This window comes from Zingiber officinale, chromosome 5A (assembly GCF_018446385.1).
Source record: "Zingiber officinale cultivar Zhangliang chromosome 5A, Zo_v1.1, whole genome shotgun sequence".
Classification (NCBI taxonomy): Eukaryota; Viridiplantae; Streptophyta; class Magnoliopsida; order Zingiberales; family Zingiberaceae; genus Zingiber; species Zingiber officinale.
The window spans coordinates 58,393,613-58,465,701 of NC_055994.1; the positions used below are offsets into that span (position 1 = coordinate 58,393,613).

Consider the following 72,089-nt stretch of genomic DNA (forward strand, 5'->3'; position numbering starts at 1 on the left):
TCTTTTCGACAGAATTTAATTTCAATTTCTTGTTTAGACAAATCAGGTTATTCTTATTCATTTAGAAATGGAATTTTCAGTATTTTCTTTAATTCAATGTTGGTTGGCAATGGTTCCTTGGTTGATAAGCTTTATAAATTGAACACCTTTACTCCTACAGTTGACAACGTGATAATGCATAGTATAGGTACAAAACGTAAATTGACTAACGAGAATTCTTCCATATTGTGGCATAGGCGTTTAGGACATATATCCAAACAACGCCTAGAAAGGTTAATGTCACATGGAATTCTCGATTCCCTTGATATGTCAGACTTTGATATCTGCATAGAGTGTATCAAGGGGAAGACCACTAACAAAAAGAATAAGGGGGCTAGCCGTTGTAGTGATGTTTTGAAGGTAATACATACGGATATTTGGGGGGCATTCCCTAAGGTATCTTGGAATGGACACACATATTTTATTAGCTTCATAGATGACTATTCCAGATTTGGCTATTTGTACCTTATTCATGAGAAATCGTAATCTTTGAACATGTTTAAAATTTTCAAAGCCAAAGTTGAACTTCAACTAGGTAAGAAAATTAAAGCTGTCCGATCCGATCGTGGAGGTGAATATTAAGGTCGATATGATGGATCAGGTGAACAACGTCCAGGACCTTTTGCGAACTACCTTGCTGAGTGTGGAATTGTACCTCAGTATACCATGCTTGGTACACCCAGTCAGAATGGTGTAGCTGAGCATCACAATCGAACCCTAAAAGACATGGTAAGAAGTATGATGGCTTTCACATCTCTACCAGAGTCCTTGTGGGGTGTTGCACTAAAGTCTGCAGTTTACCTACTTAATAGAGTATCTAGTAAGACAATAACTAAAACCCCATTCGAGATGTGGACGGGTAAGAAGCCTAGCATTAGGCACTTACACGTCTGGGGCTGTCCAGCTAAAGCTAGGCCTTACAAGCCTAATGAAAGGAAACTGGACTCAAGAATGGTTAGCTGTAATTTTATAGGATATTTTGTGAAGTCAAGAGGGTATAAATTTTGTAATCCCTCTAATAGATCCTTCTTCGAAATGAGAAATGTCAAGTTTATTGTTGACAATGGGAGTAATAAAATTAGGAAAATATCTTTTGAGGAAAGCATTTGCGATCCTTCTATAGTTACTACTAGTGTGATCAGTAGCGGTATGGTTACCATACCACACATTATGGGTATCACACATCCAGTGAGCGTAGTGAACCAAGATATTCCCATGACATCTCCAATGCAATTGGAGGAACCTGCCACTCAAATTGAAGTATTGCCTCATATTGATGACCAAGTACCTCAACCACCTCAAACACAAGTGCCTTTAAGGCGATCCACAAGGGAATGGAGAACCACGAATTCTCGTGATTATGTTTGTATCCAAGAGCATGATTTTGGCATAGGGTTGGAGAGTGATCCTACATCTTTCCAATAAGTCAAACAATGCTCTAACCTTGAAAGGTGGATTAACGCCATGCAAAAAGAGTTAAAGTCTGGTGGATTAACGCCATGCAAAAAGAGTTAAAGTCTGGTGGATTAACGCCATGCAAAAAGAGTTAAAGTCTGTGGCGGACAATGACATTTGGGAACTTGTCGAATTGCCTAAAAGAAAGATGTCCGTTGGCTGTAAATGGATATATAAAACTAAGCGGGATTCAAGGGGCAATGTCGAAAAGTATAAGGCTCGTCTTGTTGTCAAGGGATTCACCCAGAAAAAAAACATTGATTACAAGGAGACTTTCTCACCTGTGTCGACGAAAGACTCCCTTAGGGTAATCATGATACTTGTAGCTTATTATGATTTTGAGCTTCATCAAATGGGCGTAAATACTGCATTTTTCAATGGAGACATGGAGGAGTTTGTTAGGATCCTTCGTACTCGGCTAGAGAGGGGGGGTGTTAATAGCCGCCCCAAATTACTCGTTTCTTCCTACAATTCGTTAGCGCAGCGGAAAAATAAAATAGAAACGAAGGGAAGAATATCAAACCTTAACACAGCGATGTACGAGGTTTGGAGATGATGCTCCTACTCCTCGGCGTGTCCGTAAGGTGGACGAACCCAATCAATCCGTCGGTGGATGAGTCCCCGGAAAACCGGCTAATAAAAACACTCCTTCTGGGTGGAGAAACCTCGCCACAGACACTTCTTGCAACAACAAGAAAAGAGTACAAGGAAAACAAGAAATAAAGTACAATACAAATGTAAACTTTCTTGCCTTCTCTTCGACTGGAAGAAGCAGTCGCTTCCAAGCGCCTACAACAGCAGGTGACCCAGCCGGAAGCTCACGCGAAGCTTCAAAGCAGCTCAACAAAGCTCAACAGCAAGCTTAGCAGCACCAAGAACAGGAAGAAGGAAGAAGAAGAATTCTGTAGAGTCGCTCGAATCCTTATATAACCTGTGAACCTGCAAGCCAAAAAGCCAGAAACACAGGAGCCAAAAATAGCCTAGCCGTTGTCTCTCAACGGCTAGGGCCAGACCGATCAGGCATCGCCCTGATCGGTCTGGAGCTATCCTGATCGGTCCGAGAGACCGATCAGGCCCCAGTCTGATCGGTCCCCGGACCGATCCCACCTCTCTTACAGAGAGGTGGCTGCGTCTCTGATCGGTCGTGGAGACCGATCAGGCTTCATGCTGATCGGTCCCCAGACCGATCAGTAAGCTCACAGAACTGCGCTTTGCCTTCTGTTTGTTATCTGATCGGTCACCAGACCGATCAGATATACAAACGTATCACTGGATCGGTCTGCAGACCGATCCAGAGCTTGGTTTTTGCCCAAACCAAGTCCCAAGTCTCCCAAACCAACATCCGGTCAACCTTGACCTGTTGGTACATTATGCCTAGCATCCGGTCACTCCCTTGACCTGCTAGCACTCCCTGCTAAGTGTCCGGTCAATCCCTTTGACCCACTTAGACTTTTCCACACCAGATGTCCGATCATCCCTGATCCATCTGGATTTTCCCTTGCCTGGCTTCACTCACCCGGACTTTCACCTGGCTTCACTCACCAGGATTTCCACACTGCCTGGCTTCACTCACCAGGACTTTCCAACTGCCTAACATCCCAGTTAGGACTTTCCCACTGCCTGGCTTCACTCACCAGGACTTTCCACACTGCCTAACATCCCAGTTAGGACTTTCTCACTGCCTGGCTTCACTCACCGGGACTTTCCACCTACCAGGACTTTCTCACTGCCTGGCTTCACTCACCAGGACTTTCCAACTGCCTAACATCCCAGTTAGGACTTTCCCACTGCCTGGCTTCACTCACCAGGACTTTCCACACTGCCTAACATCCCAGTTAGGACTTTCTCACTGCCTGGCTTCACTCACCAGGACTTTCCACCTGCCTAACATCCCAGTTAGGACTTTCTCCAGTGCCAAGTCTCCATACTTGGACTTTTCGCGTTGCCGTGCCAAGCTCCCTGCTTGGACTTCTCTAGTGCCAAGTCTCCATACTTGGACTTTTCGCGTGCCAAGTCTCCATACTTGGACTTTTCAGGTCAACCAGGTCAACCTTGACCTACGGTTGCACCAATAATCTCCCAAACATCTATTCTTGTCCCATATCAAGAATACAACTCTTCCACGAGTGTCAAACATCAAAATACAACTCAACTAGGTCAACCTTGACCTAAGGTTGCACCAACAATCTTCCCAAGTCAAACATCAAAATACAACTCGAGTCAAGTCACCTCGAGTCGGGTCAACCAGGTCAACCTTGACCTAAGGTTGCACCAACAATCTCCCCCTTTTTGATGTTTGACAAAACCCATAATCAAGTTAGGTTAACCCGATAACCTAACTTAGGTTTTCCAACCATCTTCCAATGTCCAATGTTCTTTCCTTGAACATTCTCCGGACATTCTCCCCTTAGGTTAACCCGATAACCTAACTTGGGTTCTCCAATAATTCTCCCCCTTTTTGACACACATCAAAAAGAATTCCAATGTTCTTTTCTCGAACATTCCTTGACATTCTTCCCCTAGCTTAGGTTAACACGATAACCTAACTTGGGTTCTCCAATAATTCTCCAATGAACACTTTCCCCTTTTTGACACACATCAAAAAGGAAAAAGGAGGGTATCAAGGTCAAGAGTTTCTTCCTAATGAAAGTCCCATACCTTTCATTGAAACTCTTAATTTCCCCCTTGATACTAAACTCAACAATCAACTTAGTGATAATCCCATATCACTAAACCTCAAAAATCTTAAGGAGTAAAAACTCCCCCTAAAAGTCAACTCCCCCTTGACTAATAGGTAAAACTCTCCCTAAAGGTCAACTCCCCCTTGACCATTGCACCAACAATGTCTTGGAGAGTTTCAAACCTTTAGAAACCCGAAACTCAACTCCCACAGCTGAAATTTCAGACCATAGTCGAAATTCAGCAAGTTCAGCACACTTGATCGGTCACCGGACCGATCAGGACCCCTCTGGATCGGTCCCCAGACCGATCCAGCCTTCCCTGGATCGGTCCAGTGACCGATCCAGCTTTGGATCAGGCGATTTCTGATTTCTTCTCTCCCGAAATTCAGAAACTCACAACAAATTCCAGAAAATTCGAAAAATTGTGAAATTTTGAGGATACATTCCTCATACCATATTCTATCAAGGAAAAATAGTTTTCTATGAAAATAGCTTCCATTTTTCAATCTTGATACAAAGTTCAAAAACTTTGAAATAGTTCAAAGTTTAACTCAACTTTGTATCACAATGTTCAATGATGAATGCTATCACGAGGATGGCTTCATCAAGGTTTTCCAAATCAATTTCAAAATGATTTTAAACCTTTTAATTTAGGACCATAATCTTAGGGCTAAATGTACATGACTTGTACACAAGCTTTCCCTATGATCCTTAATTTCTTGAATTAGGGTCATCTAGGTACAAGGACTATGCACCTTGATCCTAACTCATGATCCTAATATCTCACACACATCTAAAGTGTATCAAACACATCCATGTCAATTTTGATGTGAGATATGGGTTTAGGTATCTTAGACTAAGGTCTCATGCATTTTCTAAACACAAATTTGATCTCAATATCAAAATGTGTTTTTCATCCTTAAATCAATTCAATTGATTACTAATGCAAGAGATGATGACATGGCATAAAATGGTATCATAAATGAAAACATGTGCCAATGTCATGATGTCATGGCATAAAGTTTGAAACTTAAATAAACATGACATAAAAACTAGCCTAAGCATTATCATGACATTTCAAATGATAATAAAATAAATATGATGTCATGGCATGGCATATGGCAACCAATCATGGCAAGTTAGCACAAATAAAATACCTAAATTCCCTATCTAAGTATCCTTAGCCTTAGCTAACTTAAAATCTAACCCTAGATTGCCCATATATCCCTAAGAGAAAACCAAAATCCCAATTATGGTATTTCTCTAGGTTTTCTTGAATTGTGCCAAATAAGATTAAAATCGATATTTTTCAAATATGGCACAATTTACTCTTCAAGGAGTAAATAATAATTCTTTTTCATTTTCAAAGGTTATCAAAACCTTGAAAATGCTCCTTGAGTGTCAATTTCCTCAAAGTTGGGTTAACTACCCTTCTAATTTGAGTTGACACTCTCTAACCCATCTATGGGATAGAGAAGATGCTCCTAGGAACCCAATACCTATTAGAGCTCATTGGGTTCACTAAATATTCACTAGGGATGACTTCCCTAGCAACCCTCCTAATGACCCTCTTAGGCTTTGAAGCCTTGGTCATTTGGGACTCATCAAGATCAACTCTAGGGGTGACTCCCCTTGTGACCTTGGTGGTGGTCTTCCTAGCCCTAGGTTTTGTTCCATAATCGAATGGAACACTATGATAAGTGGGCTTGACCACTTGGGACTTAGGTTTGTGACCCAAACCTTTCTTGTCCTTGGACTTGGGTTTTTGACTCTTAGGCCCTAGGGTTGACTTCTCTAAATTTTTAAGGGCCTTTTCTAGAGTATCAAGCCTTGACCTCAAGACTTGATTCTCCTTTTCTATTATCTCAAGTTTTGATTTGTCGTTCTTTCTTGAAGTGTTCCTAGGCATGTGTCTAGTTGATTTAGGGTTTCTACCTAGGTTTTCCTTAACCTTAGAAGTGTTAATCCTAGGGTTAGCATTCCTAGTAGTATCCCTATCTAGGTTGACATGTTTAGCACCTAAGCACATGTATTGATTTCTAGTGTTAGCATGCTTATCATTATTGACTAATGCACTAAAATTACTAGCATGTATCCTACTAGAATTGCACGAATGAGCCTTAAATGTTACCTTAGGGTTTGCCTTAGCTCCCCCTATCAAAGTGCTCGGTCTCTTGTCCTTGTGAGATTGCCTCCCCCTCGGACATTGACTCCGATAATGTCCCCTTCGCTTGCATTGAAAGCACACCACGTGCTCTTTGCCTTTGCGTATCGGGACTCCGGCTTTCTTGACCTTTGGCGCCGGTGGAGTCTTCCTAACCCTCTTTGGACACTTACTCTTGTAGTGCCCAAATTCCCTACACTCAAAGCACATTATGTGTAATTTGCTTGAAATCACAGTGTTTGAGTTACCTAGGGTTGTGGATGTAGATGAGCTTTCTTTTTCATCCCTTCCGGAGGTAGATGCCTCTTCTTGCTCCGATCTTGAACAAGAGCTCTCCTCCTCTTCTTCCTTGGATGTTGAGTAGCCCTCAACTTCCAATTTGCTTCCTCCATGATGTGAGCTACTTAGCTCACTAGGCTCCTTTTCATGGAATTTTGCCAAATTGTTCCACAATTCCTTGGCGTTGTTGTACCTATCTATCTTGCACAAAACATTATTAGGCAAAGCAAATTCAATAATTTTTGTTACCTCGTCATTGATTTCGGATTGTCGGATTTGCTCTTTCGTCCACTCCTTCTTCTTGATAGGTTTTCCTTCCTCATCCATCAGAGGGGAAAACCCTTCTTGTACACAAAACCAATGTAACATATTAGTTCTAAGAAAATACATCATCCTTACCTTCCAATATGTGAAGTTGTCGTGAGACTCGTAGAAGGGTTGAATCGTGACATCTTCTCCATAGAGATCCATCTCTAGCCCGTGCTCCCCCGGGTGTTGATCCGTCGAAGAGCGGCCTCGCTCTGATACCACTTGTTAGGATCCTTCGTACTCGGCTAGAGAGGGGGGGTGTGAATAGCCGCCCCAAATTACTCGTTTCTTCCTACAATTCGTTAGCGCAGCGGAAAAATAAAATAGAAACGAAGGGAAGAATATCAAACCTTAACACAGCGATGTACGAGGTTTGGAGATGATGCTCCTACTCCTCGGCGTGTCCGTAAGGTGGACGAACCCAATCAATCCGTCGGTGGATGAGTCCCCGGAAAACTGGCTAATAAAAACACTCCTTCTGGGTGGAGAAACCTCGCCACAGAAACTTCTTGCAACAGCAAGAAAAGAGTACAAGGAAAACAAGAAATAAAGTACAATACAAATGTAAACTTTCTTGCCTTCTCTTCGACTGGAAGAAGCAGCCGCTTCCAAGCGCCTACAACAGCAGGTGACCCAGCCGGAAGCTCACGCGAAGCTTCAAAGCAGCTCAACAAAGCTCAACAGCAAGCTTAGCAGCACCAAGAACAGGAAGAAGGAAGAAGAAGAATTCTGTAGAGTCGCTCGAATCCTTATATAACCTGCGAACCTGCAAGCCAAAAAGCCAGAAACACAGGAGCCAAAAATAGCCTAGCCGTTGTCTCTCAACGGCTAGGGCCAGACCGATCAGGCATCGCCCTGATCGGTCTGGAGCTATCCTGATCGGTCCGAGAGACCGATCAGGCCCCAGTCTGATCGGTCCCCGGACCGATCCCACCTCTCTTACAAAGAGGTGGCTGCGTCTCTGATCGGTCGTGGAGACCGATCAGCTTTGATCGGTCCGACCGATCGCAAGCTGCTGTCGCTTTCCGACCGATCGGTCACCAGACCGATCAGATATACAAACGTATCACTGGATCGGTCTGCAGACCGATCCAGAGCTTGGTTTTTGCCCAAACCAAGTCCCAAGTCTCCCAAACCAACATCCGGTCAACCTTGACCTGTTGGTACATTATGCCTAGCATCCGGTCACTCCCTTGACCTGCTAGCACTCCCTGCTAAGTGTCCGGTCAATCCCTTTGACCCACTTAGACTTTTCCACACCAGATGTCCGATCATCCCTGATCCATGTGGATTTTCCCTTGCCTGGCTTCACTCACCCGGACTTTCACCTGGCTTCACTCACCAGGATTTCCACACTGCCTGGCTTCACTCACCAGGACTTTCCAACTGCCTAACATCCCAGTTAGGACTTTCCCACTGCCTGGCTTCACTCACCAGGACTTTCCACACTGCCTAACATCCCAGTTAGGACTTTCTCACTGCCTGGCTTCACTCACCAGGACTTTCCACCTGCCTAACATCCCAGTTAGGACTTTCTCACTGCCTGGCTTCACTCACCAGGACTTTCCAACTGCCTAACATCCCAGTTAGGACTTTCCCACTGCCTGGCTTCACTCACCAGGACTTTCCACACTGCCTAACATCCCAGTTAGGACTTTCTCACTGCATGACTTCACTCACCAGGACTTTCCACCTACCTAACATCCCAGTTAGGACTTTCTCCAGTGCCAAGTCTCCATACTTGGACTTTTCGCGTTCCCGTGCCAAGCTCCCTGCTTGGACTTCTCCAGTGCCAAGTCTCCATACTTGGACTTTTCGCGTGCCAAGTCTCCATACTTGGACTTTTCAGGTCAACCAGGTCAACCTTGACCTACGGTTGCACCAATAATCTCCCAAACATCTATTCTTGTCCCATATCAAGAATACAACTCTTCCACGAGTGTCAAACATCAAAATACAACTCAACTAGGTCAACCTTGACCTAAGGTTGCACCAACAATCTTCCCAAGTCAAACATCAAAATACAACTCGAGTCAAGTCACCTCGAGTCGGGTCAACCAGGTCAACCTTGACCTAAGGTTGCACCAACAGAGTTGATATATATGGTGCAACCAGAGAACTTTGAGTCTAACGACTCAAAGCACCTAGTATGTAAATTAAAGAAGTCCATTTATGGTTTAAAATAGGTATCCCGTTAGTGGTATCGGAAATTTGATCAAATGGTTACCTCATTTGGATTTAAAGAGAACCCCGTTGATTAGTGCATATATGTCAAGTTCAGTGGGAGTAAGTTTGTTATACTTGTTTTGTATATGGACGATATATTGCTTGCGAGCAATAATAAGGGTATGCTGCAACAAACCAAGTTATTTCTATCTGGTAATTTTGAAATGAAAAATCTTGGTGAAGCATCCTTTGTTTTAGGCATACAGATCTATCGTGATCGTTCAAGAGGCATTCTTGGACTTTCACAACAGGCCTATATTGAAAAGGTGCTTATAAGGTTTGGTATGCAGAACTGTACACCTGGTGATACACCTGTGTCAAGAGGTGACAAGTTCAGCTTGCAGCAGTGTCCACGGCTTGAACTTGAAAAAAAGGAGATACAGCAATTCCCATATGCGTCAGCAGTGGGAAGTTTCATGTATGCACAAGTTTGTACTCGACTAGATATAACATTTATAGTGGGGATGTTAGGCAGATATGTTAGTAACCCAGGACCATCACACTGGAAAGCGGTAAAGAGAGTGATGCGGTATTTGCAAAGAACTAAAGGACATATGCTTACGTATCGGAGATCAGATCATCTGGAGGTGATTGGATATTCAGACTCCGATTTTGCTGGATGCTTAGATTGCAGAAGATCTACTTCAGGCTATATTTTTATGCTTGCTGAAGGGGCTATATCTTGGAAGAGCGTCAAGCAGACGTTAATAGCCACTTCTACTATGGAGGTAGAGTTGATAGCATGCTATGAAGCGTCTAATCACGGGATTTGACTGCAGAACTTCATCACAACATTACAGATCGTTGATGGCATTGACAGACCACTGAGGATCTACTGTGATAATAAAGTCGTAGAACTTTATGCTAAGAACAACCGCAGTTCGTCGAAGTCTAAATATATCGACATCAAGTTTCTAGCGGTTAAAGAAAGAGTTTAGAGTTGTCAGATTATGGTAGAGCACATCAGAATAGATTCCATGTTGGCCGATCCACTCACCAAAGGCTTGGTGCCTAAGGTGTTTCATGCGCATGTTGTGGATATGAGAGTCCTTCTTATTGAAGATGAACTTATCGGAGTCTGTATTTATTTTTATTGCTCTACATTTAATAATAAAGACAAACATTTTGTTTTGATTATTATACGTACTTAAAGTTCAAAACATTAATGGAAATTTATATGTTTGTTTGACACTCTGACTATGTTATCATATTTACTACTGCTGTTTAGCATTTGGTGTTTGTAAATATGATATAGATTCCTTTTGGAATCATACATTTTGGATCATGATTTGTTATTGCAGTTTAGCATAAAGTATTTTGCAAATATGATCTGACCTCTTTTGAGGTCATCTTAGGACCAGTTGGAAATTGCCATGTATTGATCACATTTCATGTAATTTTCACTCTACACATCCACATCTTGATCTATGTTATTAATGATATTGGTATTGTGATTACTGTTAGGGCTTGTTACAATCATATACAGTAGTTATGACCTTTTTAGTCCTATACCAATAAAGTTAATGGACCAGATTGTTTACAAGGGTATTATATACCAATAAAGTTTGATATCAACTAAAGTTTTACTTGTATTTCACGTACAACTCACATATAGCCCAAGTGGGAGATTGTTGGATTTAATTATCCCTATTAGGTGAGCTTATTTGTAAGTTGCACACGTGAATACGATCCGAACCCTTAAAGGTGATCTAACTTATGTCCAGTAGGTTTCGGGTAATTGGATGTGGATTTCATATGTGTAGAACCTTTAGTTCCGCATCTATTATCATCTATTTGTTGATAATAGATGTTCAATATATATGGACTTATAGTCTCACATCTATTATTATCGATGGGCTAATAATAGATGTCCACTATATATAGGGTTGGTCCCCATGAGCTTAGGTAGATCATGATATAGCTTTTGGTTCCCCATTGACCTAAAGCTTTTCGGCGCCGTCATCCCCTAAGTCCCTTGGAAGACCTACCTTTTCTTTCTGCTACTTCTTTTTCCATAGGATCTTCTGGACGATGCTAAAGGACAAAGATATGATTCTTTAATCAGGTTCTTTGTCATTATGTTTATGTATTATTAGTTTCTTATGTCATGTTCTCGACGAAACCAAGATCTATGCTTATATATTGTTGTCTTTCCTATTGAATTCTTATTTCGATTGTTTAGAATTTATGCGGCTTAGGTTTTACGAGAACTTTCACTACTTCATTACCTCTTCTCGAAACATCCTTCATCAATAGTTTTTTAAGCTTTTTATCTACAAATATGTGTTCCTTGAAGATTGATGTTAATACTGTTGTCTAAAACTTTATTTGGTGATTCACCAATACTTTTTTCATCTTGCCTTTGGATTTGGCATATCTCATATCTCATCAAGTCTCATTTTTTTAATGAGTCACATATATTCTTATCATCATATTTTTAAGTTTGTGATCTGAGAATGCTGATAATTATATTCTCATCTTCTTTGTTGTATCAAAATCACCTCCAAAGACACAAATCTTAATCACTAAAAAATTATCCGAGCAATATAATGTTCCTAATCTCGCTTGAGACAACAAATTTATCGATTTGAGCATTTGAGTTAAATCCAAGCGTTCACCAAGCAACCGAGAAGATTTTTTTAAATTAAATCCAATTATTTGCCTAGCAATTGAGAAGACTTTTGAATTAAATCCAATTATTTACCGAGCAAATAAGAATATTTTTTAATTAAATCTAATTTTTTATCGAGCAATTGAGAAGGCTTTGATTCTTAGTCATTGTTTTGTCTCAAGATTCACATCTTCACTTTTTGATATAAGTGAAAGGCATTCTCTGCTGCCTTTCTATTCATCATCGTTTATCCCCCTTTTAACCCCAACTTTCACCATCTTGCTTGTGCCTGTGTTTTTACCGTTTGTTACTTCTCCTGCTGATTCTTGCCTTTCCTTCTCAATAAGTACTCTCTTTTCCATTTGTGATTATTAAGTCAACATGGTTGCTTCTTCTTCTCATCCTCGAGCTAAAAATCCTTACATCCCTCTTCACCCTTGGTGTGAAAGGGTAGAAAGTTTACTAACCCCTTTGCATTCTTTTGTCCATTATAGTTATAAATATTCTGCTGGGGGATTACCCATAATATATCCTTCCTTTACTCAACATCCTCATAAACCACCTCTGGGTCTGACTATCTTTTTTTTAGATTAGTTTGAAAGCAATTTGTGGCTGCCAGTACCCCACATATATCTGGATATTCTTTCTTTCCTGCAAATTTCTCTATATCAATTGGTCCCAAATTCTTTAGAATTTTGGCCGACACTGGAATGGTTTTTCAATATCATAGAATTTCCCTCACTCTTTTATATTCTATCGTTTCTATTATGTTAAGACTACTAAACCTGAGGTTTTCCATTTTTTGGCTCGTAAGAGTTGAAATTTCCTAGTTGATCTTCCCTCGTCACTAAAAGGATGAAAAGAATTATTCTTTTACACTACTTTGAATCATTTTCCTTTTAATTCTGAATAGTGGCTCCTTCATCTCCCTGATCTACTAGATATAAAGGAAGCTCAAACAATTTGTCCCTTTTCTTCAGTATGGCAAGAATTGAAAGATAAAAACTACAACATGCCTTGTTAAATGGATAGTTGTCTCACATCTCATTTCGATTTATCTCCTTTCAAGATCCCCAGTTCTGAACCTATGGTACATGAATATCTTTATCTATTGAAATGACTATTATTTTATGTCTAAGTTTTTCTTATTGTTTCAGCCGACCTCATGAAGTCCTCACTATCAAAAATTCTGAAGAAGAGGAAGAAAGAAAAATCTACAGAAATATTCCAGGCTTATAGGTCAAGCAAGCGCCCATCTTCTATTGGCGGGTCATCCATGACCCCAATAATTCCCTAAAACAAACCTCTTGCATCACCTCAACCACCTTTTGAATCGACTCCTATCATGATTTCTGATAAAATCCCTGGTTCCTCCCTTGAAGGACCTCATCAAGCAATGATGAATCCAATATCTATTCCTGCCCAATCGAGTTCTCATTCTTCCATGGATGAAAATACTCCTCTGAGCATACTTTACCCAAAGATTAGTGTATCTAAATAGATAGTTGTTTTTGACATTCCCGCAGATTTGTCCTTTATTCCTGAGATTTCTATAGAGTTTTCCCAGAACTAGTAACATATCTTGTCTCCTCCCCTACCCTTAGCCTTAAAGCATGGAGCATTGAGTCTCCTACCCCACCTGATTCCATCGTTCCTATTATATATACGATATTATCAACCCTTCCTCCTCCTACAAGCATAGATCCTTTTTCCTGAGCATTAGTTCCCTATTCTTCTTCTCCTGCAGCAACTTTGAGTGCATATCCTAGCTTACAACCCTCCTCTTTATTGATAAATGACTTACCGGAGCAATATCACTTGTTTACTGAGGAAGACCAACCATTATCTTTTCAACAATTGAATCAAGTTGTAGATGTAGTAAGTTAATCTGCCATCGTTTGATAATTTGTATTTTTTTTTTTTTGACTAAATCTATGCTTGACAAATTATTTTTGGTTGAGGGGAACTCTGAAGATATTTTTGATGAGTTCAGTCACGAGCTCACCAATGATGTACCGTTCTAGAGGATCAACTACCACAAGCATGTGCCATGATAGCAAAAAAAGAACAAAAATGGGAACATCAATAGACTGTGTTCTTGTATCATCATTGATGTGCGTAGGTTTTATACACTTGTTTAGCATGTTTTGACACACATTCCTATATTTTATGCATGCTTTATCTATGCATTTTCATACTCTTTGCTTTACTTTTAGCATATTTACTCTTTTTTATTCGGAGATCTGTTCTTGTATATTTTCTATCTACAGGAGTCAAATTTGGAGAGAAAATGATGTTCTTGGCGATTTTGATCAACGAACAAAGTCAGCGCTAGTCATGTGTGCCACACGACCATGTCAAAAGAACTGAAAGGAAAATGGTCTTGGCCATGTGGAGCAGACCGGGTGTGCAGCATCAGTAGGAGAGGGGGCTGACATGGCCAGGTAGTATCACACGGTCGTGTCACTTGAAGCAGAATTAGAACACGGTCGTGTAGATCTATACGGTCGTGCAACCTTTCCAGAGACCAAGCATTGCCAGGCCGTGTGTGCCACACGGTCGTGCAACCTTTCCAGAGACCAAGACTGGCACGGACGTGTGTGCCGCAAGGCCGTGTGAGCCGTCCAGAGGTGGAGCATGACATGACCATGTGAATCTCACACAACCATGTGACTCTGCTAGAGAGCAAAACAAGCGAGGTCATGTGAGATCCACATAGTCGTGACGCGAGTCGTGTGGCGCCCAAACCCCCTGCTTTATATAAAGGGTTCTTCCCTCTTTGAAAGGAGGAGGCTCTCCCTTTGGGGAGATCTAATATGAAGGTTCTTCTCCATCTTTGGGTGTCAATTCGGCGATCTAAGTATGTCTCCATTCCCAATTCGATTCCGGTAGCAAGGATTGGTTCTGAAGATTACTCGTCGTCTCTAGATAAGCATTTCTTTTCCATCTTCTTGATTTGGATCGAAATGTTTACGATTATCTTGTCTTCGGATCTTTCCCCTTGTTTCATAGAGTAGATCTTTTTGTTCTGAGATGGAGGGAGTATTTTTGATGTGAATTCATGTATGAATTCAAGGATTTGCCAACTTCTTATTTCAATGATGTTGTTATGTTTTGTATCAATTCAATCTTGTGTGGATTGTTGTGTTTGGATCAATTACCATTCTTGATTGGGTGCTTGTAATTCTTGTGAATCTTGTAGAGGAATTCTCTAGATTGTATGATCGAGGGGGCATCGTGATAGGGTGAAGCAATAATCTACAAAGAAGTGGGATAGATAGATGAATTGATCCCTATATCTTGATGTGAATTGATTAGTAATGTGTTTCTATGTTGTATGACCGAAGGGCGTCGTGACAGGACTGCCCCCCTAACGGACATCATAGGGATTATGACTATTTAGTTGCTTAAAGTATAAATATAAGTCTCTTGTCGGTGTTTTCTGTAGGAGATAACCGATGACTTTATACGAATACATGACAATTGAGGATATAATTCGTAAAATCATATTACATTGATAAGTATCACAAAGAAATCAAATCTCCTTGAATTTTCATAAAACCTAGTTTCCGCATTACTCTTCTATTTCCATTTTCAAGTTGCTTCTTAGTGCGTGTGATTCCTAGTTGATTGTTTAGCTAATTCTCTTTGAGATATCTTTAGTGGTTATAACCAGTCCTTGTGGATATGATATCTTTTATATTACTGACGACGTAACAGTGCACTTGCGGTGACGTAACAAGTTTTCGGCGCCGTTGCCGAGGACTGCGTCTATAACATTAGAGATTATCATTTGAGTTATACTAAACTTTTCTTTATTTTTCTCACATCTAACTTGTAACTAGTTTTGTAATTCTATTCTTTAATTTTTCTTTGCATTCTTTTATTCTTTTTGTTTGTGAATCAAATTCTGTATTTTGTTCTTGTATACGAAGATCTAACTTCATAGGTGATCTATTACCTTTTGATCCCGAAATTGATAGAACCTTTCATAAAAGGAGAACCTCACAAAGACATTCAGAAGAACAAGTACATTCAAATATGACAAACAAACCGCTTAAAGATTACGCAGCACCTTATGTTAGAGGATTTCGTTCTAGCATTACAAGACTCTTTGTTGAAGTTAATAATTTTGAGATCAAGCATGTGATAATTAGTATGGTCCAACAGAATCAATTTGGGGGTGGACCACATGAAGATCCTAATCAACACTTGGAAGTTTTTTATGAAATCTGTGGAATGATGAAGATGAATGGTGTTCCATCTAAAGCTGTGAGACTATTATTGTTTGAATTTTCTTTAAGAGATAGAGACAAGCAATGGTTAAATTCACTATCAACAAATAGCATTATCACTTGGGAACTATGTGAGCAACAATTCCTTGATAAATTCTATCCTCCAAGCAAGACATCTCATATGAGAAATCTTATTGCAAGCTTCAGACAGTCAGACTCAGAATCTTTATTCAAAGCATGAGATAGATACAATAATATGCTCAGACAATGCCCACATCATGGATTGGAGAAATGGCTAGTGTTGCATACATTTTATAACGACATCAATTATCATACTAAGGTGTCCTTAGATTCTGCTGCTGGAGGGGCACTTATGAATAAAAGTTTGGATAAATTCGAAGATATCATTGAAAGTGTAGCACAAAACCATCATCAGTGGGCCACAAAAAGAAGTGGAGGCTATTCCTTTTCAAACCCAACTAAAGTATCAGGAAAATTTGATGTGGATGCAATTACTATGATGTCCGCAAAAATGGATGCTCTTACAAAGAAGTTGGAAAATATGGGAGAAAATACTAGCACGATCAATGCTATAGTATGTTGTTGTGAAACTTGTGGAAGTTCTGATCATACCCAAGACTCATGTCCTTTGGGAGCTATTTCTGCATAAATTAATCAATTGGAACAATGTGATGCTATCATGAGTTATAATCAAAGACAGAACAATCCATTTTCAAACACATACAACCCTGGGTGGAAAAATCATCCCAACTTTTCTTATCATAACAATCAAGCGCAAGGACCATCCACGGGGACTAGACCAAATTTCCAATCTGGACAACAAAACTTTTAACAATAACAGTCTTCTCAGAATTATCAACTTTCTAAATTAGAGAAAAGGCTTGAAGAAGTTATTTCCAATCAAAATGAAATGAAGCAGGAAATTAAGTTGTTGACTCAGAGAATGGATAATTCTGACAAACATCAAAAGATCTAAGATAGCCCAATTGCCCAGATTGCTTCATCACCTTCAAGAACACTTGGCTAATTTCCTAGAAAGTCTGATGTTAATCCAATAGAGCACTGCAATAGAATTGAGTTTAGGAGCGGACGGACTTTGGGAGATCCCCAAATGACTGCTCTAAAAGGGATGAAAATTAAAGAAGAGCTCCTTTAACTCCTGACCCAATTCAAATTCAAGAAGAAGAGGAGAATACCAAAAAGGTTGAAGAGACTTTTCCACTTTACTCACAAAGTCAAGCAACCCCTTTTCCTCAAAGATTGATCATGTTAAAGAAAGATGAAGAGTTCGGCAGAGTTCTTGAGAAAGTTAAAGACATTTGTGTTGAAGTTCCTTTGATTGATGTCATTCAACAAATGTCGAAGTTTGTCAAATTTTTGAAGGACATCTTGTCCAATAAGAGAAAGAAAGGAGATGTCGAGACTATAGCTCTAACTGAGGAATGTAGCGCTTTGATTGAGAAGAACACTTCCCCGAAACTCAAAGATCCAGGAAGCTTTTATATTCCTTGCACTATAGGAACTGAATTTATAGAAAAAGCTTTTTGTGATTTGGGGACAAGTGTTAGCCTCATTCCTTATTCAATTTGTAATAAGTTAGGTCTCAAAAACTTTAAACTTACAACCATGACACTGCAATTAGCTGATCATTCTTGTAGGTACCTAATAGGTATTGTGGAAGATGTGGCGGTAGAAGTTAGAGAGAGTATTATTCCCACAGATTTTGTGGTACTTGACATGGATGAAGACCTGAAAATTCCAATCATATTAGGAAGACCCTTCCTTGCAACAGTTGAAGCAATAATTGATGTGAAAAATCATAAGCTTTCATTGGTAATTGGTAAGGAAAGGTTAGAGTATTATTTGACTAATTCTTCTAACCATTTTTCTTCTCTTTTTGTGAGTGTTTGCAATGGGGTGGACACTTACAAATTAGAGGATTGGAATTTCCATCCTCATGGGAGGCCGTCGGATGAGGAACACGATCCGACAAGCATTGGAAGTGTTGGGATGTATACTATAAGCCTAGCTTTTGTATGAATATCTATTTTGAAGTATTTTGAAATGAGAATCACTTTGGTCAAATATTTGCATTTTATATATGTCAATGTAGTTGTCCATTTAATTTATATTGTAGATAACATGGTGTGTGGTGCCACACAGAAGATCATGTTATCAGTTCCTTATAAATTATAAATAGTAGCTCACAACCAAGATGGATAGGGACAAATCATTGGAACAGTTGTAGTGTAATTTGGTATTAGTTTATCTTGACTATAAAATTACACTAGTACACTATGTGTGTATTGAGCATGACCGTTTGAGGTTGTTCGATTTGTACTGACTACGTAAAAGAATAGAACCTCTGTTATTATGGATGTGCATCCTCTTAATCCCTATATAATAACAAGCACATATACTTAGTATTTATTTCTTTAATTTATCAATGGGTGAGATTTATTTGTTAAATCAATAGGGTCGATGAGTTGGGAGATAGTATTATTTATATGGTGTGTTGTTGATTATAGAAGGAATCTGTGTCCTAATTATTTAGGCTGATGATGCCCCCTTGAGGAGCTTATAAGGATTATCATGTAAACCCTGCAGGTGGACTTAGTCCAGCATGATAATAAAGTTGAGTGGTACTACTCTTGGAATCAGATGTTAATTAATTGAGCTGTCAGTAACTCAATTAATTAACGGGCATACGATATCTTAAATACAAGGAGATTAACACACTCATGATAAGAAGGAGCCCATATTGTAATATAGGATTGGTGCGGTAGTTCAATAATAACCCTTTAGTGGTATGAGTTATTATTGATGGACTTGGGTTGGGTGTTCGGGCCGAACACAAGAAGCCCAAGCCCATCAGGAGGCCTAAACCAATTCCTCCTCTAGGTCCTTGTTGTAGCCTCTATATAAAGCCTCACATCCACCCATCCATAACTTGGTTTGGTTTAACTTGGTTTAGTTTAACTTGGTTTGGTTTAACTTGGTTTTGGTTTGATTTTCTCCATCCTCCTAGGGTCAGCGGCAAGGTTATAGAAAGGGAAATTTTTTCTAAACAGAATTCTGTTATTTTTCTTTCTTTGTAACCGACGACAAAGGTTATAAAAGGAGTAGGTGGTGCCCCCTAAAACCTAATTTCCACAATTCTCTTCTCTCCCTTGTCTAGGGTCGGCGCCCCTCCCTGGTGGTCGACACCCCTGACCTCCTCCCTCATTATGGCTGGCGCCCCTCCTCTTCTCTTTGCTTAGGGCCGGCGCCCCCCTCCTCCTTGCTTAGGGCTAGTGCTCCTTCTCTCTTGGTGGACGGCGGCTTGAAGAAGAGGAAGAAGAGGAAGAAGATTAGAAGGTGTCACATCCTCCTTTTGCGGCCGATGGGTTTGGAAGAGAAGAGAAGAAGGGTGGTTTTGTCTTGGTAGATCGTCGCCCATACGACGCCCAAGAAGAGGAGAGAAATATGGCAGAAGATTAAGAGGTCTTTAGCTACGAAGAAAGATATAATTAGTTATTTAATTCCATTGCATAATTAGCTAGTTTTCTTTGTATCGATTTTGAATACCAACACAAGAGGCCAACGATCTTGTACTTCGATCAAGGTATGCTTTGATCATTCAAGAACTTGCTTGATTGATCAAACACATGTTTGATCGAACATGCGGGTTGCTAGGAAAAGTTCTATTCTTGTATAATTTTTTGTACAGGGAAATTGAAACAGAACGGAATTTCAGCGCCTTCAAGTGGTATCAGAGCAAGTTTTCTGGTTTTGTGTGATTGGTTTTCGGTTAAATTATGCACTGCTCATATATAAGTTTAGGCCGAATAATAGCAGGATGTGCAAGAAAGATTAACTCTGTGGTTACAGGCGTCCTAAGTCCAACTATTATGGTTTTGTGTGTTTGTGTGTGATTTGAACTCTCGAGCATGTCAAGATTGTTTTGTGTTCATGATTGTAATAATTAAATACGGCCGGTTACCGTATTATTATTATTTTTACATTTTGGTCAATGTAGATTACATGTAAATTCCTTTGTGGAATATAAGATCGATAAATGAAAATTTTTATTTCTTTTTGTTGCGGCTTGTATCCTTGCTATGCGTGGTGCTATTTTGAGGACCAAAGGCGCGGCGGAGAAGGAAGCGAGATACGCGACAGCTTGATCCATTGGCGGCATATTGGAGGGCAGCGTTGGATGAGTCCATAATAGTTGGAAATTTATTTTCATATTTATTGCCTTTATATGTTGTTTGTGTGTGCTGTGATTATGTTATTTTTATGTGCTGTGATGTGTGTGCATGTTAAAATTCCTCAATTTAAATAACTAAGTAGGAGAGAGATTATTTAAATAAATTCCATGGGCTCCATTACTGGTTTGTAAGTGATGCATTCAAACTTGCGCGTTGGCTTTCGGTGCCTTCCTCCATATCAGATGAGTTTGTTTGCAGATCACTAGATTAAACTTCCTCTATGGATGATTATAAGAAATTATTTAGGTATATGTGATCTTCTCCATCTGAAGGAGCACAATCCACAATCCTAATTAATGGACTAAGTATCAAGTAATGGTATATACTTAGGCACATTTAATAGTATCCTCCCCATCGGAGTCACTGTTATTATTTGTGTGACCGAAGATGAACCAACAATTAATTTTATTTGTCATAAAGTTAGGTTGACAAGATAATAAAAAATTAATGGGTAAAACCTCCTCTTACGAATGTTTGAATTAGTATACCTCCACACTATCATGGCATACGAAATTCACGGTGTTTTGAGATGTTGGTGAATTTAAATTATATTGTTTGAGAAATCAATATTATTTTAAATTCTAAAGTTTTGACCAAATATTTTATTTTGTGATTCTCAGGATTTCAAAATGGCTTTCAATCCTCTTTCTGTTATTTTAAAAGAAAACAAATTTACTGGTCCAAATTATATTGATTGGAAATGAAACTTGGACATTGTCTTAACTGCTGAAGAATATAAGTTCATACTTCTTGAAGTCTGTCCTAGCATGTTTGATAAGGATTCTAGTGAAGAGGAGATAGAGAGACATAGGAAATGAGTCAAGGCAGATGAGATGGCACGGTGTTACATTTTGGCTTTTATGTCAAATGTGTTGGTGCAACCTTAGGTCAAGGCTGACCTGGGTGACCCGACTCGAGTTGACTTGACTCGAGTTGTATTTTGATGTTTGACGAGAATAGAAAAGTTGTATTTTGATGTTTGACAAGAATACAAACTTGGGAGATTGTGGGTGCAACCTTTGGTCAAGGTTGACCTGCTTGACCCGACTTGAGTTGACCTGATTCGGGAAAAGTCCAAGTATGGAGACTTGGCATGGAAAAGTCCAAGCAGGGAGCTTGGCACGGGAAAAGTCCAAGTATGGAGACTTGGCATGGAAAAGTCCAAGCAGGGAGCTTGGCACAGGAAAAAGTCCAAGTATGGAGACTTGGCACAGGAAAAGTCCAAGTATAGAGACTTGGCACGAAAAAGTCCAAGCAGGGAGCTTGGCACGGGAAAAAGTCCAAGCATGGAATCTTGGCACACGAGGTCAGAGAGGGCACGGTAGCTCGTTCTCTGGACTAGGACGAAGTCGGAGAGGGCTCAGTAGCTCGTTCTCCGGACTAGGTCAGAGAGGGCTCGGTAGCTCGTTCTCTGGACCGGACGAAGTTGGAGAGGGCTCGGTAGCTCGTTCTCCGGACTAGGTCAGAGAGGGCTCGGTAGCTCGTTCTCTAGACCGGACGAAGTCGGAGAGAGCTCGGTAGCTCGTTCTTTGGACCGGACGTGGGAGTCGGAGAGGGCTCGGTAGCTCATTTTCTGGACTAGGTCAGAGAGGGCTCGGTAGCTCGTTCTCTGGACCGGACGTGGAAGTCGGAGAGGGCTCGGTAGCTCGTTCTCTGGACTGGATGGAGTCGGAGAGGGCTCGGTAGCTCGTTCTCCGGACTAGGTCAGAGAGGGCTCGGTAGCTCGTTCTCTGGACCGGACGAAGTCGGAGAGGGCTCGGTAGCTCGTTCTCCGGACTGGGTCAGAGAGGGCTCGGTAGCTCATTCTCTAGACTAGAAAGGCTTTAAGGTTTAGGGCTGGGAAGCTCTAAAACCAACAGAGGCATTGGATCGGTCTGTTGACCGATCCAGTGATACTTTGGCTGTCTGGATCGGTCTGTCGACCGATCCAGTGATACCTTGGTTATCTGATCGGTCTCGTGACCGATCAGTAACCACACAACAGCTTTCTGTGGGTTATCTGATCGGTCTGGTGACCGATCAGATAGAAGCGATGGATTCAGAAAACAATAGGGGGATCGGTCTGTGGACCGATCCACCTATAGGCTGATCGGTCCACAGACCGATCAGGGATTTCCTGGACTGATCAGGCCATAGTCTGATCGGTCCAGGCCTAGCCGTTGAGTCACAACGGCTAGATTTCTGTGTCTTCTTCGCAGGTTCAGTATATAAATCGAGGTTGAAGGCCTCTACAAAAAAAAGAAGGTGATAAAGTGTAGCTGACTTCTTGCTCCTACGATCTGAGCTTTGCTGAGCTCTCCACTGCTGAAGCTTCGTGTGAGCTTCCCTCGGCTGGACTCCAACTGATCAGTTGCTGCTGTTGTTGGCATCCGTGAAGTGGTTGCTTCATCACCAGTCGACGAGAAGGCAAGCAAACTAGTGTTTTTACATTCATATTGTTCTTGGCTTCTTGCTTTATCTTTGTACTCCAATCTTGCTGTTGCAAGAGAGATTGTGGCGAGGTTTCTCCACCCAGAAGGAGTTTTTATTAGCCGGTTTTCCGGGGTCTCATCCACTGACGGATTGATAGGATTCGTCCACCTTACGGACACGCCGAGGAGTAGGAGTATCATCTCCGAACCTCGTTATATCGTCACGTTTGAGGTTCTATATTCTCCTGTTTCATTTCTATCTTTTATTTCCACTGTGCTAACTAAAATTGTAGGAAGAAACGTGAATTTGGGGTCGGCTATTCACACCCCCCCCTCTCTAGCCGCATCCGAAGGTCCTAACAAGTGGTATCAGAGCGAGGTCGCTCTTCGTCGGATTAACACCTGGGGGAGCACGAGCTAGAGAATGGATCAACTTGGAGAAGACGTCACGATTCCACCCTTCTACGATCGCGACGACTTCGCGTATTGGAAGGTAAGAATAAAGTAATTTCTTATGACTAACCTAGTAAATTGGAATTGTGTACAAGTAGGTTTTATTCTTCCGGTGGATAAAGAAGGAGAACCTCTCGAGAAGAAGAAGTGGATGAAGGAACAAATCCACCAATCCATAATCAACGACGAGGTAACGAAAATCTTTGAATTTTCATTACCTAATGATATCTTGTGTAAGATAGGTGGATACAACAATGCCAAGGAGTTGTGGAACAACTTGGCTAAGTTCCATGAGGAGAGCTCCAATTCAAGTCATGAAGAGTAGTCAAGTGAGCCAAGTAGCTCACATCATGGAGGTATGGAATTAGAAGTTGAGGGCTACTCAACATCTAAGGAAGAAGAGGAGGAGAGTTCTTCTTCAAGACTGGAGCAAGAAGAAGAAGCCTCTACCTCCGGAAGGGATGAAGGAGAGAGCTTATATCTATCCTCAACCCTAGGTAACTTAAGCAACTTAATTTCAAGTAAATTACATATAATGTGCTTTGAGTGTAGGGAATATGGGCATTACAAAAGTAAATGTCCAAAGAGGATTAGGAAGACTCCACCGGCACCAAAAGTCAAGGAAGTCGGAGTCCCGATACGCAAGGGCAAGGAGCACGTGGTGTGCTTCCAATGCAAGCAAAGGGGAAATTATAGGAGTCAATGTTCAAAGGGGAGACAACCTCACAAGGACAAGAGACCAAGCACATCTATGGGGGGAGCTAAGGCAAACCCTAAGGTATCCTTTAAGGCACATTCTTGCAATTCTAATAAGACACATGCTAGTAGTTTTATTGCAATTGTCAATAATGATAAGCATGATAACCATAGAAACCGATACATGTGCTTAGGTGCCAAACATGTTAGCCTAGATAAGGACAATGCTAGAAATGCCAACCCTAGAGTTAATCTAAGGTTAAGGAAAACCTAGATAGGAATCCCAAAACAACTAGACATATGCCTAGGAATACCTCAAAGAAAAATGGAAAATTAAAGCTTGAGGTATTAAAGAAGGAAAATCAAGTCTTGAGGTCAAGACTTGACACTTTAAAAAAGACTCTTAAGAATTTGGAGAAGTCAACTCTAGGGTCTAAGGGTCAAAAATCAAAGCCCAAGGACATGAGAGGTTTGGGTCACAAACCTAAATCTCAAGTGGTCAAGCCCGCTTATCATAATGTTCCATTCGATTATGGAACAAGACCTAGGGCTAAGAAGACCATCACCAAGGTCACAAGGGGAGTCACCCCTAGAGTTGATCTTGATGAATCCCAAATAACCAAGGCTTTAAAGCCTAGGAGGGTCATTAGGAGGGTTGCTAGGGAAGTCATCCCTAGTGAATATTTAGTGAACCCAATGAGCTCAAATAGGTATTGGGTTCCTAGGAGCGTGATTCCTTCACGCTAGATGGTTTAGGGTGTGCCAACCTTAATTGGATAGGTAGTTAACCTACTCATGGCAAAATGTGGCATTTTAGGAATTTTCAAGGTGTAATCAAGCCTTGAAAATGAAATTAAAAATTATTCGTAAGGTGATTAGGATGTGTCAACCACATGTGAGGAGTTTTCTAGGGTCAATCTAATTGGCACATAGTGATCTAAAAATCTTTAGTATATGATTTTAGGTCTATTACACTTAGGAATATAGACTTTATGGTAAAATGATCAAAATTATCAAAAATGGCAACTAAGGCTAGAATTAGGTATTTTCTATACCTTTATATGTTATTTGCCATATATTGTTTGTCATATGCCATGTCATGACATCATATTTAACTTATTATCATTTGAAATGTCATGATAATACTTAAGTTAGTTATATGCCATGCCTTATTTAAGTTTCATACTTTATGCCATGACATCATGACATGGCACATATTTCCACTTATGATATTATTTTATGTCATGTCATCATCTCTTGCATTTATGATCAATTAAATTGATTTAAGGATAAAAACACAATTTGATATGGAGATCTAATTGTTGTTTAAAAAATGCAAGAGAACTTAGCTTAGGATGACCTAAACCCATATCTCACATCAAAATTGACTTGGATGTGTTTGATACACCTTAGATGTGTGTGAGATATTAGGATTATGAGTTAGGATCAAGGTGCATAGTTCTTGTACCTAGATGAGCCTAATTTGAATTTGAGGATCGTAGGGAAAACTTGTGTACAAGTCATATACATTTAGCCCTAAGATTGTGGTCCTAAATTGAATGGTTTAAGATCATTTCAAAATTGATTTGAAAAACCTTGATGAAGCTTTTCTAGTGATAGCATTCATCATTGAGCAAGTTGATACAAAGATGGATTAACCTTGAGCTATTTCAAAGTCTTTCGAACTTTGTATCAAGATTTAAAAATGGAAGTTATTTTCATAGAAAACTATTTTTCCATGATAATATATGTTATGAGGAATGTATCCTCAAAATTTTACAATTTTTGGAATTTTTTGTAATTTTTTAGGGGTTTCTGAATTTCGGGAGAAAAATCAGAAATTCTTATCAGAGAATTGTGGACCGATCAGAGAAGATCCTGATCGGTCTAGGGAAGTCTGGATCGGTCATTGGACCGATCCAGGGCAGTGTGGATAGGTCTGGTGACCGATCCAGTGGAGTTCTGATCGGTCTGGTGACCGATCCGAGCGTGCCAAAATGCAGATTTTCGACTGTTATCTGAAATTTCAGCTATGGAAGTTGGTGCTTTAGATTTCTAAAAGGTTGAAACTCTCCAAGACATTGTTGGTGCAATGGTCAAGGAGGAGTTGACCTTTAGGGGGAGTTTTACCTAATGGTCAAGGGGGAGTTGACTTTTAGGGGGAATTTTTGCTCGTCAAGTTTTTTTTTGATAAGTGATTATCACTAAGTTGATTGTTGATTTTAGTATCAAGGGGGAAATTAAGGGTTTCAATGAAAGGTATGAGACTTTCATTAGGAAGAAACTCTTGACCTTGATTCACTCTTTTTGATGTGTGTCAAAAAGGGGGAGAATGTCCAGATAATGTTCAAGGAAGAACATTGGAGTTTGGGGAGAATGTTCAGAGAATGTTCAAGGAAGAACATTGGAGAACTATTGGAAAACCTAAGTTAGGTTATCGGGTTAACCTAACTTGATTATGATTTTTGTCAAACATCAAAAAGGGGGAGATTGTTGGTGCAACCTTAGGTCAAGGCTGACCTTGGGGAGAATGTTCAGAGAATGTTCAATGAAGAACATTGGAGAACTATTGGAAAACCTAAGTTAGGTTATCGGGTTAACCTAACTTGATTATGGTTTTTGTCAAACATCAAAAAGGGGGAGATTGTTGGTGCAACCTTAGGTCAAGGCTGACCTGGGTGACCCGACTCGAGTTGACTTGACTCAAGTTGTATTTTGATGTTTGACGAGAATAGAAAAGTTGTATTTTGATGTTTGACAAGAATACAAACTTGGGAGATGGTGGGTGCAACCTTTGGTCAAGGTTGACCTGGTTGACCCGACTTGAGTTGACCTGATTCGGAAAAAGTCCAAATATGGAGACACTGCCGAGCCTTCCGAGCCTTGGGAGGAAGGGATTTGGCACAGAATTGGGTATGTATGGTTGAGATCAGTGAGGTGAGTTTTGGATGCTGGCTTGAATTGAGAATGGTAGGGAAGAATCCAAGAGAGGAGATTCTGTGCTGCGGAAAGTAGGTGGATGATGAAAGGAGGCGGGTACTTTTGACTTTTTGTCTTTGATATGCTTAGTAATGAAATTAACATGTTGCATTAATTGTGTTCTTATCTGTTTCGGTTAATCACTACCCAAATCTTGGTACATGCTTGATTGGTTTGCATCTCATGTAAATTTTACCTGCTTATACATGCTTATAGGGGTAGTGGTATACCATGCTTTACCATGTTCAGGACCTAGGTTTTATACCTTCTGTGTACCTTTGGATTGTTTTGATTCGTTGACCTATGATGCATTTTTTTATATATATGGATTAGGTCAAGATGTTTATATGGTTATTGCCATGCATCATTTGCATGATTGCATGCTGTGCGATAGTCCGCTCCATTAGGTCAAGGGGGAGCAGAGGTTTCTTCTTTGCATATCAATTGTACCTGCTGAGTGTTGGACTCACCCCGCCTCCATTGTTGTTATTTTCAGGTTGATGCTGTCAGGAGGGAGTTCCAGTCGCTGGTCCCCACAGCACGTAGTGCTACTCCTCTGCTGGTTTTTGAGTTGTTGTTTTATTTTAGTTTTCCGCTATCAGACTTTGTTTTAGTTTTGTTTTGGACTTTACATATGGATATTGTATGGAAATCTTTCCGTTGGATGGAGTTTTGGTATGATTTGGATTTACTCTACTACATGCCTGCCTGGACGGCAGAAGAGGTGAGTTCGTCGGGAGCTCGGTAGCTCATTCTCTGGACCAGACGAAGTCGGAGAGGGCTCGGTAGCTCGTTCTCCGGACTAGGTCCGAGAGGGCTCGGTAGCTCGTTCTTTGAACCGGACGTGGGAGTCGGAGAGGGCTCGATAGCTCGTTCTCTGGACTAGGTCAGAGAGGGCTCGGTAGCTTGTTCTCTGGACTAGGTCAGAGAGGGCTCGGTAGCTCGTTCTCTGGACCGGACGTGGGAGTCGGAGAGGGCTCGGTAGCTTGTTCTCTGGACTAGGTCAGAGAGGGCTCGGTAGCTCGTTCTCTGGACCGGACGTGGAAGTCAGAGAGGGCTCGGTAGCTCGTTCTCTGGACTGGATGGAGTCGGAGAGGGCTCGGTAGCTCGTTCTCCGGACTAGGTCAGAGAGGGCTCGGTAGCTCGTTCTCTGGACCGGACGAAGTCGGAGAGGCCTCGGTAGCTCGTTCTCCGGACTGGGTCAGAGAGGGATCAGTAGCTCGTTCTCTAGACTAGAAAGGCTTTAAGGTTTAGGGTTGGGAAGCTCTAAAACCAACAGAGGCATTGGATCGGTCTGTTGACCGATCCAGTGATACTTTGGTTGTCTGGATCGGTTTGTCGACCGATCCAGTGATACCTTAGTTATCTGATCGGTCTCGTGACCGATCAGTAACCACACAGCAGCTTTCTGTGGGTTATCTGATCGGTCTGGTGACCGATCAGATAGAAGCGATGGATTCAGAAAACAATAGGGGGATCGGTCTGTGGACCGATCCACCTATAGGCTGATCGGTCCACAGACCGATCAGGGATTTCTTGGACCGATCCACCTATAGCCTGATCAGTCCAGGCCTAGCCGTTGAGTCACAACGGCTAGATTTCAGTGTCTTCTTTGTCTTCTTCGCAGGTTCAGTATATAAATCGAGGTTGAAGGCCTCTACAAAAAAAAAGAAGGTGATAAAGTGTAGCTAACTTCTTGCTCCTGCGATCTGAGCTTTGCTGAGCTCTCCACTGCTGAAGCTTCGTGTGAGCTTCCCTCGGCTGGACTCCAACTGATCAGTTGCTGCTGTTGTTGGCATCCGTGAAGTGGTTGCTTCATCACCAGTCGACGAGAAGGCAAGCAAACTAGTGTTTTTACATTCATATTGTTCTTGGCTTCTTGCTTTATCTTTGTACTCCGATCTTGCTGTTGCAAGAGAGATTGTGGCGAGGTTTCTCCACCCAGAAGGAGTTTTTATTAGCTGATTTTCTGGGGTCTCATCCACCGACGGATTGATAGGATTCATCCACCTTACGGACACGTCGAGGAGTAGGAGTATCATCTCCGAACCTCGTTATATCGTCGCGTTTGAGGTTTGATATTCTCCTGTTTCATTTCTATCTTTTATTTCCGCTGCGCTAACTAAAATTGTAGGAAGAAACGTGAATTTGGGGTCGGCTATTCACACCCCCCTCTCTAGCCGCGTCCGAAGGTCCTAACAAAATGTGCTGCAACTTCAGCATCAAGCCCTACCCATTGCCTATGACATGATGTTCAATCTTAAGGAACTCTTCAGACACTAGAATCGAGCTGCCAGGTAGGAGGCCATGAGAAACTTAATGACGACCACCATGACTGAGAGGACACCCGTAAGGGATCATATCCTCAAGATGACGGCTCATTTGAATGAGATGGAAGTCCTTGGAGCTGAAATCGATGGGGAAACCCAGGTCGATATCATTATCCAAACGCTGCCCAAGAGTTTTGACCAGTTTCGCCTAAACTATAACATCACTACAACAAAAACCCTCATAGACATCGGTTTTCCACTGGTGTCTATTACATTTTCGACCGATGTCTATGAAGGCGATGTAAAAGGTCTGCCATTTTAGACATCGGGTTAAAACCGGTGTAGTATCACTTAACGACACCGGTGTTCGAATCGGTTATTAACTGGTGTAGTATCACTTAAGGACACCGTTTCATCAACGGTGTAAAATCGATGTAATATTATATGTTAATAACACCAGTTTTGGCAGCGGTATACGACCGATGTAAATATTAGTTAATGACACCGGTTTTGCAGCGGTGGAAAACCGATGTAATATTAGTATTTTTTAACAACACAAATTTGATTTCCGAAACAGTGAAAAACCCACAGTAAAAAAAAAATACACAAATATTCATAAATTACACAAATATTCTTCATTCAATAGGATCCATAAAATACACAAATATTCACAAATTACATAAATATTATTCTTACAACAGTATCCATAAAATACACACACATTCTTTTTACATCAAAAGCTAATAGATATCAGAATCAAGGTAGAACATTCTTTTAACAACACATCAAGGTAGAACATCTTGAGTCAAAAATCAAGCTGAGGCTACATTAAATTATGAGAATCAGAATATGTTTAACTTGCTATCTTGCTCCATTCTTCTTGCGCCTTTCATTTCCCTAATCTCACCGCTTTTCACCTTCAAATGCCTAGTTTTCTGAGTTAATACATCCACTGTTCTAATCTGTCAAACAAAAGTATCATTTGGTCTACTTAACTACAGCAAAGAACAAAAACAGAAGAATTATACATGCTACAGAGTGAGGCCATATTGATAACAGGTAGTCGAAGATTGCAAACCTCAAATTTCATTCCCATGCTCTGATGAATCAAGGTATAGCAAGATTTTAAGATTTACGAACTACTAAACAAAAATATCATGAGGAGGAATCTATAGAAGTACTTGGACAACATGAGAAAATTCATTAAGGAATACATTTTGTGTGGCTAGGGACAGATGACTGCAAGCCAAAACCTCCAGCATATGCTTGATAGCCAAATCAAGAACTCCAATAAAAGAATACCTCGTAAGTAAATGGAAGGAGATAAGGTCAAAAGCATCAAAGATAAATGCACAAATATACAAACAAAGCATAGAGAACCTTCCAACATTGTAGTGAACATGATCAGATATATAACTCCAACCATTTTCTCTTTAAACGAAGAGTGCATTCCTGTAAGCTCGAATCGCATGTTGTCTCTACATTTTACAGAATGAATGTTTTACAATTAGCACATAAAACTTTGAACATGCTTTAAATATCTGGACAAGTTTCAATATGAAGATGAATTTGACATGCAATCGAGTACCTGATCAGAAATGTAGTAATGATTTCCAGACAAAACAAGATGAAAACCATACTTGCGTAACATTGGTGGAATGGAAAGCAAATAGCAGTAGGATGCTTGTTCAAGCATCACAGCTACATGCAGAGAAGGCTCCTGATGAAATATGTACATTAGTTGCACGCTTAGACACTCAGGTTTAGTCAATTTTATTTACACGCTTATAAGATACTGGTTGAGAAAGACAATGGGAACCATATGACATTATAAGAAATGAAATAGGATTTACCTATTCTAGACTCTAGCTGAATCACTTATTGTTCTAACTTCTAACTATGGCTCATTTATGAAAATAGATATTAATGTAATGTGTTTTTTTTAAAATATTATTATGATGTAGATACGAATAATTGGCATAATGTGCTTTTAGAAAATACTATTCTGATATATTGATGATGTATAAAGGAATTAAATGGACCAAAAGAACAAGTGTAATCAAATATAATTTTTTTTTTAGGCAATAGGATAGTGTTTAACTATGAGGCTTTGAAATGACAACCAAACCCGATAAATTCAACATGTGGGAATCAAATTATCATTAGCAGGATAATAATATCATAAGGAACATTACATGAACACTCTTTTGACACATCCAAAGGCCAAAAGAATCATGTTTACGGATTTTTCACACAAGTATATCAAATTGTTTGGTTTTACAAGCAAGATACTCTCAGTTTAAAGTAGAAAATATACCAAAACTATGTAATATCAGATCTTAATATATTACAGAACATGGAAAAAAAATTAAGAACCCAGACTTCTAGAAAATCAACATAAATACCTCATTAGAAGGTACTTTTAAGCATGCCCGCAATGCTGGATTCTCCAATTTCTGAAGTAATACCCCAAGAGAAGGAAATCCTAATTTTGCCAAAAAAAAATCAAAAAAATCTAACTGTCATTTATAAAAAAAATATGATACACACACGCACATCAATACTAGAGGTGCAAACGAATCAAGCCAATTCGCGAGTTTTTCAAGCTAGCTCAAAAAATATTTGATTCGTATTCGAAATTATTGAATTCGAGCAGAACTCCAACATGTTCAATAATTTTTTCAGGCCAAATTCGAACCCATAATATTTTGTTAGATTGTTCACGAGCTGCTCGCGAGCCGAACTCAAATTGAATTCTAATTATTTTAACATTATTTTAACTTAAATATATTCAAATTAAGATTTGAATAATTGGAACAAAATTCGAATTTAAGTCATTTCGAATTATAGTTCGAATATGCTCAAATCAAGGTTCGATCAATTCAAATCGAACTCGAGCTCGAATTTTATTTTGAATCGAGCTCGAGACAAAATTATTTGTATTTTCAAGCTTCGAATATCATATATATTTTTTGAGTTTGAACTCAAATATCAATATTTTCATATTATTCGGCTCGATTTGATTCATTTGCACCCCTAATCTATACATGCATTTATTAAAGTGAATAACTCCAATATGATGTGAGAAGAAAAAAAAAAACCTATATTACCTTAAATAACATACAAAGAATTAATTCAACAACCAAACTGACAAAGGTATAAATTTAAATCTTTATGAAGACTCAAGTCATAATCATGCGAAGTGGACCCAGGTAGTCTAACTAGCATACTTACAGCTTAATCAGAATAGCCATAGGTATCAGAGGTATTGCATTCTCTATATCAATTAGCTAGGAACTCCAATCAAACTAGTGGAAAACATTAGATAATTATATCTAACAATCATTCTGAACTAGATCTATCAAAATAGAATCTTTCAGATGTCAGCTTACCAGTATACTTTCCATTTCTTTCATAATCATCAAGAAAATGAGAAACCACAGTGGTTGGAATAACATATCCAATATTTTCAGTGTCTTCAGATCTGAAAACCTAAATGAAATATCTAGTGAGATATGAAAGAAGGTAGAATGCTAATTTAGGTGCAAAAGCAGTACTCAGATGCATTTCCATTAAACATTATTCTGGGACAAAGTTAATCTATAAAAGATTTTTGAAAAGTTTGGAATAGATAAAGTAGGGAAAATAAAATGCAGATTTAACAGAAGGAATACCTAGAATGACACACCAATACACTCACCACGATCATTGAAGGCAGGACCACCACTGTTTCCTGCAAAACAAGTATGTTTCTTTGACAACATTAATATGCTTTTACAAGAATATATTTGTACCTTGCCAAAGAAAGTGGTGCAATAACATCCAACTATCTAAAAAATAAAATGCTATCTTTCTAGCAAGGAAACTAGGTTGAGTTACCAACCAGGGTTTATTGCAGCATCAATCTGAATACCAAGCAGATCAGAGGATCCATGAGCATACTAACCTGAAACAAAAGCAAAAAAAAAGTGATTAATATTAAAAAACTCATTTGGACACCATGTTCTAAAATTTTCAACCAACTTAAAATTGATAACATTTAAGTCAGCAATTTATCATCTATAAAACAATCTCAGCAAGAATATAAAATTCACCAAAAAAATACTAAAAGCTTATGATCACAATTTCATGAAATCAAACCTCAATTCGTGATACCACACCCTTTGTCATAGAGATTGTATCTCCACCAAGTGGATATCCTACAACAGTTACTGAATCCTGTGTATCATATAACTTGTTAGTTTGATGAATTATGGAAGAACAACTAGATTAAATAACCCTATAGAAAAGAGAGCCTTAGAAAATGTGAAGTGCTTTAACTTTGTGAAGCACTTGGGGGCGGTACATGGACCGGTTGACGAGGGCCCTCAGATCGTCCGCCTTCTGCGGCAGCAGCAGCTCGCACACGTCTCTCTTCTCTTTTGCAGACATCACCCTCAACTGCTCCGGCGACATGCAGATTCCAGCGGTGAGAATCGCCACGCGCTCCACTGACTCCGCCTCCATCTCCGCCAGGCGGAACGCCACGAACCCGCCGTAGCTGATCCCCATCACAGAGTACCGAGCGACCCCGAGGAGGCGCATCGCCTCCGCGACGCACCACCCCTGGTAGCCCACGGAACGGTCGGCGCAGGAGGAACGGGATCTATCGAAGAAGAGGAGGTCCAGGATATAGAGATCGAAGGAGCGGGATAGGGCCCCGATCTGGCGCTCCCATTGCCACGTTGAGTTGCCGCCGAAGCCGTGAATGAGGAGGAGGGCAGGCTTCCGGCTGGCACGACGGGGGTTGGGGCCCCTGATGTGCAGCGACACGTGGCCGAGGTCGAGCGTGACGGGTCGGAGACCCAGCGGAGGAAGGAGAGGTGAACAAACAACTTGCACAGGGAGACGAAGGAGAGTAGGCATCGGGCGGCGGCGACGACTCGGCGGAAGAGGGAGAGGAGGGCGACGGCGAGGAGCAGAAGCAGGTGGCGAAAGGATTTCGTGGATGCCATCGCGATAGAGATCGATGGGAATGGGTTTAGGTTTGGGGGGAGAGGAAGGTAGGAGGAGAGGCGTTGTGTGGCAGACGGTTCGAGTCGCGGTTACGCCAGACTGCCACTGCCTGCCCGCTTCACATTAATAAAACCTGCTTACGATATTGGTTTAGGTTTGGAGATAACTTTGTGAAGTGTTATAAATTTGGGCTGGTGGAAAAATTAAATTATTATTTTTGGTTCATTAACACCGGATTTTAAAAATCGCTATTAAAATCGGTGTCTATTAACAAAAAAAGGCGCTCATAGACATCAGCTAAAAAATCGATGACTATGAGCGAAAATCTATGCTCATAGACATCGATTTTTGGAAAAACCGGTGTAAAATACTCAAAGACATCGATTTTTGCTTAAAACTGTTGTTATTCCACCAATGTCTATGAGGGTTTTTCTTGTAGTGCATGAACAAAAGGGTTTATTCGTTGGCGGAACTTCTGACAGAACTCCAAGCGGTAGAAGGCCTATTTCGTCAAAGTTCTCAAGTTCATATTGCTGAAAATATTTCTGCCTCTAAGCCGAAAGGCGGAAAGTGATGTGAATCTAAAGAGAAAGATATCTTAAGAACCCACAACGAATGGAAGAAGAAAGAAAGAAATAACTAAATCGATAAGATTGATGAAAAGGACCTCGACCCAATGCTTAGGAAAGTATGAACCTTGGTATAGAAGATGGTAGACGCCATAACCTTGGGATGAAGGTTGATAAGTCTTTGAACGCCACAAGGAAATGTCTTGATAAGTTCTAATTCAATGAAGAACCAACAAGTGAGAGCCTCACCGTGCTTTAGATTGAAAAATATGTCAAAGATACATGTGTGGCTGTCACCCCCCTTTATTTATAGTTGTAAGGTGACCAAAAACCCCTAAAAGGCCAAAAGAAAGCCCATTTAGTAAAGACCTCTGTAGACTACTTAGCCATTTTAAGCTTATGGCTTTATTACAACCCAAATAAAAGTAGAAATTGAGTCTAAATTAAGTCTACATATCCCTACTACATAGACATGAGACTTAAGTGCTAATTAAGCTCATCTAAGGCTTGAATTAGGTTGACTATGCCAAATAACTTTCTCTTGGTCAAACCTTCTTCAATGGTAGCTCTGGCCTTCACATCTTCAATTAGTACATTAAGTGCTTCCTTCATCTTTCTAGCCTTAGCCCTTGTAATTGGGCCTCCATTGATGCATAATGGATCATCATCTTGAGTGGGTTGACCATGCTCCATATCGTTAGCTTGTTGCTCTCTTTTTTTGACTCCATCATTCCCCTTTTCCCCAAAAGGATTCATCCTCGAATCTTGATCACCTACATCAAAGGAAGAAAGATCAGAAACATTAAATGTAGCACTCACATTATACTCACCTGGTAAGTCAAGCTTGTATGCATTATCATTGATTCTAGCAATTATTCGAAATGGACCATCTCCTCATGGATGTAACTTAGTACGACATTTAGTAGGGAATCTTTCCTTCCTCAAATGAACCCAAACCCAATCTCTGGGTTCAAAGATCACTTTCTTTCGTCCCCTGTTAGCTTGCGTAGCATATTGTTCAGTTCTCTTTTCAATTTGCAATCAAACATTTTCATGTAGTTGCCTCACAAACTTAGCTTTTCTGGTACTATCTAAACTGGCACGCTCAGAGATAGGCAAAGGTGACAAATCTAAAGGAGTTAAAGGGTTGAACCCATATACCACTTCAAAAGGTAAAAAATTAGTAGTAGAATGCACAGATCTATTATAAGTAAATTCAACATGTGGTAAACAATCTTCCCAACCTTTTAAATTCTTTTGAATGATAGTTCTCAATAAAGTAAATAAAGTTTGATTTACTACCTCAGTTTGTCCATCTGTTTGTGGATGACAAGTTGTAGAAAACAAAAGCTTTGTTCCCAATTTTTCCCATAGTTTCTTCCAAAAGTAGCTTAGAAACTTTGCATCATGATATGAAACTATGCTCCTTGGTACTCCATGAAGCCGGACAATCTCCCTAAAAAATAGATCCGCAATATGGTTAGCATCGTCTGTTTTCTTACAAGGAATAAAATGAGTCATTTTAGAAAATCTGTCCACAACGACAAAAATGGAATCCATACCTCGTTTAGACCTTGGTAGTCCTACAACAAAGTCCATGGAAATATCAACCCAATGTTCACTAGGAATTGGTAAAGGTGTATACAATCCATGAGGTAAAGATCTAGATTTTGCTTACCTACATGTAATACACTTCTCACAAAATTTGACTACATCTCGTTTCATGTATGGCCAAGAGAAATGCTCTACTAACACTTCTAGAGTTTTTCTTACTCCAAAATGTCTCATTAGTCCCCCACCATGAGTTTCTTGGATTAATAATTCCCTTAATGAATTATTAGGGACACACAACCTATTCACTCTAAAAAGAAAACCCTCATGCCTATAAAAACTTCCCAAATGCAGTATGTTCACAAACATCAAACATATTACCAAAGTCAGGATCATTAGAATATAGATCTTTAATGTATTCAAATCCTAACAATTTAGTGTTCAAAGTAGAGATCAAGGTATACCGTCGAGACAAAGCATCTGCAACAATATTTTCCATACCTTGTTTATATTTGATCACATAAGGGAATGATTCAATAAACTCCACCCATTTTGCATGACATCTATTCATTTGGTATCAGAGCTTTGGTTTTTCTAAATTGATTTCATTATCCTTTTTCTTTTGTATAACTTAGTTAATTACCTTATGCATAAATTAGCTAAGTCCAATGTTCGGATCAAATCACTTCTAAATGAGGTAACATCTCTTAAAGAAGTGACTAACTCCGAATCCTTGACTGACCCTATTCAGACTAAAACCTCAACTCAAGCTCAAAAGCTTGAGGAAGAGAATTCTAACCTGAAAACTCAAGTTAAGGATTTGAAGATCACATTGGAACGGTTTACACTGGGTTCCAAGAATCTTGATTTGATTCTTGGAAAACAGAAGGTCGTATACAGTAGATTCAGACTAGGATTTAAGACTAAAAGGAAATACCGTTCAATCTATCACTTGTTAATAGACCAAATAAAATGTAACGCCCGCCCTTCCAGGTAGCACTAAGGCCACTCCAGAGGGACGGACGTCACTAAAACATAGACATCAATTATACTAACGCATATGGATTCATGGCAGCGGAAGACATATATAATTAATTGTTTTTTTTTTCATATCATAACATATACCATATGCATCTAGTTCTCTTAACATGGCATGTGAAGTCAAACGTACCAACATAACATGAGTAGGATATCATACTAGCTGAACATTATCATAAGCATAGGTCCAACATTGTTCACATGCATAACTTAGATAATTCAAAAACTTAAATAGATCTATCCACCCGCACTTCCACACACATCCTCATTGCCTTTCCTGCTCTGCTCCCCTTAAACAATCCATTCCTTGCCTTTATCTGCAGTACAAGGAAAACGTATAGCTATAAGCCAAAGGCTTAGTGAGATCCTTGCCTACCCATAAATCCGAAAAACACATAACATAACATAACATAACATGTAGAAACCATAGCATAGCATAACATAGCATGGAGAATCATAACATAGAACATATCTTATCATGTAAAAACCATAACATCTCATAACATAACATGAGGGAAAACAGAACATAATATATCATATCACATAAGGAGCATAACATATCAGAGTATAGCATGTGAGTGTATATCATGATTCATATCACATTTTGTAAGCACATATCATGAAGCCTATCATATCATGTAAACATGTATCATAACTCATACCTGTTCATAAGGGTGCATAAACATAATTTCATAAATGTGTGCATATAGATGCAATATGTATATTTTTAAAACATGTATCATGGAATGCACATATGCATCATGCTTCTTTCAAAACATATAGTATACATACTTGAATATCATATCATCATCATGAGAAGGGCCCCGACTTGTACCACATGTAAACATAAATGCGCGCAATCCCTAGGACAGGGTAGCTAGCCCCGAACCTACTAGGGATCTAGGTCCGTTCATAGTCCGTCGACCTAGGGGCGTACTGAGGAGCCCATCCCTTAACGAGGTCCGTTCATAGTCCGTCGACCCCGGGGCGCTTATGGAGCCCACCCTTGGTACAAGCCATACAAAGTAAAATATCATGCATATCATATCTCATCATATCATACATGTCATAATTCTTGTCATATCATGAAGAGAGCTCTTGATCCCCAACTTAAGGGAAGCATCTCTTTACCATAGCATGAAGAGTGCTCTTGATCCCAACTTAAGGGAAGCAACTCTTTTTCATAACATGAAGAGTGCTCTTGGTCACAACTTAAGGGAAGCACTCTTGGTCCCAACTTAAGGGAAGCAACTCTTTTTCATAACATGAAGAATGCTCTTGGTCCCAACTTAAGGGAAGCAACTCTTTAGGCTTTTCTTCTTACATAAGCCATTCACACATGCATTATATAACATGTTCTTATCATAACATAAAGTATAACATGTTATTTTCTTATCATCAAACTTGGCATATGATCTCATGAACTTAGCATAACATATCATGAACATGACATATCATATCATGAGTCTAGCATATCATATCATGACCATAGCCTATCATGTCATAAGTCTATCATATCATATCATAAACATGGCACATCTTATCATAAGACATAGAAATGCAACATATCGTAAAGCATATTTTCATCACATCATAAAGCATGAAAGCTTAATCTACTTATATATCAAAGGCTACATATCATGAAAATGCATAAGCATGTTTGGTTAGGTTTAAACTCTTTCCTAACCCAATTAATCCATCTTGGCCGAACCATATCAGTAGGTTTCAACCTCATTTCATTCCATATGAAGCATAGAACTTATCCACATAACATGTAAACTTGATCTAAGCACATACAAGGCATTATACTTCATGAATAAGCATGTTTGAGTTCAAAACTCTAACCTTAACCCATTTATCTCAATTTGGCCGAAACATATCAGTAGGGTTCTTATATCATTTGGTTCCATATGAAGCATAGAACTTATCCACATAACATGTAAACTTGATCTAAGCACATACAAGGCATTATACTTCAAGAATAAGCATGTTTGAGTTCAAAACTCTAACCCTAACCCATTTATTTCAATTTGGCCGAAACATATCAGTAGGGTTCTTATATCATTTGGTTCCATATGAAGCATAGAACTTATCCACATAACATGTAAACTTGATCTAAGCACATACAAGGCATTATACTTCATGAATAAGCATGTTTGAGTTCAAAACTCTAACCCTAACCCATTTATTTCAATTTGGCCGAAACATATCAGTAGGGTTCTTATATCATTTGGTTCCATATGAAGCATAGAACTTATCCACATAACATGTAAACTTGATCTAAGCACATACAAGGCATTATACTTCATGAATAAGCATGTTTGAGTTCAAAACTCTAACCCTAACCCATTTATTTCAATTTGGCCGAAACATATCAGTAGGGTTATTATATCATTTGGTTCCATATGAAGCATAGAACTTATCCACATAACATGTAAACTTGATCTAAGCACATACAAGGCATTATACTTCATGAATAAGCATGTTTGAGTTCAAAACTCTAACCCTAACCCATTTATTTTCATTTGGCCGAAACATATCAGTAGGGTTTCATGTCTTTTTATTCCATAAGAAGCATAAGACTTAAACATGTAACATGCACATTTAATCTAAGTACCTATAGAGCATTGTACAAGTACCTACAAGGCACTATACTTCATGAATAAGCCTATTTGAGTTCAAAACTCTAACCCTAACCCATTTATTTTCATTTGGCCGAAACATATCAGTAGGGTTTCATATCATTTTATTCCATAAGGAGCATAAAACTTAAACATATGACAAGCCCATTTAATCTAAGTGCATACAAGGTATTGTGCTTCATGATCTAAGCATATTTGAGTTCAAAACTTTAACCCTAACCCATTTATTTCAATTTGGCCAAACATATCAGTAGGGGTTCATACCATTTTATTCCATAAGAAGCATAAAAACCTTGGTTATAAATATGGAAAAATTCATACATCACAAAGAGGTACAACTAGTATGGTTTCTATCTAAAATTCTTGACCTAAGGCCTTATAATCAATTTTGGCCGAACCATATAGATAGGTATCTCTTTTTTTTTTCACAACATGAAGAATGAAGACTTAACTAACAACATGTGAAATTCATATATCATAGAGTAGAAAAATTAAGCATGTGATCAAAGAAGACTTGTTCTAGGTCCTCTCTTCCATCCTTGGCCGAAACATGCAATAAGGCTCTAAATTTCTATTTTTCTTTTTCTATAACATGAAGCATCTCTTATCACTTGTTAACCCTAAGTGACTACCTATTCTTTATCTTGACCACATTCTTGCAAGAAAATTTTTAGAGTTTCGAAAAACATTTTAAACCGAAGCTACTTGTACTGCAGTGAGGGGATACTCACTTCCTTGCGCTTGTTTTCCTTAGAGATTTAACCTTTGTTGTGGATCCTTCCTAGAGAGGGGAAGCTTCCTTGCTCCTTGGTCTCGGCAAGAAGAGGAAATGGTGAAGAAGAGGTCACGGTGGAGGAGGAGGGAGTAGGAAGGTGAATGAGGAAAAATGCCAACTAATTTTAATTTCCTCCTTTTATTCATCATGAGAGGAGGAAGGAAAAATATATTTTTCTTCCTCCTTTCTTTTACTCTCTTCATAATTAAGAGAAAAGTCTAGATACATCCCTTCTTGGTGAGTAAGAAAAGAATATTCTAGAGCATCTCTTCATTAGAGAGGAAGAAGACAATTCTCACTTCTCCTTCTAAGAGAAGAGCCTTTTCTTCTTACATTTAATTATGGTTTCCCTCTCTTTTCTAACAATAATTTCTCTTGGTCTAGTGGTTATCTTATTCAGGCATCTAATGAGAGATCTAGAGTTCAAGTCCTAGACCTTATATATTTTTATTTCTATTTTATTTGTTTAAGTGTTCGGCTAGGAGCAAAATTTAACTAAAGCATATATATTTTTTTCTTTATTTATGATAAAATATTCTAGAATTTTGCTAAGGACCCTATGGGTGTTACATAAAAAGGTAGTCCAAGCATGGGTATCTAAGTCTAACTTGGTCAATCACGTTAGATTAGATCATTACTGGGTCCCCAAGAATCAAATACATTATCTTGATAGACCATATCGAGGCTATGATCCAGGGGGAGCCAGTAGAAAAACTATCTTTATAAATAAATAGAATTGTTCGATGATTGCTTTATTATTTTTTTTCTTTTATCATGTGCTTAGATTAGGCTAAATTAAGGACTCGGGCGTAATTTACACTTGATTAGTTAGTCCTAGGAGTTTCAAAAGGAAAATTAAATATATAAATTCTTTGAAAGACTCTTTCTAGAAATGGTGGATGATCCCATATCCAAGAAGGCCTAGTGCCTCGCCACAGCCTGGGAGCCAATCCTTGAAATGCGTATTTAATTGACTAATTGAAAAATCTAAGTCTAACTCAAATATAAATTAATCCTTAGATATAATCTAAATTAAAGTTAACCATCTCACAAAAATACATAAGGCTCCCTGATTGATAACTTAGAATTGGGTGAGATGGATCTAGGATGAACTTAGTCGAATTTAATCTAATTCAATTTGAACTTTCAATTTTATACAATTTAAATCTCAAATCAAATTAACTTAACCTAATTAATTAACTTAACTATTTAATTAACTTAATCAAATTAATTAACTTAACTATTTTAACAAACTTAACTTAATTTAACAACTCAATTAAATTTTTCTAATAAATTAAAAATAACTTAATTAATAACTTAATTAAAATGATTTTACAACTACTTAATCTAACTTAACTAATTAATTTAACTTAACCTAATTAATTAACTTAACTAATTAATTTACTTAATCAAATTAACCTAATCTAATTCATAACTTAAACCTAAATAACTTAATAAACCATCTCACAATCACCCATAGGAATACCATGTTTGATCATCTAGACTGGGTGAGATAGAACATTAAGGAGTTGATTTCAATCAAACTATCTCTTGAATCCATTAAATTGACCCAAATCAAATACTTTATGTATAGGAACATAAAGATTTGGATCAATGGATGCTAGATAGTGGATGCTCCAGGAACATGACTAGAGATAGATTGAAATTCATTAAGCTGAAACTCAAGAACCTAAGGTCAGTTGCATTCGGCAACGACGGAACTCTTAAGGTAATCGGAACAGGTAACATCCAATTAAGTTCCCATTTCTATATTTGAAATGTTCTACTGGTTTATCAATTTAATTTTAATTTACTTAGTATTAGTCAGTTGTGTGACTCAGGATACTTAGTCACATTTTCAAAATCTGAGTGCTTAATTAAAAACATTGAAAATCTTAAAATCACACTTAAGGGAATTAGGAAAAAAAATATTTATACAATTAACCTACCATCCTCTTCACTAAAGCGTCTATTGACACAACAAGAGAAGACTAAATTATGGTACAGAAGATTGGGTCACACTCATACTAGACTCATTTAAAAAATGAGTCAAAATGGCTTGGTTAGAGGTCTGCCCAAACTAAAATTTATAGAAAGTTCAATTTGTAATGCTTGTCAACAGGATAAACAAACCAAGTCAACCAACAAGTTAACCAACTTAAATAGAACTAATTCAATACTTGAGCTCCTACACTTAGACTTGTTTGATTCACATGGAGCCAAGTTACTAAGCAAAAATCAATATTGCTTAGTGATAATCGATGACTACTCAAGATTTACTTGGGTAAAATTTCTAAAAACTAAAGATGAAACCTACGAAGTCTTTAAAAACTTTTGTAAATTAATAAAAAATGAAAAAGACACTTAGATAAAATGAATTAGAAGTTGTTGGGACTTTCGAGCCGTAAAAACCGCTTTTTGCGTTGCGAAAACCTCGAAGTCTTGCCACGGATCCGTGTGAAGATATATAAAATAAATCATGTACATGTTTTTAACCTAGATCTACCTTAGATCTACATGAATAAGAAGCGTTACCCTTGTTGCAAAGCCCTTCGCTTATCCCGCTCGTCCAAAAGGTTGCCGGATCTCGAGTGTCAAGCGTACACTCCTCTATACGTATCCACACGGACAAGAAAATGGAGAAAACACCTTAGAGTGTGCTAGCACCCCAAAGGAGTCACGACAATGGAGAAGAGGGAGATCAAGAAAGAAGAGAGGAGGAAGAAGAAGGCTTGAATGAGAATTCACTCACCACACTAATGTGCACTAATGTGGTCGGCCACTCAATGAGGAGTTTTAAACCTCCATGTAATACCAAGAGTCATGGCTCTTGGTCTTCCTCATGAGGTGGCACACAATGATGTGGCCTTGATGATGTGGAACACCATCATTGGCCGACCCATGCCAAGTCACTCATGAGTTGGCATTTGGTCAAGTCAAACTTGACCCTTCATCTTCCCTCTCAAGTCAAGTCAAACTTGACCCATTTATCTCCCATGGTTGATCAAATCTAACCATTGATTCAAGTCAATTTGATTTAATGAATCTCTATTCATTAAATTAAATTGATTCAATGAGTCATAATCTAAATTAGACTCATTCAATACATGAATCAAATTGAGTCCAACTCAATTAGTCTAATTAGGATTACTTTTAATCCAATTTGGTTCATCACATGAACCTAATCCTCTTGGTCCATCATATGAACCTAATCTTCATCTAATTGCCCTTTGTGTGCGACCCTATTGTTAGAACCCCAAGGTTGTTTTGGTGTGATCAACAAGTTAAGTTAGGTCCTGTTTGTTTCTAACCTAGTGTCTAAGTGTGCAGGAGCTTAGGAGCACAGGTAGTCGAGCGGAAGACGCAGCCAGCGAGAAGGATTGCACGTGGTGCGTCCGAGGGACGAGGCGCTGCAGAAGAGTACACCGGCGGACGAGAAGGAAGCGCACGGTGGTTCCGAGGGAGAAAGACGGAGCGGAAGATTGCTCGGGGAGCAAGAGACGCAGCTAGCGAGAATGACGGCACGCGGTGCGTCCGAGGGATGAAGACTGTGGATGAGTACGCCGGTGGATGAGAAGGGAACACGCGGCGATTTCGAGGGACGAGAAGCCGGAGGGAAGCCCACTCGAGAAGACTGGAAGTTAGGTTCGGGTGAGCCCTTTTCCGAGTGCCAGAGATCACCCAAGCGAACGGATCCGGAGTAGAAGACTCATACCGAGGCGAACTGAACCGGAGCAGTGGTCCCCAGATGAAAAAGTCAACATCGGTTGAATTTAGGCTCCGGGGCGCCAGGAGCAGCCCGGGGTGCCCGGAACCCTTCCGGGCGCCTGGACCCGGTTTGTTGACCAGATCACGTCAAACGCGATCTGAATGTTGGGGATAAAGTTTTATCCCCGTAGGGTGCCCAGAACCCCTTTCAGGCGCCCCGACCAAAGCTATAAATATAGTCTTAGTCCAGAAGCTTTCAATCAACTAAGTGCATTCCATTTCCAACACTTGTACGCTACTATTCTAGATTAGCTTCTCTATTTTACGCTTTCACTGCTGTAAGAGACTTCTCCGCCTGAAGGAGATACTAGTGCGACATTCCATGGATTAACAACCTTCTTGGTTGTAACCAAGTAAAAACCTTCTGCCTCTTTCTTTCTGCTTTTCATTTACTGCTTTAATTTGATACAAGTGTATTGTTGAGAGTTCGAGAAAGGGTTGTCTTATTTTTGCAGGCTATCCAACCCCCCCTTCTAGCTGGCCGCAACGATCCTACACCTATAGGTTCTTGAAGCATTGGCAATACTCCTAAACCCATTTAGAAGTATAAGTAATGAGCGGTATCTAGCAACACATCATTACTACCCAAGTTACAAGAATGTTGAGATCCAACATCACCTTTGTGACTAATAATTGTGACTCTTACAATATGTGGCAATGTCCTTCTATCCTTGACATCTAGATTGATCAATGTGAGGTATAGACTGTGTCATCCTCTAATCAATCTAAATCTTGAACTCTAAGTAGACTCACTCTAATCAAATGAGCTCAATATCTCATATTGACTCATTTGGGCATGGCCATGCACTTAGTGGTCTCACTCTATCAAGAATTATGTTGTCACTCCCATCATATAGGAGGGATAGATCTCATCTACATCACTCACATCTCTCCATATAATTTGTTACATACCCAGTAATTGCCGTTATAGTCCACCCAGTTACGGGTGACGTTTAACGAAGCCAAAGTATGCAACTCCTTATGTAAGGAACCATGGTGACTTCAGGTCCAAGGACTGATAGTCATACTAATAGTCACATGAGAAAGTATATGACACTCATATAACGATCCATGATACTTTCTCATGGCGGGTCATTCAGTATACATTCTCTAATGCATACCCATATGTCAACTTGATATCTCTATATCCATGACTTATGAGATCAAGTTATCGAGTTGACCTACATGCTAGTCTCAATGCATTAACATTGCCCCTGAATGTTAATACTTGACTAGGAATGATTTGTAATACCCACAAAATTATGAGATAAGTATATGGGTGTTAGTTGCTTTAGAGCATAAAGGTTAGAAGAATCAAAAAGAAAAAGAAATAAGAGAAATAAAAGAAGAGGTGAAGGTTTGAACCTTGAACCTCTCATAAAGGATGGAAATAAAATTATGTATGATAACCACTAGGATAATGAATAACATTTGAATAGGAAATGATGGGAATTGTAGTTAAAAGTAAAGATATAATTAAGTGAGGGAACAAGAGAAAATCAAGTAACTTTCTTCCCCTTGTTTACCTCTTGGTTAAGAAAAGGAGTAGCAAAAGACAAGTTGTCTTTCTTCCTTTTTCTTCTCTATTTTCGTGGAGTTTAAGAGAACAATGAAGAGAAGAGTTAAGGGGAAGGAATGAGGACATATTCACATTATAAAAATTCATGCATGAATTAAGGAGGAAAGGAAGCAAAGTTCATCTTTGTAACTTCCACCCACTTAGCATAAAAAGGAAAGGAACTAAAGGATTTCATTTTTTTCCCCCCCCCCCCCCCCCCACCATTGCCGAAACTAGAAGCCTCCTCCCTCATCTCCACAAGCCAAGTTTAGGTTTCTCCCTAAGAGAAAACTAAACTACAAGAAGGAGCCTTCAAGGTGTACCCTTCCAAGCAAGAGAAATCAAAAGGAGTGCTAGAAGAAGAAGCTCCCTTCTTCCTCTTCACCAAGGGTACCAATTCTTTAAAGATTAACAAGTGAACACTAGGTAAGCTTCCCCTCACCTATGGTACAATAGTTTATATGGTTTTCCATGAAGAGAGATAGCTTAAAAACTTAGGACTTGCTTTATGAAAATCGGCCAAAAATAAGAAGAAGAGTCTAAGAAATTTGTAACTATTTATGCTTATGATTTTTCTTATGACATGTATTTTATGTAAGAGGTTAATCTAAGGTTTCCATACTAGAGTGAATAATGAAAACTTAGATCCATGAACCTTAGACTCTCGGCCAAGCATGAACAAGAGGACTAGGTAAGCTTAAGACTCAACTAAGCATGTTTCCTTATTCTTGTATTATGTACCCTATGATAATGATGTTGTTAACCTTTCCTCTTACTTGTATGTTATTTGAAACTCCATTTCCATGCTCATGAATGTTTGGCCATAGAAGAACTAAAGGCCTAAGAGAGTTTAAACCTAAAAACTAAGCATGCTAAGATTTCTCCTAAGACAAGACATGAAGCTAAAATGTTATGCCATGATTGTATGTTAGTTATGAATCTTCTTTCATGCTTATGAAGATTCGGTTATGATGAGATTTGAAGTCTAGGAAAGTTTAAACCAAGGCTAGGAGGCTCATGACCTTCTTGATAAATGATATGAAACTAGTTGATGTTTTTATGGTTGCTTGTTACATAGAATTTTGGTTACATGTAACTTTCGGCCACATTAAGTTTTAAAGCTAGGATGTGTAGATTTTTAACTAAGTTTACTCATGTTATTCCTTGTTATGATGCCATGAAAATTGTGTAGGGTTTTCCATGCTTTTAGGCCATATGAAAAACAAAACCAAGCTCACATGTTTCGGCCACCTTTGGATTAAAGGCCTAGGAAAACTTAGAACCCAACTTATATATGTTCATGATGTTTCTTGTGATAAGTACTATGAAATGTAGTTGTGGTTTCCATGCTCTTATGCCACTAGAAACTTAGCTTCATGCTTGATAGGTTTCGGCCAATACTAGTGTAAAGGCCTAGAGAAATTTTGAAACCAACTTACATATGTTCATGATGTTTCTTGTGATAAGTACTAGGAAATGTAGTTGTGGTTACCATGCTCTTATGCCACTAGAAACTTAGTTTCATGCTTGATGTGTTTCGGCCACTACAAGTTTAAAGGCCTAGAGAAAATTTAGAACCCAACTTATATATGCTTATGATGTCTTGTGATGTATGCTATGAAATGTAGTTGTGTTTTCCATGCTCTTATGCCACTGAAAACCTAGTTCCATGATAGATATGGTTCGACCACTACAAGTTAATGGGTCTAGGAAGTTTGAAATTTAAAACAAATGTGCTTATGTTGTTCCTCATGAAAATGTATAAGATATTGGCTTAAGGTTCAACACTTCCATGCTACTTGTAACCTAGAATGAACATGCTAGGGTTCGGCCATGATAAGATTAGGAGCTTAAGGAACTTAGAACCCAAACTAAATATGCTTAGGTAGTTCCTTATGAAATATGATATGATATGGGTTTAGGGTTTACATGTTTGCATGTTGCTTAGAACTTGATTTCTCTTCATGAAAGGTTTCGGCCATGGAAGAATTGGAAACCTAGGAGGGCTTAAAAATTTAGGTTAACATGCTTATGACCTTTCTTATGCTAGTATGTGAAGATAGCAGGAGATTTTTATGTTTGTATGTTGTCTAGAGATCATGCCTCTACTCATGACTTTCGGCCATATGGGTTTAGTGACCTAGATGTACCTCACATGCTATGAATGAATCAAGAGATGTTATTTAATGATTCCATGAATGGTTATGTCTTTTTATGATAAGTGATATGCTCTTTTATGTATGCTTATGATCTATGTATGTGCTATGTGTTCAATCATGCATGCTTTAAGATATGATAAAATGATATGTTCATTATGCAAGCTTATGATTCATGCATGTGCTGTGTGCCCAAATATGCATGCTTTATGAGATGATAAGTGATATGTTCATGTTGTATGCTATGATTCATGCATGTGTTGTGTGCCCAAAAATATGCATGTTTTATGATATGTCAAGAAACATGATATGCATGAAAGAATAAGAACTATGATATGTATGACATGCTACTTTACTTTATGTATGGCTTGTACCAAGGGTGGGCTCCATAAGCGCCCCGGGGTCGATGGACTAAGAAACGGGCCTCGTTAGGGATGAGCTCCTAAGTGCCCCTAGGTCGATGGACTAAGAAACGGGCCTAGTATGTATGCCTTGTAGGGTTCAAGACTTGCTACCTTGGACCTACATAGGACGCGCGCATTTATGTATGTGGTACAAGCCGGGGCCCCAATCATGTTGAAATTATGTTTAAGTATGTATTGTATAAGTTTTCAAAAGACATGATGCATATGTTGCATGATATATGTTAGGAGTTTACCATGTTTATACTTTATGATTATGCCATGATATTTATGATGATGTTATGCTATGACAGGATACGTTTGATGATCATGTTATGTTATGCCATGATACTTTATGTTATGTTACGATATGTCATGATATGCTCTTGACATGATACATTTGTCTTTATGCCTTATGACTTGTGATTTTAATATGTTTTACGGTTTTTGTGAGTAGGAAAGGAACTTACTGAGCCATGAGTGCTCACAGCTTACTTTCTTGTACCACAGATAAAGGCAAGGAATGGTTGTACTAGGGGAGCAGCAGGAGGGGCTAGAAGGATGTGTGCGATAGTGGACTGGCTAAAGGAAAAGACCTGCTTTTTGTTTAATAAGAAATATGCCATGTTGATGTTTTTATTTCATAACTCCATGACCTTAAGTATGTGTTTGGGTATTAAGACTCAAAAAAAAATATGATAGGTATGTTATGTGGTTCTTTGATGTCTATGGTGATTTTTAAGTAAGAAAAGGTTTTTAAATTCTCTAAGTAAGACTTCCGCTGTGTTAAGTATGTATGTGTCGCAAGTAACCCCCGTCGCCTTAGCAGGAGGGGGGGGGGGGCGTTACATGATTAAAAGTAGTGTTCTCTATATCATCTCAATATCAATTCAATCAATCGATTGATATAGATAAGAACCTTCTACTCAAGGACACTATTATGCTTAGTTATTTGGCATCAATACAAGTATAATAACCATAAAGAAATGCCTTTATAAGTATATAGGAATATGAGACATCAAGTCCATATAACAATCATCATATGATTGGCTCTAGGGCTCTAACTAACAGAAGTGACCATGGGGGAGAATTTGAAAATCAAAAATTTATTGAATTTTGTGAAATAAATAGATATAAATACAAATATTCATGCCCTAGAATTCCCCAACAAAATGATCTAGTAGAACGTCAAAACAGAACCCTACAAGAAGCTGCCAGAACCATGCTAAATGAATATAATTTATCTAATCAATTCTGAGCTGAAGTAATTAACACAACCTGTTATATATGTAATACCCACTAAGCTTTTAAGATAAATATGAGAATGATGAATTTGCCTTAGAAAAATATTAGTGGAATGTTGAACCAAAAATAAATAAAAAGAAATAAAAATAGGGAATGGTCAAGGATTGAACCTTGAACCTCTTATACTATAATTTATAGAATTAATTAGTAAAAACCAATTGGGATAGAGAGAAGATATTGATAGCAAGGAAAGGGAATGCATGATAAAGATAGGAGTAAAGATCTAAGAAGAGAAAGCAAGAAAAGAGCAAGAGAAAGGCAACTTGCCTTCCTCCCTTCCTCTCTCTTTTCCCTCTCTTGTCGTGACCTTAGATTAAGAATTAAGGGGATTCATTCCCCCTTATTTCATCATGAATGATGAGAATAAATTAGAAAATAAAATAAATGAAAGAAAAATAGAAAATGGGTTAAGAGAGAAGGAAAGCAAAAACCAATCTTGCTACCTCTTCCCCCTTAACATAAAAGGGAGCAAGAAAAGAGAAGTTTATTTTTCTCTCATTTTCTCTCATTCTTCCTCTCCCTCACCGAAACCATCAGTCCCCTCTCCTCCATCTTCGGCCCCAAAGCCAAGGTTTTTCCCCTAAGAAAGCCTAAGATACAAGGAGGACTTAGCAAGGGAATCAAGGGAAAGGAACTAGAAGAAGAGGCTACTTCTTCCATCACCATACCTTAGATCCACAAGCGAAAAGGATGTAAGCTTCCCCTCACCTGTGGTACAAGGCTTTTTATGTGATTTTCGGATTTTATGAGGATTAGAAAACCTAGAAAAGAATTTTAGAAAATTCGGCTAAAGAAAGGGTTTTCAAATCTAGGAAGGTTTAAACAAGTCTTTATTTTATGATATGTTTTCTATGCTATGTAGGAAGGATTTTCTTCATGTTTTTATACCTAATTGATGCTTGATCAGAGGAGTGCCTAACCCTAGAATTTCGGCCAAAAATATTTTAAGGAGGTTAGGGAAAACATGGTGTAACCAAACTAGTACAAGATTCCCTCCATGAACTACTAAGGGTCTTTTATTGGTTTTCTTGCTTGAAAGTTACTTGAAACCAAAAGAAATCCATTTATATGTTTCGGCCAAGAAAAAAGGGCTTAGGGTTAGGAATACCTTTAAATTTAAGTAACCATGTTTGTATGATAGAATATAGAGTTCTCTTAAAGAATTGCATGTTGAATATTGCTAGAAATTCATGAACTCTTATTTTAGATTTTCGGCCATGATAAGATGGATAGTTTAGAAAAGCTTGAACAAAATTCTAATATGCTCAAGACCTCTGTGATATCATAATATGAAAGTTGTTTAATGCTCTCATGTTTAATGGGAGTATAGAAAATTTGTTACATGATATATGACATGTAAGATCACAAGGGTCCTAGCTTGTTTATGAACCCACTTTGTATATGATGTTCTTAGTAATTTTTGCCATGAAACTTACTTAGGTTTTCCATGCTTTAGGCCACTTAAAACCTAGTTTAAAGATTGGTAGGTTTCGACCATGAGGAAAAATAAAAGAAAAAGGGAAAGAAACCTAGGAAGCCTAAGACACAATTCACATGTATGATTATTATGCTTGTCTTTATGCATGCTATGAAACTTGTATGATTTCTTATACTTTTAGGCTATTTGAAGCAAGTTTATATACTGTTGAGTTTCGGCCAAGTAGGGTTTAAAAGACCTAGAGGCCTTAGAAATGAAACCAAAGGTGTTAAAAATGCTTCTTATGGAAATATGATAATGTGTTGATTGTGTCACATGCTTGTACAATTTTTCCATGACCTAAATGGACCATTGTATGTTTCGGCCATGAAGGGATAGAGGCCCTAGAAACCCTAGAACAAAAATTAAATATGCTTATGTCACTCTACATGAAATATGATAAGTAGAAAGATAAAGTTCCTATGCTATATGCTGTTTAATGACCTAATTGAGGCTAGGGTAAGTTTCGGCCATACATATTGTATAATGTCTTGTTATGAATTTATACATGATGTTAGTTCAAGTTCACATGATTGTATATTTGTTTTTAGCCCTAATGAACACTTGTTAAAAGTTTGACCATGACATATGTTAAGGGCTTGAAGGACTTAAGAACTAGCTCAATATGCTTACTATGTTACTTGGAAAAAAATGCTATAAATGTGGTTTAAGGTTTCCATGCTTTCATGACATTTGGGACCTTGTTTCACACCTGATAGGGTTTGGCCACATGAAGTTTAGGGACTTGGAGAACTTAGAAACCAAGTAAATCATACTTATAATCCTTCCTATGAAATTCATGTAATGATAATTTAGGTTCCACATGCTTGGAGGTTGTTTTTACCTAAATTGAGATCTAAGGGGGTTCGGCCATGATAATAACCCAAGAGATTAGGAAGCTTAGAACCCAAGCTAACTATGTTACCATATTTTTTATGATAGTATAATTACATGATACACCCTTATGCTTAAACATGTATGCTTGTGATTTCTACTTTCCATGATATGATATGTGCTTAGAAATATGCATGCTTTGATGATATGTTATGTACTTAAAATATGCATGTTTTTATGATATGATATGTGTTTAGAAATATGCATGCTTTGATGATATGTTATGTGCTTAGAATATGCATGCTTAATGATATGCTATATGCTTAGAATATGCATGTTTTTATGATATGATATGTGTTTAGAAATATGCATGCTTTGATGATATGTTATGTGCTTAGAATATGCATGCTTTATGATATGCTATATGCTTAAAATATGCATGCTTTTTATGATATGCTATGTGGAAGGAAATATGCATACTTTGATGATATGCTATGTGCTTAAAATATGTATGCTTTTATGATATGCATGTTAATATGATGTATGCCTAAGTGATGCATACTTTTATATGATGTATGCCTAAGTGATGAATACTCTTATGACATGATGTATGCTTAAGTGATGCATACTTTTATATGATGTATGCCTAAGTGATGCATACTTTTATGACATGATGTATGCCTAAGTGATGCATACTTTTATATGATATATGCCTAAGTGATGCATGCTTGTATGATGTATGATATGTATAAGTATGACATGTATTTTACTTTGAATGGCTTGTACCAAAAGGGTGGGCTCCTTATGCGCCCCTAGGTCGAATTATGGGCCTAGTAAAGGGTGGGCTCCTTACATGCCCCTAGGTCGAGCTACGGGCCTAGTTTCCTAGTAGGATCAAGACTAGCTACCTTGGATCTACTTAGGATGCGCGCATTATGTATGTATGTGGTACTAAGCCAGGGCCCTGAATATGTTGATATTACGTTCAAGTATATATGTAAGAAGAAATGATTTTAAAGATCATGAGACATACACATGTTTTTCGGATATATGTTTTCAAAATCATATTGCATATACCTTATGATCATGTTGTGATGATGCTATGATTTATGATATGCCATGATTAGATATGATTATGTTATGTTTCATGCTATGCTTGATATGCCATGCTACCTTATGATGATGCTATGATATGCCATGATTAGATATGAGTATGGTATGTTTCATGCTATGATTTATGATATGCCATGATTAGATATGACTATGTTATGTTTCATGCTATGTTTTAAGAGATGATGTGCCATGATTAGATATGATTATGTTATGTTTCATGCTATGTTGTAAGAGATGATATGCCATGATTAAATATGATTATGTTATGTTGCATGATATGCTTAAAGAGTATGATATGTTATGCCATGACTAGTTGAGATCATGTTAAGTTGAGACATTCTTTGATTATGTGATGATTTTCGATTTTAGTGAGTATGAAAGGAACTTACTGAGCCATGAGTGCTCATAGCTTAATTTCCTTGTACCACAGATAAAGGAAAAAGCTGGATGTGCTAAAGGAGCAGCAGGAGAGGCAAGGAGATGTGTGTGGCGGTGGCTAGGCAACCAAATAAGAACCTGCTTTAAGAACTTTTAAGAATTACGCTTTGGTTTCATAAATTGTAGTACTAAATGGGTGACTTGATGTTATGTTTCTATTTATCTTGTTATCATGTTATGGAAACCATATTAGTGTAGTTCGGATATGCAAACAAAAGAAAAGTTTTATTAATCTAAGAAAAATTATTTTAAGTCTTCCGCTGTAATATGTACGTAGAGTATCGTAGCCCCGTCCCTTAGGGTTAGCAGGGAGGGCGGGCGTTACAGGTTGGTATCAGAGCCAAAGTTTTTGCCAGCTCACTACACACACATCAAGCCTCCGACCTGCCGCTCCAAGTAAGAATGTTTATGTTTAATTTTATATGCTCATGTTTATTTTCTTGTGTTATACTATTTGCTTGATTTATTCTTTGATTTTCTTATATGCTTATGCTTAGTTTCACGTGATATGACTTATGCTTTATTTTTCTTCCTTGTTATATTGCCTATGTTTTATTTTCTTTGCTATATTGCTTATGCTTTATTTCTTTATGTTATATTGCTTGTCACTCTATTCTTTATTTTTCCTTATGATGCTTATGCTTTAGTTTCATGTTCTGCTTGCTTATATTTGATGCTTTATTCTATGCTTTTAGTTATAATTTAGATTAGGATTACATATTAGTAGGTTAGGAATAATACCAGAACAAATAGATAGAAACAAAACAGTACGTTAGATTGGCTAAAAACGATAACCACTTACACTAGTCTATTTGTCATTATTTAGATCAACATGGTTAGGACACGCAATGCCCGAAATTTAGAGGACACATTCTTAACAACCTTACCATCCGGGGAGATTATGCCATCGGACCATATGCTGCAAGCAGTACTCATTCGGATCGCAAATAGAGAACTCTACTGCAATCTGATAGTACTTGATATGCAGGATTATGACATAATTTTGGGCATGGATTTCCTTAGCAAGTACGGCGCTTCAATCGAGTGCCGCAAAAGGAAAGTGATTTTCCGACCCGAAAATGAACCAGAGTTTGACTTTTTCGGGGAATCAAAAGGAACGGAGAAGTTATTGTCATCTATTAAAGCACAAGGGATGTTAGATAAAGGATGTATGGGGTTTCTAGCGCACGTGGTTAACACCAATCAGGTCAAAGACCAGAAATTAGAAGATGTCAGAATAGTATGCAACTATCCAAGAGTATTTCCTGATGAACTACCAGGGTTGGCCTCTGACAGAGAGATAGAATTCGGAATCGAATTGATTCCTGGTACTCAGCCGATTTCAAAAGCACCTTATCGTATGGCTCCGGCTGAATTAAAAGAGCTTCAGGAACAGTTATCCGAATTGCTTGACAAGGGACTTATTTGTCCTAGTCACTCTCCATGGGGAGCTCCAGTGCTGTTCGTAAAGAAGAAGGATGGGTCTATGCGAATGTGTATAGACTACCGAGCGCTGAATAATGTGACGATCAAGAACCGGTACCCACTCCCACGAATCGATGACCTGTTCGATCAACTGAAGGGTGCGACCGTTTTCTCAAAGATAGATCTACGATCCGGTTATCATCAAGTGAAGGTGAAACCAGATGATATACCAAAAATAGCATTTCGAACCCGATATGGACACTATGAGTTCATAGTTATGCCTTTCGGAGTAACCAACGCTCCTGCAGTATTTATGGACCTGATGAATCGAGTATTTACAGCATATCTTGATAAATTTGTAATCGTCTTCATTGATGATATACTTATCTACTCGAGAACCCCAGAAGAACATGCTGAACACCTGAATACTGTACTACAGATCCTCCAAGAGAAACAACTATATGCAAAATTCTCCAAATGCAAGTTTTGGCTTGACCAGGTAATATTCCTAGGACATGTCATCTCCAAGGATGGAGTTATGGTGGATCCAAGTAAAATCGAAGCTGTAAATAACTGGAACCGACTAAGGAATGCCAGCGAAGGCAGGAGTTTTCTCGGACTAGCAGGCTATTACAGGAAATTCGTAGAGAATTTCTCCAAAATCGCAGCTCCTATGACAACCCTCACCAAGAAAAATACAAAGTATGAATGGACAGAAGCTTGCGAGGAGAGTTTCACAGAATTAAAAAGGATACTGACCAGTGCTCCGATTCTTACTCTTCCGGAAACCAACAAAGGCTTCGATATGTACAGCGATGCTTCCATCACAGGACTTGGAGCTATACTCATGCAAGATGGCAAAGTTATTGCCTACGCTTCAAGACAACTTAAATAACATGAGAAGAATTATCCCATTCACGACTTAGAACTAGCAGCCGTGGTCTTCGCTCTCAAAATATGGAGACATTATTTATATGGAGCTCAGTGTAAGATTTATACCGACCATCAGAGTCTGAAATATTTCTTCATGCAAAAAGACCTAAATATGAGGCAACGCCGATGGCTCGAGTTAGTCAAAGATTACGATTGCGAGATTCTTTATCACCCAGAGAAGGTGAACAAAGTGGCAGATGCACTCAGCCGAAAGTTCAGTGCCACCTGATGTAACTATTTTAAAGTTCGAGGATGAACTTTTTATGAGGTACGGGGTACTGTAATACCCACTAAGATTTTAAGATAAATATGAGAATGATGAATTTGCCTTAGAAAAATATTAGTGGAATGTTGAACCAAAAATAAATAAAAAGAAATAAAAATAGGGAATGGTCAAGGATTGAACCTTGAACCTCTTATACTATAATTTATAGAATTAATTAGTAGAAACCAATTGGGATAGAGAGAAGATATTGATAGCAAGGAAAGGGAATGCATGATAAAGATAGGAGTAAAGATCTAAGAAGAGAAAGCAAGAAAAGAGCAAGAGAAAGGCAACTTGCCTTCCTCCCTTCCTCTCTCTTTTCCCTCTCTTGCCGTGACCTTAAATGAAGAATTAAGGGGATTCATTCCCCCTTATTTCATCATGAATGATGAGAATAAATTAGAAAATAAAATAAATGAAAGAAAAATGGAAAATGGGTTAAGGGAGAAGGAAAGCAAAAACCAATCTTGCTACCTCTTCCCCCTTAACATAAAAGGGAGCAAGAAAAGAGAAGTTTATTTTTCTCTCATTTTCTCTCATTCTTCCTCTCCCTCACCGAAACCATCAGTCCCCTCTCCTCCATCTTCGGCCCCAAAGCCAAGGTTTTTCCCCTAAGAAAGCCTAAGATACAAGGAGGACTTAGCAAGGGAATCAAGGGAAAGGAACTAGAAGAAGAGGCTACTTCTTCCATCACCATACCTTAGATCCACAAGCGAAAAGGATGTAAGCTTCCCCTCACCTATGGTACAAGGCTTTTTATGTGATTTTCGGATTTTATGAGTATTAGAAAACCTAGAAAAGAATTTTAGAAAATTCGGCTAAAGAAAGGGTTTTCAAATCTAGGAAGGTTTAAACAAGTCTTTATTTTATGATATGTTTTCTATGCTATGTAGGAAGGATTTTCTTCATGTTTTTATACCTAATTGATGCTTGATCAGAGGAGTGCCTAACCCTAGAATTTCGGCCAAAAATATTTTAAGGAGGTTAGGGAAAACATGGTGTAACCAAACTAGTACAAGATTCCCTCCATGAACTACTAAGGGTCTTTTATTGGTTTTCTTGCTTGAAAGTTACTTGGAACCAAAAGAAATCCATTTATATGTTTTGGCCAAGAAAAAAGGGCTTAGGGTTAGGAATACCTTTAAATTTAAGTAACCATGTTTGTATGATAGAATATAGAGTTCTCTTAAAGAATTGCATGTTAAATATTGCTAGAAATTCATGAACTCTTATTTTAGATTTTCGGCCATGATAAGATGGATAGTTTAGAAAAGCTTGAACAAAATTCTAATATCTCAAGACCTCTGTGATATCATGATATGAAAGTTGTTTAATGCTCTCATGTTTAATGGGAGTATAGAAAATTTGTTACATGATATATGACATGTAAGATCACAGGGGTCCTAGCTTGTTTATGAACCCACTTTGTATATGATGTTCTTAGTAATTTTTGCCATGAAACTTACTTAGGTTTTCCATGCTTTAGGCCTCTTAAAACCTAGTTTAAAGATTGGTAGGTTTCGGCCATGAGGAAAAATAAAAAGAAAAAGGGAAAGAAACCTAGGAAGCCTAAGACACAATTCACATGTATGATTATTATGCTTGCCTTTATACATGCTATGAAACTTGTATGATTTCTTATGCTTTTAGGCTATTTGAAGCAAGTTTATATACTGTTGAGTTTCGGCCAAGTAGGGTTTAAAAGACCTAGAGGCCTTAGAAATGAAACCAAAGGTGTTAAAAATGCTTCTTATGGAAATATGATAATGTGTTGATTGTGTCACATGCTTGTACAATTTTTCCATGACCTAAATGGACCATTGTATGTTTCGGCCATGAAGGGATAGAGGCCCTAGAAACCCTAGAACAAAAATTAAATATGCTTATGTCACTCTACATGAAATATGATAAGTAGAAAGACAAAGTTCCTATGCTATATGCTGTTTAATGACCTAATTGAGGCTAGGGTAAGTTTCGGCCATACATATTGTATAATGTCTTGTTATGAATTTATACATGATGTTAGTTCAAGTTCACATGATTGTATATTTGTTTTTAGCCCTAATGAACACTTGTTAAAAGTTTGACCATGACATATGTTAAGGGCTTGAAGGACTTAGGAACTAGCTCAATATGCTTACTATGTTACTTGGAAAAAAATGCTATAAATGTGGTTTAAGGTTTCCATGCTTTCATGACATTTGGGACCTTGTTTCACACCTGATAGGGTTCGGCCACATGAAGTTTAGGGACTTGGAGAACTTAGAAACCAAGTAAATCATACTTATAATGCTTCCTATGAAATTTATGTAATGATAATTTAGGTTCCACATGCTTGGAGGTTGTTTTTACCTAAATTTAGATCTAAGGGGGTTCAGCCATGATAAGAACCCAAGATATTAGGAAGCTTAGAACCCAAGCTAACTATGTTACCATATTTCTTATGATAGTATAATTACATGATACACCCTTATGCTTAAACATGTATGCTTGTGATTTCTACTTTCCATGATATGATATATGCTTAGAAATATGCATGCTTTGATGATATGTTATGTTCTTAAAATATGCATGTTTTTATGATATGATACGTGTTTAGAAATATGCATGCTTTGATGATATGTTATGTGCTTAGAATATGCATGCTTGATGATATGCTATATGCTTAGAATATGCATGTTTTTATGATATGATATGTGTTTAGAAATATGCATGCTTTGATGATATGTTATGTGCTTAGAATATGCATGCTTGATGATATGCTATATGCTTAGAATATGCATGCTTTTTATGATATGCTATGTGGAAGGAAATATGCATACTTTGATGATATGCTATGTGCTTAAAATATGTATGCTTTTATGATATGCATGTTAATATGATGTATGCCTAAGTGATGCATACTTTTATATGATGTATGCCTAAGTGATGAATACTCTTATGACATGATGTATGCCTAAGTGATGCATACTTTTATATGATGTATGCCTAAGTGATGCATACTTTTATGACATGATGTATGCCTAAGTGATGCATACTTTTATATGATGTATGCCTAAGTGATGCATGCTTGTATGATGTATGATATGTCTAAGTATGACATGTATTTTACTTTGAATGACTTGTACCAAAAGGGTGGGCTCCTTATGCGCCCCTAGGTCGAATTACGGGCCTAGTAAAGGGTGGGCTCCTTACGTGCCCCTAGGTCGAGCTACGGGCCTAGTTTCCTAGTAGGATCAAGACTAGCTACCTTGGATCTACTTAGGATGCACGCATTATGTATGTATGTGGTACTAAGCCGTGGCCCTAAATATGTTGATATTACGTTCAAGTATATATGTAAGAAGAAATGATTTTAAAGATCATGAGACATACACATGTTTTTCGGATACATGTTTTCAAAATCATATTGCATATACCTTATGATCATGTTGTGATGATGCTATGATTTATGATATGCCATGATTAGATATGATTATGTTATGTTTCATGCTATGCTTGATATGCCATGCTACCTTATGATGATGCTATGATATGCCATGATTAGATATGAGTATGTTATGTTTCATGCTATGATTTATGATATGCCATGATTAGATATGATTATGTTATGTTTCATGCTATGTTTTAAGATATGCCATGATTAGATATGATTATGTTATGTTTCATGCTATGTTGTAAGAGATGATATGCCATGATTAGATATGATTATGTTATGTTGCATGATATGCTTAAAGAGTATGATATGTTATGCCATGACTAGTTGAGATCATGTTAAGTTGAGACATTCTTTGATTATGTGATGATTTTCGGTTTTAGTGAGTAGGAAAGGAACTTACTGAGCCATGAGTGCTCATAGCTTACTTTCCTTGTACCACAGATAAAGGAAAAAGCTGGATGTGCTAAAGGAGCACCAGGAGAGGCAAGGAGATGTGTGTGGCGGTGGCTAGGCAACCAAATAAGAACATGCTTTAAGAACTTTTAAGAATTACGCTTTGGTTTCATAAATTATAGTACTAAATGGGTGACTTCATGTTATGTTTCTATTTATCTTGTTATCATGTTATGGAAACCATATTAGTGTAGTTCGGATATGCAAACAAAAGAAAAGTTTTATCAATCTAAGAAAAATTATTTTAAGTCTTTCGCTGTAATATGTACGTAGAGTATCGTAGCCCCGTCCCTTAGGGTTAGCAGGGAGGGCGGGCGTTACAATATACAAAATAGAATTTTAATTAATAAAATTTAAAATAAAACACCATATGAATTTTATTATAATAAAATTCCTAACTTAATCTATTTAAAAGTATTTGAGTGTAAAGTTCACATACTTAATACCAAAGACTACTTAGGCAAATTCACATCAAAATCAACCCTAGGAATCTTTTTAGGGTACTCCACAACTAGTAGAGCCTACCGAGTTTATAACAAAGAGACCCTAAAAGTTGAAGAAACAACCAATGTGATTTTTGATGAAGAAGATAAAATGCCTAACCTATTAAATGAAAATATTAATACAGAAAATATTAACTCAAGAAATATAAAAGATGATGAAGAAATTCAACTTAAACCTAGCGAATCACAAGAACGAGTTACTGACCCAAATATAAGACCAACAACAACAAGTACCAATCACCCATCCGACCAAATTTTGGGTGATCCAACTTTATGAGTCATAATTAGATCATCTTATAGAAACCTAAGTCAAATAGCCCTTATTTCCAAAATTGAACCCAAAATTATAGACAAACCCCTATCAGACCCAGACTGGATATTAGCAATGCAAGAAGAGTTAGCTCAATTCGAAAGAAACCAGGTTTGGGAACTTGTACCTAAACCCATTAATAAAATCATAATTGACACTAAATGGGTATTTAAAAATAAATTGGATGATCAAGGTGAGATAGTAAGGAACAAAGCTAGGTTAGTAGCAAAAGGGTTCAGCCAAGTAGAAGGGTTAGACTATGATGAAACCTATGCACCTGTAGCCAGACTTAAATCTATTAGGATCCTGCTGGCCTATGCAGCACACAAAGGATTCAAGTTATACCAAATGGATGTGAAATCTGCATTCTTAAATGGGTTCATCAAAGAAGAAGTCTATGTAAGTCAACCCCCAGGATTTGAGGATTTGAGGATTTGAACCATCCAAACCATGTCTTTAGGTTAAAGAAAGTCTTATATGGACTAAAACAAGCACCTAGGGTGTGGTATGAACGACTATCAAATTATCTAATATCTAAAGGGTTTAACCAAGGTCAAATAGATCCAACCCTATTTGTAAAAATCTTAGAAAAAGATATTTTTATAGCCCAAATTTACGTAGATGATATAATTTTTTGTTCAACCAACACTAAATTTTTAAAAGAATTTACCAAGTTAATGGAAAATGAATTTGAAATGAGCCTAGTAAGAGAACTTAATTTTTTCTTAGGCCTACAAATTAAAGAAACCAAAGATGATATTTATATTTTCCAAACAAAATATGCTAAGGAATTAATTAGAAAATTTGGAATGGAAAAATTCAAAAAATATAAATACTCCAATGGCTACTAACATTAAAATTGACTCTAACTTAGAAGGAAAACCAGTAGACTTGAAGTACTATCGAAGTGCGATAGGAAGTCTACTGTACCTAACTGCGAGTCGACCTGACATCTTTTTTACAGTAGGTATATGTGAAAGATATCAATCTTGTGCAAAAGAGTCACACTTAACAAACGTTAAAAGAATACTTAGATATATTAAGGGCACCCTAAATGTAGGACTCTGATACCCTAGGACTTGCACCTTAGATCTAATTGGCTATTCTGACTCAGACTATGCTGGGTGCAAACTAGATAAAAAAAAGTACAAGTGGTAGCTGTCAATTTCTAGGTCAGTGGCTAGTAAGTTGGTCAAGCAGAAAGCAACACTATGTTGCTTTATCTACTACTGAAGCTGAGTACATAGCCCTAGGAGAATGTGCATCTCAACTATTATGGATGATGCATACCCTAAAAGACTATCAACTAGAATATCAAAATATGAAAATTTCAATTGATAACATAAGTTCAATCAATCGATGTCGCTCCCGTCATATAGGAGGGATAGATCCCATCTACATCACTCACATCCCTCTGCATAATTCGTTACATACCCAGTAATCGCCTTTATAGTCCACCCAGTTACGGGTGACGTTTGACGAAGCCAAAGTGCATAACTCCTTATGTAGGGATCCATGGTGACTTCAGGTCCAAGGACTAGTAGTCATACTAATAGCCAAATGAGAAAGTATATGACACTCATATAACGATCCATGATACTTTCTCATGGCGGGTCATTCAGTATACATTCTCCAATGCATACCCATGTGTCAACTTGATATCTCTATATCCATGACTTGTGAGATCAAGTCATCGAGTTGACCTACATGCTAGTCTCGTCGCATTAACATTGTCCCTGAATGTTAATACTCGACTAGGAATGATTAAGAGTAGTGTTCCCTATATCATCTCACTATCGGTTCAACTAACCGATTGATATAAGTAAGAACCCTCTACTCAAGGACGCTATTATACTTAGTTTATTTGGCACCAATACAAGTAAGCATAATAACCAAAAAATCAAATGCCTTTATATATAAGAATATGATACAATGAGTCCATACAACAATCATCAAATGATTGGCTCTAGGGCTCTAACTAACATTTTGTTCGCTCTTTTTACAGTAATTTGTTTTCTAAGTTACTTTTCAAAGTCAACAAACTTAGATAAAAACTTCTTTCCAAACTTAGTTTCTGAAATTTTTTTAAGGAAAAAGTTTTGTTAATCTAAGTACTTTCTCAAAAAATAGATCATTTTTAAACTAAGCTCCCTACTTAACTTTTGACAAAGGTTTTCTATTCATTCACTTAGCTAAAAAGTCTACAAGAAAATTTATTCTAAAAGCTAAGTATTTATCAAAATGTTTTCAACCTCCTATTTAAGCTAAGTTAGTTTTAGCTAAAATATTTCCTCTTTAAGGTTTTAAAAATCTTTCTAAAGCTAAAATTTTTATAATTCATCTATCTTTCTATAGCTAAGTTTTTTGATAGCTAAGTTTTGGTTCTTTAAACCTACTGAAAAGCTAAGAAAATTCTCCACTTCTCTGTTCTTATTTACTTTACTTTCTTTTTGCTATTTCTTTTGATATATGACAAAGGGGGAGAGTATAAGAAAATTCAAATCTAAAAATCTATATAAAGAAAATTTAGGGGAGCTTTTATTAAGGGGGAGCTTTGTGCATAAATTTATTTATGCTTGTACTGTTCAATTATGCTTGCACTGTCATTGAAATTCTTTACAGCATTATTTTTTTATTTCTTTATGTCTTTTTACTTAACTTTGAATTTCTGTCGCCATAATCAAAAAGGGAGAGATTGTTGGTGCGGAAAGTATCCGACGATCGAACCTGGATTTTGACAATGACAAAGGATTCAAAGTTAAGATTATTTGTGATCTAATGTGTTGAATGAGTGGTGTTAACCTTTTCACATGTCACTTGGCACATCAAATTAATAAAGATTAGGAACTCAATTAACTAAATAAAATACGTGTAGTAAGGAGTCCCAAGTCATATTTTTCCAAGGATAACTAGTGAGTAGTGTGTAAATTCTAGAATTGACTCAAATTGAATTATTACATCAACTAGATCAAAGAATAAGATCAAATAAGGTTCATTCTCATCTAAACATGATCCATTTCCTTCTCATCAGATTAGTTTCTATTTAATTCAGATTCCAACATTCACAATTCAGCAACAATGAATCTAATCACCAATCAAACTTATAGAAGCCAAAATAGCATTCCATTCACATTTATAATCAACATCAACAATTAAACTCAAATTCTCTAACCAAAGAATGTTGAATAGGAGTTACAATCCAAACTTAAACCAAACATTCAAAACCTTAAACAACAGATTCCAGTGATAATAGATCTAGTGCAGATATCAAAGTCAAGCTAACTAAATACCCTCAACTAAACTAACCAATGCTAATCAGAATTTCTACTTCAAATCAGAATCAAATTTGCATACAAATTGAGAAGTTTAACAAGATTCAGATTGCAAATATTCTACAATGTCAGAATTTCAAGTTAGAAATCAGAACTGGGGATTACAAAAGAAAATTCAATTAAAAACTGAAATAGGAACTGGAAAATACAATCTACTCTTTCAGATCTTAAGATCTGAGCAAATTCAAGGATGATTGAAAGACTAGATAAAGTAAAAAAAAACCCTAGCATTCCACAAACCAAATCCGTAGCAAAAACTCCTCCAATCTGCTGTAAAACAGAGTCGCCTCTGGAAAACATCCTTCGGGCAACCAACAACGAAGAACCAAGCTTCCAACTAATCCAGCCGACTCCTCACAGCATCTGGGAAACATCCTCGATCCCACAATCGGCTGGAGTTTTCAACGCACGAAGAAACAGCGCTGAGTTCTAGAATTTGTGACTTTAATTGATTGATCAAAGCAATGTGGAGTTGCTGATGGGATGGATAAACGGAAGTGTGATCGAAGCTTCTGGGAAACACCCTTGAGAGCTCCGATGCTGATGGAAATCCAGATCTGGGAAACACCCTCGAGTTGGATTGTGGCGGACAGAACAAGCAATGCGGACTGGGAAACACCCTTGACCACTCTCTGTGACCTCGGACGAAGATCGCCGGAGCTCAGGAATTGCCGCCGGTGAAGAACTCTAGCTTGCGGATCTGGAATCGGGAATGGGAACTCGGCCGCGGAGAAGAAGAAGATGACGACACTGTAGCAACAATCGCGAAGCCGAGCCCGTCTTCTTCACTGTAGCTTCTCGCTATTTAGACAACTCCTCATCTGATCGGATGGTCCAGATTGTTTCTAGCTTGATCAACAGCTGGATCAACTCAGATCTGGATCAAAACCCTTAGATCTTCATCTATGGCTGTGATGTGCTTCCTCATAGCTCTGATGGACCAGATCCTTGACAGATGGCTCAGATCTCTCTGATCTTCAATGGATGGTCCAAACCACTCCAAGGCTTGATCGACTTGATTAGCCCTTGATTCGAGCCCAAGTGTGGTCTGATTTGATCAGTTCCATGACCCTTTTGATGCCTACAAAATAATAAACAAATATTAGCATCAAATACCATGATTATTGGCTAATTTATAATTAAGTCCAAGATAAAATGAAATTATGAAATATAGAGTCAATATGACTTTAGGCTATGAAAATATCATTAAAAACATGCATTATGAATCAAGATAATATAGCCAAAATCATGGTTATCAATGAGCTTGCAGGAAAAGTCCTAAGGTATCTTAGGCAAAAGTCCTAGTTGCGGTTAGGCAGACAGGAAAACCCTAGGAGGTGGTAACCCTAGGTCCTAAGGGGTGGTAACCCTAGGCGGAAAGTCTTGGCAGGCGAGGTCTTCAGGCAAAAGTCCTAGAGTCGGGGACTCTAGGTGGAAAATCCTGATGTCGTGAATCAGGTGAAAGACTAGGTGGGTCGTGGAGCGGACGCCCAATGGAAAGACCTGAAGACTCGGGCGCTGAGCAAAAATCTAGTCGATCTGGAGGACCGATTTGGCAATAGGTATACTCTCCTGAGTGGAGTAGGTGAGGACACGTTCCCCGAAGAGGGAACAGTAGGCGTCGATTCGACCAAGGGTTTCTGGGTCAGAAATCTGAAGTCAGAACCGGACAGTCCGATGACTGTCAGACTTTTATATTCATGTTATTATTTTGTGCTAACTTTGTGTTGCAGGGTATTTTTGGGACTAACATATATTGCAAGGACAAAGGAGCAAGCTTTGCCTCAGATGAATAGTACTCGAGGCACCCTCCATGGAGCTTGGAGGTGCCTCGGGTGCAAAGGCTGAGGGGTGCACACAGGGAAGCTGGAGCCGCCCTCATGGAATGCTAAGGCACTTCGGACGGCATTAAAGGCGCCCTCCAGGAGGTTGGAGGCGCCCTCAAGTGGATGAGCAATGAAGAAGTCAGGCCTTATCCACGCGTGGTTGGCACGGTGATTGGAGATGCCCTCAACAACCTTTATAAGGCAGTCTCGACTAGCAGCTTGTATCAATCACATTCTGAGCCATCTTTTAGTTGTGCACTGCCAACGAGACAATCCGACTGAGCTACAACGAGACCCCGATGACCCGAAGCTGCAAAGTTTCATTTCTTTGTTGTCGGTATTGTTTTTCTATTACTGTTATTGTAATAACTTTTGTAATACTTGCGTGATTATAGTGATTGCCCAAAGCAAGCGCTCAACGAGCGTGGGCCTTGGAGTAGGAGTCGCCCAAGGCTCCGAACCAAGTAAAAATACTTGGGTCTTTTTGTGTTGTGTTTTATATTTCCACTGCATTTACTCAATTGTTTTTTGAATACAAAAAGTGAAAGCCACGAGCGCTATTCACCCCCCTCTAGCGCGTCTCGATCCAACACATATTGCTTCATAATGTCCAAACAAAAGAATTATGCTTTTGAAAAAAAATGGTGATATTGAAATTGAGAGTGAGTCCGAAGATGATAATGTCATGTCACCATTGATGGAAAGTGATATAGAAGAGTAACCCGTCGAAGGTGAAGCCCTTGTCACTAAGCGTGCTCTAAATGTGCAAGTGGAGGAAGATAATGAAGAACAACGAGACAACATATTTCATACCCGTTGCCACATCAAAGACAAGGTATGTAGTATGATTATAGATGGGGGAAGTTGCACTAATGTCGCTAGTATTATCTTGGTTGAGAAATTGTGCTTACCTACCACTAAACATCCTAGACCTTATAAACTACAATGGTTGAATGATTGCGGAGAAGTTAAGGTCACTAAGCAAGTGTTGGTTTCATTATCCATTGATAGGTATCATGATGATGTTCTTTGTGATGTAGTACCAATGCATGCAAGTCATTTTCTTTTAGATAGACCATAACAATTTGATAGGAGGGTCATGCACGATGGCTTCACAAATAAATATTCTTTTAAGATGCATGGTACACTTGTAACTCTTGTACCATTAACGCCTAAGCAAGTATATGAAGATCAATTGAGGATAACAAAAGAGAGTGAAAAAAGAAAAGATTGTGAGAGGAAAAAAATGAAAAAGAAAAGGAGTGTGAGAAAAGAAAAAGTGAGGATGAGAGTAGTGAAAAAAAGAATGAAAAAGAAATAAAAAAAATAGAGCAAGAGAGTAAAAAAGGGAGCTTTTATGCAAAAGAAAGAGAGGTTAAGAGAGCTTTTTATTCTCAACAGCCGATGATTGTACTTTTGTACAAGGATGCTTATTTCAACACTAACAATCTTAACCTTTCTTTGCCTCTAGTGTTGTTAAATCTCTTTTGCAGGAATTTGATGATGTCTTTCCTGAAGAAGTTCCTGATGGATTGCCACCACTTAGGGGAATAGAGCATCAAATTGACTTCATCCCAGGAGCAGCCATTCCTAATCGACCAACCTATAGGAGCAATCCTATGGAGATGAAGGAGCTTCAAAAGCAAGTTGAAGAGTTGATGAGAAAAGGGTATGTCCAAGAAAGTTTGAGTCCTTGTTCAGTTCCTGTTTTGCTTGTGCCTAAGAAGGATGAAACTTGGAGAATGTGCGTTGATTGCAGGGCTATCAACAAAATTATGGTAAAGTATCGTCATCCTATTCCTAGATTAGATTATATGCTAGATGAACTATATGGTTCTTGCATTTTCTCTAAAATTGATTTGAAATCTGTCTATCATCAAATTCGCATGCATGAGGGAGATGAATGGAAAACTACTTTTAAGACTAGGTATGATTTGTACGAATGGTTAGTCATGTCATTTGGGCTAACTAATGCACCTAGTACTTTCATGAGATTAATGAACCATATTTTGTGTGCTTTTATTGGGAACTTTGTTGTAGTATATTTTGATGACATCTTGATTTATAGTAAGAATTTAGATGAGCATGTCAATCATTTATAAAAAGTTCTACTTGTTTTATGAAATGAAAAATTGTATGCTAACCTTCAAAAATATTCTTTTTGCACTAGTCAAATAGAGTTTCTTGGTTATATTGTTAGTGCTAAGGGAATAACAGTTGATGAAGAAAAAGTTAAGGCAATTCGTGAGTGGCTAACACCAAAAATGATAACTGAGGTATGTAGCTTTCACGAGTTAGCAAGTTTCTATAGGAGGTTTGTTTAAAATTTTAGTTCTATAACTGCACCCTTGACTGAAGTTGTTAAAAAGAATGTTGGGTTTCATAGGGATAGTGAACAAGTTGCAGCTTTCAACTTACTTAAGGAGAAGCTAAGTTCTGCACCATTACTTGCATTACCTAACTTTGCTAAAACTTTCAAAATTGAGTGTGATGCATCAGGAATAGGTATTGGAGCTATGCTAATACAAGAAGGTCGACCTCTTGCTTATTTTAGTGAGAAACTCAGCGAAGCAGCTTTGAACTATCCAACTTATGACAAGAAGATGTATGCATTGGTGAGGGCTTTAGAGACTTGGCAGCATTACTTGTGGCTCAAAGAGTTTAGCATTCACACTGACCATGAATCATTGAAGCATTTGAAGAGCCAAAGTAAGTTGAATAGACGTCATGCAAAATGGGTGGAGTTTATTGAATCATTCTCTTATGTGATCAAATATAAACAAGGTATGGAAAACATTGTTGTAGATGCTTTGTCTTGAAGGTATACCTTGATCTCTACTTTGAACACTAAATTGTTAGGATTTGAATACATTAAAGATCTATATTCTAATGATCCTGACTTTGGAAATATTTTTGATGTTTATGAACATACTGCATTTGGGAAGTTTTATATGCATGAGGGATTTCTTTTTAGGGTGAATAGGTTGTGTGTCCCTAATTGTTCATTAAGGAAATTATTAATCCAAGAAGCTCATGGTTGGTGACTAATGAGATATTTTGGAGTAAGAAAAACTCTAGAAGTGTTGGTAGAGCATTTCTTTTGGCCACACATGAAACGAGATGTAGTCAAGTTTTATGAGAAGTGTATTACATGTAGGCAAGGAAAATCTAGATCTTTACCTCATAGATTGTATACACCTAATTATCAATTCCTAGTGAACCTTGGGTTGATATTTCCATGGACTTTGTTGTTGGACTACCAAGGTCTAAACGAGGTATGGATTCTATTTTTGTTGTTATGGACAAAATTTATAAAATGACTCATTTTATTCCTTGTAGGAAAACAGATGATGCTAACCATATTGCAAATCTATTTTTTAGGGAGATTGTGCGACTTCATGGAGTATCGAGGAGCATAGTTTTAGATCGTGATGCAAAGTTCCTAAGCTACTTTTGAAAGACACTATGGGGAAAATTGGGAACAAAGTTTTTATTTTATACAACTTGTCATCCACAAACAGATGGACAAACTGAGGTAGTAAATTAAACTTTATCTACTTTATTAAAATCTATCATTCAAAAGAATTTAAAAGGTTGGGAAGATTGTTTACCACATGTTGAATTGCTTATAATAGATCTGTGCATTCTACTACTAATTTTTCACCTTTTGAAGTGGTATATGGGTTCAACCCTTTAACTCCTTTAGATTTGTCACCTTTGCGTGTCTTTGAGCGTGCCAGTTTAGATGGTACCAGAAAAGATGAGTTTGTGAGGCAACTGCATGAAAATGTTCGATTGCAAATTGAAAAGATGACTGAATAATATGCTACACAAGCCAACAGGGGACGAAAGAAAGTGATCTTTGAACCCGAAGATTGGGTTTGGGTTCATATGAGGAAGGAAAGATTCCCTACTAAACGTCGTATTGAGTTGCATCCATGAGGAGATGGTCAATTTCAAGTCATTGCTAGAATCAATGATAATGCATACAAGCTTGACTTACCAGGTGAGTATAATGTGAGTGCTACATTTAATGTTTTTGATCTTTCTCCCTTTGATGTAGGTGATCAAGATTCGAGGACGAATCCTTTTTGGGAAAGGGGGAATGATGGAGTCAAAGAAAAAGAGCAACAAGCTAACGATATAGATCATGGTCAACCCACTCTAGATATTAATGATGATCTATTTGTTAGAGTGTATACTAAAAGTCTAGCTTTTTGTATGAACATTTATTTTGAAATAAGAATCACACTGGTCAAATGTCTACATTTATGCTAAGTGTAGTTATCCATTTAATTTATATTGAAGATAACATGGTGTGAGGAGACACACAGAAGTTCATGTTATCAGTTCCTTATAAATTATAAATAGTAGCTCACAATCAAGATGGAATGGGACAAACCATTGGAGTGGTTGTAGTGTAATTTGGTATTAGTTTATCTTGACTATAAAATTGCACTAGTACACTATGAGTGTATTGTGCAGGACCATTTGAGGTAGTTTTTTTTTATACTGACTACATAAAAGAATAAAACCTCTGTTATTATGAAAGTGTGTACTCTTAATCATGATATAATAACAAGCACGTATACTTAATATTTATTTCTTTAATTTATCAAAGGGTGTGATTTAGTTCGTTAAATCAATAGGCCCGATAAGTTGGGAAATGATATTATTTATATGGTGTGTTGTTAATTATAGAATAAAATTGTGTCCTAGTAATCTAGGTTGATGATGCCCCCTTGAGGAGCTCATAAAGATTGTCATGTAAACTCTGCAGGTGGACTTAGTTCGACATGACGATAAGGTTGAGTGGTACTACTTTTGGAGCTAGATATTAATTAAGTGAGTTGTCAGTAACTCATTTAATTAGTGGGCATTCAATATCTTAAACACAAGGAGACTAACACACTCATGATAAGAAGGAGCCCATATTGTAATATGAGATTGGTGCAGTAGTGCAATAATAACTCTTTAGTGGTATGAGTTATTATTGGTGAACTTGAGTTGAGTGTTCGGAGCGAACACGGGAAGCTCAAGCTCGTCGGGAGACCAAAACCAATTCCTGCTCTCGGTCCCTGTTGTAGCCTCTTATTAATGAAGCCTTATATCCACTTAGAGCCAAGCTTCTTACTGTTGGGGCTTTCGGGCCGCAAAAACCGCTTTTTGCATTGCGGAAACCCCGAAGTCTTGCCACCGTATCCGTGCGAAGATATTTAAAATTTTACATGTACATGTTTGTAATCCTAGATCTACCTTAGATCTACATGAAAGAAAGTGTACCTTTGATGCGAAGCCCTTCGCTTATCCCGCTCATCCAAGGTTCATCTAATCTCAAGTGTGTTCAAGTGTACACACCTCTAGAAGTATCCACACGGGACAAGAGATGGAAGAAAAACACCTAGAGTGTGCTAGCACTCTTAGATGTTTCGGCCAAGGAGGATGAGAGGGAGAGAAGAGAAGAGAGGAGGAAGAAGAAGAAATGAATGAGCACACAATGCTCTTGATTCCTCAATTAAAGTGGTCGGCCACTTATTGGAAGGTTATAAACCTCCATGGAATATCAAGAGTCAAGGCTCTTGATCTCCCTCATTAGGTGGCACACCTTGATGATGTGGAACACCATGATTGGCCGGCCCATGCCAAGTGGTTTTGGTCAAGTCAAACTTAACCAATGAAGTGGCATTTGGTCAAGTCAAACTTGACCCTTCACCTTCCCTCTCAAGTCAAGTCAAACTTGACTCATTTATCTCCCATGGTTGATCAAATCCAACTATAGATTCAAGTCAATTTGATTTAATGAATTTCTATTCATTAAATTAAATTGATTCAATGAGTCATAATCTAAATTAGACTCATTGGACATATGAATCAAATTAAGTCAAACTCAATTAGTTTAAT

At 38.1% G+C, this 72,089-nt stretch overlaps 1 protein-coding gene and 1 non-coding gene across 2 annotated transcripts; both read right to left on the minus strand.

Annotated features, from left to right (window-relative positions):
- Positions 1–16,177: 16,177 nt before the first annotated feature.
- On the minus strand, positions 16,178–16,284 carry LOC121983599. Its single transcript, XR_006112632.1, has one exon. It is a non-coding gene; the product is annotated as a small nucleolar RNA R71 (small nucleolar RNA).
- Positions 16,285–33,378: 17,094 nt separating this feature from the next.
- LOC121979586 (uncharacterized protein Mb2734-like) lies at positions 33,379–33,987 on the minus strand. Its single transcript, XM_042531582.1, has one exon. The coding sequence runs from the start codon at positions 33,985–33,987 to the stop codon at positions 33,379–33,381; it is 609 nt and encodes a 202-aa protein (XP_042387516.1).
- Between the last annotated feature and the right edge of the window lie 38,102 nt (positions 33,988–72,089).

Bases quoted from the DNA above. Each gene is read 5' to 3' on its own strand.
- LOC121979586 (XM_042531582.1), bottom strand. From the start codon at position 33,987: ATGCCTACTCTCCTTCGTCTCCCTGTGCAAGTTGTTTGTTCACCTCTC.